Raw genomic sequence first — 69,348 nt, forward strand, 5'->3', positions numbered from 1 at the left:
TCAGTTACACATGGATGGCTAATCAGACCTACATCACCAAGCGGTTTTAAGGCAAAACGAGAAGCAGCTCTCGCCTTAGTGCTGAGTCTGCTCGGAAGCCTCAAATATTCAGGGGACGGCAGAGGAAGCACTCCACCACGTCTAGTCTTCCGGCTCCTGACCTGGGATCCCTCTCTGGGCTGTTTCTCGGTTTTTCTCTACCTGTGTGCCTTCTTTTCTTTTCTCTTTTTAAAATTAAGGTGAAATTCACATGATATAAAAATGAGCATTTAAACTGGACAACTCAGTGACATTAAGCCCATTCACAATATTGTGCAACCACCACTTCTGTCTGGTTCCAGAACATTCTATCATGCCAAAAGGAGACCCCGTCCCCATGAGCTGTCACTCTCCGTCCCCCTCCACCAGCCCCTGGCAACCACTGATCTGCCTTCTGTCTCCATGGATTTGCCCGTTCTGGACATCTCACGTAAAAGGAATCACACAGTATGTGCCCAGACATTGCACTCACTCAACAGACTTTATTTTGTTGTTGTTTTGTTTGCCTGCTTGTTGTTGGCCATGGCACATGGCTTGTTGGATCTTAGGTCCCTGACCAGGGATTGAACCCGAACCCCCTGCAGTGGAAGCACGGAGTCCTAACCACTGGACTGCCAGGGAAATCCCCAACAGACTTTAAATGGATGCTTAACATAAGCTCAAAGAGCTAAAGGAGACCAAGAGAATTTCAATAAAGAGACAGAAATTATAAAGAGGAAGTGAGAAGAAGCAGTCTTTTCTCTGCTTCTGAGTTCTTTGCTGCTTTTTGGACAGGTGAGGTTCCCGGGCAATAGTCATGGCTACCGTTCACGATGTCTCATGTTCCCAAGGCCCCTCCCCAGCCCACCCTTTCACCTGTTACGGGCTGAACCGTGTCATCGAAATTCCTATGTTGAAGTCTTGACCCCCAGGACCTCAGAATGGGGCTGTATTTGGAGATGCTGTCTTTAAAGACGTGATTAAGGTAAAATGAAGTCTCTAGGGTGGGTCCTGATCCCATAGGACTTCTGTCCTTAGAAGAAGAGGAGATCAGGACCCAGACACACACACAGGGATGACCCCGTGAAGACACAGGGAGGAGATGGCCATCTACACGCCCAGGAGAGAGGCCTCAGTAGGGACCAGCCCTGCCCACACCTGGATCTCAGATTCCAGCCTCTAGGACTGGGAAATACATGTCTGTTGTTTAAGCCTCCAGCTGTGCTACTTCCTTATGGCAGCCCCAGGAAATTAACACCAGTGGTAAAAGTGACTTCGCAGATGTCATAAAATCAACGGTGTTGAGATGGGAGGTGATTCTGGATTATCTGGGTGGCCCCAATGCCACCACAAGTGTCCGTTTTGGAGGAGGCAGCAGGAAATTTGAAGGCAGAAGAGGTGAAGGCTGTGCGACTACAGCAACAGAGATTGGAGTGATGAGATTTGAGGCTGGAGCTAGGGGCCACGGGCCCAGGAAGCCAGCTGTCTCCAGAAGCTGAAAAAGACACGGCGCAGATTCTCCCCTGGAGACCCCAGAAGGAACCAGCCCTTGACTGCGGCCAGTGAAACTGATTTTGGACTTCTGACCTCCACAACCATGAGAGAGGACATTTGGGTTGTTTTTAGCCACTGAGTTTGTGCCTTTTGTTACAGCCGACCTAGGCAACTAATGCACCCACTAAAATCCCTTACAGCCTTGGAATCGTTGTCTAGATTCCCATGCCTGTAACTCAGCTTCCTCCTCACTGTCAGAGTTAAAGGCCTCAGACATACTGGATCATTTCAATCCCTGCCTTTTGCGTTTCAACGGTCTGCCTTTTGTGTATCAGGCAGTTAGTCGTGTGTAATGACCATCCCCAAACTCCGTGGTTACAATAACATCATTTCTTCTCCCTTGTGCATCTGTATCCATGGCTGGGAGTTGGCTGACATGGGCTGGCCCTTCTCTCTAAACTCAGTGACAAGGATTCTGGGCTCTTTCTCAGAGTCTCCCACCCCCAATTTGCTCGCTCTAGTTCTTTCAAGTCTTCATAAAGGGAATCAAACCTGCATTAGGTCTTTTCTCCAAGGTTGTGTTATAGTGGACACACTTCTGATTGGATGAAAGAAAATGGGTTCAATTTCTAACCCGGCAATTTGGGGGCTTGCCCTTATTCTCTGTAAAATTCTGGTGGCAAATTGGCCCATTCTTTTCTTTTCTTTCATGTAGAAATTGATGGAATATAGTTGGTCACAACCAGCCTGCAGTCTTGTTTTCAGATGGTTTCCCAGAGCTGCCGGTGTACAAGGCACATGTTTTGCCTCCCAGGTTAATGCAAGTCATGGTTTTACCAACTACCCCACCATAACTTAACATGATCACTATGTTCCCTCATGGTTTTACCAACTACCCCACCATAACTTAACATGATCACTATTTTTCCAGCCTCCTAATTTAAGGTATTTGTGCATGAGAACGTCCAAAGTCTCTGCCTGGCACAGAAGCCCCTCATGACAGACCCTCAAACAATGGTTCTAGCTTCAATTCTTGTGTGTTCTTTCCACACAGCCTGCTTTCCACTATTAATTATCCTTAACAACTCCGCTTAAATAGCACTCCCCTCGACCCCCTGCAAGCCTGCCTGTCTCCCCACGTTCACTTTTCTATCATCCTTCTGCATCATACTGTATAATTGAATGTTGAATTATCTAATTAAATAATTCCCCTCTCCCACCCCATTCCGCTTCCGGATCTCTGAGATCATGAGTTGTTTTATTTATCTATGTCCTCAGGCGTATCGCACACACTCAGATGACCCAATACTAACCCGTTTAATTATGCTGCGTCCCAGCATAACAAATAAATTGTTAGTAAATTAAAAGACAAGGGATTGATAGAGGCGGGCGAGCTGATGTCATGAAGTTACAGCGGATCACAACCATTACAGCTGACAGCCGGACAAATACAACAAAAAATGGGGCAGAGTCAAAGGTCATTTAGAGGATGGGGTCCTGAGCCAGCATTTAGAACTGGGATGTTGAATCAAGACCATCAGTGGATGTCTGGAAAGTTTCGTTATAAATAGTACAAAACCATATGCACATACACAACTTCTGTAAAACTCTTTCTTGTGGATAAAAGGGCATATTATATGCATACTCCCCATTTTTTTCTTTTTAGTTTTTATTGGAGTATAGTTGATTTACAACGTTGTGTTAGTTTCAGGTGTACAGCAAAGTGAATCAGTTTTATATATACACTTTTTTTTTTCATATTCTTTTCCCATATAGGCCATGACAGAGTATTGAGTAGAGTTCCCTGTGCTCTACAGTAGGTTCTTATTAGTTATCTATTTGATGTATAGTACTGTGTGTATGTCAATCCCAATCTCCCAATTTATCCCTCCCCCCTCCAATCTTTAAAATTTTTTTTTTTTAGCATTTGAGATTTTTCAGTTCTCTTTAGTTTGCTTAGAACTGCTATGAATTCGTTTCATTTTCCCTCTTTTGTTCAACATTCTTATTCTTTGAAAGCTTATCAAAATGGGTGCTAACAAAAAAAAATTTTTTTTTAACTATCAGGTCCATATCGCATTTTACCTAAAATGCTACTACTTATATAGGAAACGTTCAATGGATTTCCCCCTCCTTTTTGTCCTGGCTGCAGGAAAACCTTAGCACATAAGGAATGCTGAAAAAATGTTCAAAGGCCATTTGATCCCTGGTTCTGTGTCTGGAAACCTTTCCCCGAAACCACTTTGCTTTCAATGGAGGGAAACTCGGGGGCACTGGGTCCGGGGTTTGTCTGAGTCCCACAAGTTAGAGGGTGCAGGGGTGAGCGAGGTTCACAGGAAGAAAATGGTTCCTCGACAATCAGGGAATGTGCAGTATTCCCGTAACGGGATGTGTCTGCCGGGGCTGCCCCACAGTGATGGGATGCACCAGCCACTTCCTCCACTTTCACATGGTCTGAAAGGAAGTCTTATCCAGCAAGAAACCAAGGCTGAAAAGGAAATCAGTCGGGAATAAAGCAAAGCAAATAAAGACAAGGAAGGGAAAAGACAGAGATGGAAAAGACACGCCAGTCAGAAAAGAGCCTCCACTGTACTTGATGGAACTCCCCATTAAGTACTTTGAGAGGAAGTCACGTGAAATCAAACACACGTACCCTCGTGGCTGTTCAGGAGTCCTTTCTCACGAGAAAGACAAAGACCAAAAAAAAAAAAAAGAAAGAAAGAGAGAGAGAGAGAGGGAGGGAGGGAGGGAGGAAGGAAGAGAGGAAGATGGAAGGAGAGAAAGAAAGGAAGAAAGGAAGGAGGGAAGAAAGAAGAAACTCAGGTGGAACAGCCGTGGCAGATATCAACTTGATCACTCCGACCTCTAGCTGCACAGAACACGTATATTTGGAGCTCAGGGTCAGCCGAGGACCAGTGAGACTGACCACATAGGACACTCTGTCCAGGGCGTCTTCATGCCTCACGCCTGAGTGTGCAATCAACCACCCGACCTGGGCTTTGGTGATAGGCAGGTGTGACTCAGAGCCACAGGGTGTTCTGAGCGCCTGCCTTTCCGAGCAGCTCCACCTGGGGCTGAAGCTGGTGTGTCCCACCGGCTTTGAGTTGATGGCCACAGAAGGGCCCTGGGCTCCCGTGGACGAAGGAAGGACTGCCCTCCCTCCCACTCCCCTGGATAAGCTCCGCCCTCCCACATGGGGAGCATGCGCAGTGCATGCCCTCCCACAGGGGGCCCTCTGGGATCTTCCTCTCCACTTGCACGCTGTCCACACACACCCCCACACCCCGCCCCACCGCCCTGAGACCTCCGCCACCCCTGGAAGGCGGATGCAGCCAGCAGTGCTTCCATTCCTGCCATCAGCAGAGTCCTGCCTCTGTTCAGGGGTGGGCGGTGCACATCCCAGGCCCCTCCGGCCTCTGCCCCGCCGTCCTCGGGCCACACAGCACCTCTCTGTCCTCTGCGGCAGGATCCACCGCACGGACTGAAGGAGGTTCTGTTTCCTTCCCGGAGTTTGTTGCTGTCCCGTTGGCAGACGCACAGACCTTTCTTTAGGCCCCGCCGAGCCCTGGCGTATAAAGCCGTCTTGTGCAGGGACTCAAAAAGACCATTCCCCCCACCCCCACCCAAAACCACGTGGATGAATGGCAGCTCGTTTACAGACCCCGAGTGAAAAGCACATTTGTTCTTGGACAAGATGTCTGTATGTGATAAACTCAGAGACGTGTATTAATATTTACTTCTCTCCAGAAGTCACAGCCTTAGCTTCTTAGCTAATGCACACAAGCATTAGCTTCCCAATGAATAGAAATAACCGCACAGAATTCCTGCATTATGGCCCTGTCCTGACACAGGATACTCGGATTTTTATCTTCAAGCCATATCAGTAAACAAAGGATATTGCATCCATCAAGCTCTCAGCCACTGCAGGCACCCTGGACTGTGCACCCTGGGGGGACTCAGGATGGAGAAAAGCAGAATACTGGTCCCAGATAGCTACGGTGCATATCAAAAGAGTGATTTCCTATCTTTAGCATCTTCCCATCCATAGAAAAGTGCTAAATTCATTAACTTGAGATGTCTGTTTTTCTTTCATTAACAGTAACCTTCCAACTATCTTATTTTTTGTTGCAAAAAAGGCCTCTGTACTCTGGCTCCTCCCTGACCTCTTGGAAGAAGTCCCTCAGAGCCATCTGAGAGGCTACCTCCCTGGCTTAAGTCCTCAGCAAGTCCACGGAATAAAACATAATTCTCAACTCTTAGGCTGTGCATTTTTCTTCAGTCAACAAACACAAATGAAGTTTGAAATCATTGTAGGCACAAACTAAAACCATAGTTTAAGAGTTATTTAGTGAGTCTAGCTATATTTATACTCCTGAGAAATAGGAGAGCCCAGCTCATAAGACCTCGAAATTACCTCCTGAAAGAGAGCAAACCCAAGTGAAACCTCATAATGTTAAGAGAAAAAAAAACTTAGAAAAGAAAAAAGAAATCAAGGCATTAAAAAAAAAGAGGTGCACGTGTGCTGTGTGGATGATTTATCGACACTATTAAAAGGGTAAACTGAAATAAGCTAGTCATGGGGCCAAAGTCATTTAAGTAATTACTTGCACTTCCATCAAAATAAACTTATTATTTTTGCAATTACAAAAGCAATTCATTCTCAGCCTGAAAGGCCAGCTTTAAAGCAGCTGCACGCCTCCAACCCGTCACTATCATTTAACAAATTTAAGGCAACCGCGACCATTGCGGTCTGAAGGGGCCCCGTTTTATCTAAAATCTGCATTTCCCCGCAACCGCCGCCAGGCCCGCCTCCCGCTCGCTCCCGCGGTCGGCGGGCACGCATTGCGCATACTCCTCCCCTGTACCGCGCCCTCTCCGCGCACAATGTCCGGCCTCCGACTAGCTCCCGGCGGGCACGCACTGCTCATGCTCCACCGACGGGCCTCCCGAGCGCCGCCACTACAGGCATGCACTGCGAATGCCCAACAGACCGGCCAACTAACCCCGCCCATCCCGGCGAGATGGCACCGCGCATGCTTGCACTTCCGCGGACAAAAGGGCACGTCGCTGGTGCGGGCCGCACCCCAAGAAAGCCTAAAAGCTGAAAGACATGGGGTGGGGTGCCCGCCATCCCCCGCCCCCGTCCCCACTCCAGCTCCTGAGCGCTGTCCAGCCCACTGAAACGCCCCGGCACAGCCACGGCTGGAGTCGTGGGCGCCGACGGGCGACGCCGTGATGACGCCACGTGTCACGGTGACGCACGACATAGGCGACCTTCTTTGGGAGCGCAGCCGGCGCGCCCGTTTTGAAGCTGCCCTGAGCTGGGCGGGCCCCGCCGCGGTCCGGCCTTCCGCCTCCGCCGAGCCCCCGAGTCCGCGCAGCCCCTGGGCAGGGCGCCGCCCTACCCCTGACCCATGACCCCGGGCCAGCGACGCCCGCCGGGCAGTTGACTCCACACCGGACCCCGGGCCCGCGACGCCCGCCGGGCCGGCCGCCTTCACCCGGGACCACGGGTCCGGGACCCCCGTGGGGCTCGTCCCCTCTGGCGGCCGTCGCCTGCTACGCGGAGGTCCTTTCAGGCCGGACTTCGGTCCCGGCTCCAGGCACCTGTGCAGGAGGAAGGAGTCCCCCTGGAAGGTGGGTCCGAGCCCCGGAGATGCCGCCCGGCAAAGTCCTGCAGCCCGTCCTGAAGATGAAGGTGGACGAACTCTTCCTGTGCTGGCTCAGCGAGTCCAGCACGCAGGCAATGCTCCAAGACTGCTTGCAGAGGATCAAGATGCCCGGGGGACCCGTGGGGGTCGGGGGAGACGCAGGGCAGCCCGGGCCCCCGTTCGCAGCCCCGGCCCTTGCCTGCAGGCCGCGCGGGTTGGATAGCCCAGGGGCGCCCAGCCTGTCCCCGGCGTCCACCGCTCTCCCCCTGGGAGCCGCCTCTAGTGCCCGGAGTGGACCACCTGTTCGAGGGCCTCGTCGATCCGCAGGGACGAGAGTAGTAAGTTACTCTTCCTTCTAACGCCTGCGGAGGTAACTCGGGTCGCCTGACGTGTAGCTGAGGGTGGCTGAAGATGCTGGAGGAGGGTCAGGCATGAAAGCGCTTGCATGGCTAGTCTCTTCCCTCTGCAAAGTCTCGCACACAGAAAAATGTTGTCTTTGACACATTCCCAAGTTGGGCGTCATTCTGGGACAGCAGTATATTTAATTTTTACAAAAGGTGCTTTTTGATTTTTAATACTGTGTCGGTTAAAAGTAATAAAGCGTCTCCAGGTGTTACGGGAAGACGTATGGTTGGTGCATATCGTACCCCTAGCATACGCCTAAGCCTGAAGGAGTGTGACTGTTCCGTTGGGACTTGATGATAACATTGGAGTGTTTTCGGTTGAGCCCGCATCCATCCCATCAACAGCACTGAGCATATCAGGAGGAGGGACCTCCCCCATCACTTAGTCTGCTGGTTCCCAGCCACGAAGGGGAGGGTGAGAGGTGGATGTCAGTCCGGAAGGAACTCGTCTGGTTCCAAGTGATTGGAGGGTGTCTGACATGTTCTCACAGAGCAAGGATATTTTCCAGAAAGTGAGCCTCCAAGGAGGATGGGAGGTAGACCCAGAGGCAGCTTGGGAGACCCTGTAGAAACGCCCCGAAGGAGGCTTATTTGGATCTGCAGGAACGTGTGTCCTGGGACCCATCCCTGAGTCTGACCGTCTGCAGTCCCCCACTGACCTGCAGAACCACAGTGTTCCAGAAGGCCTGCCTGAGCCCCCATTGAACTGAGGAGGTGGGGACGTGAGGAGGGCCAGGGCTCAGCAAGATCTCTCTAGCAGTGACAGCCCCCTGCCCGTCCACCCTCAGGCACTCTTCCGCCCTGGGATCCCTCAGGCCTTCTGTGGGGAGCTCCCCACTTTGCCACTAAGTGTGCTCCGGTGACACAGCCTGGCGGACACCGCTGGAAGATGAATTCTTGTGTTTCGTGACCCCATGACTTGGTGTGAGTCCCCTTAGGTCTGGAGATGTCTACAAAAGGTCAGCTCGTGCAAGGAGGGTGACTTGGATGCATGTGAAGAGAATGTGTTTCTGCGCAGCAAGTAGGAAGTCACAGACCTATGGAAGTTAAGTTCTGTAGGCGTTCACAGCAGCGAGAGGCCATTCCTCTCCGTCTGGAGGGATGGGGCGTGGAGGAAGTGAGCTGTGGGACTAGGGGGTGCCCTGAATTGGGGGAGGGCGCCTGGGGGGGAGGGGACGTGGGGGGGTGGCTATGTTCCAAGTGTGAGGACCAGATGTTTATGCTCAGAGCCGCCGCACGGCAGGCTGCTGCATCTGGGCCGCGCCAGCCGGATTGGGATTGAGCCAGAAGCAGAGCTCAGGGCTGGGTAATCTCTCTGCCTCTGTGGCCGGCTGCTGGGCTTCCCGAGGGCAGCGACATGGCGGGAGTGGTGTTTCCCCAACCCCACGTTATCGCATTGCCCTGCGCTGCATGGGGCCGGCAGAGAGATGAGCTTCTGCCTGGAGGGGTGGGGCGTGGCCTCGGGGGCGTGGCCAGGATGGAAAGGGGGTGAATGAAAGGAAGTGCTGACGGAGGTGGGGTGAGACTGAAGACCCCTCCTCTGGCCTGTGGTTTTCATGACCAGATACAGCAAGTCAGCACGAGAAACCGGTTTTGAGGGAAAACAGAATGACTTTCTCTTAGTCGTCCCAAGAGTGTTCAAAAAGTGATGATGGACCTTGCCTGGTACTTGAAGGTGACTTTAAGCACATCTCGGTGTATTTGGAATTTATGGCGCGCTTCACTTGGATTTCGAGAAGCGAGTAACCCAAAAGGATGTTTCTCATTCGGACAAAATGATAAGAGCTCTTTTGCCCCAAGAAGTGGATAATTAATTTCAGAAAAACGTTCATACGTAAAGTGCTGTGAGGAAAGCTCTGAACCTTTTTTTCTTTAACAACTAATAGGAAGCAAGTAAGACTCACGTGAGGCCCTCACCCATGGGAGCGGTGGGGAGGAGGCTGGGTCCTGGCGCTCCCCGCAGAGCCCAGGACACCTCAGAGCCCTGGGAGTGACAGGCAACAATCCGCCCTCCCCCACCCTGGGGACCAGACGCCTGAGGTCAGGGGTCCCAGGGCCGCGCTCCCTCCAGGGGCTCCGGGGGAGGGTCCCTCCCGCCTCTTCCGGCTTCCGGGGGCTCCAGGCGTCCCTGGGCTCGTGGCCGCGTCCCTCCCGTCTCTGCCTCCGTCTTCCCGGGGCTTCTCCTCTGTGTCTGTGTCTCTCCTGTGTCTTAGAAGGACCCTGTCATTGGATGTAGCGCCACCCTCCTCCAGGAGGACCTCAGCTCAGATCTTTGACTTTATCCCATCTGCAAAGACCCTGGGCACTGTCCCTCCCCCTTCACTGCTGTGCCTCCTCTCCCCACTTGCCATCGCCATCGGAAGCGAAGGGCTCTGTTTTATCTCTCTGCCGCCTGCTGCGTCCCGGGTGCCTGGACACACTCAGACCTCCACGGTGGGTTTGCTGAGGGGTGCGCGTGTCGGCTGACCCCCCAGCCCAGCGGCAGCTGAGCCCCTCCCTGAGTGTGGAAGTAGAGGTGTCAGGGAAAGGGAGGGGCTTGTTCTTAACCCTTGATTTTTGAAAAGTCCAGTTTGTGGGGGGTTAGTTTACATACAGCGAATGGTGCCTATAGGTGTGCGGGACGGTCGTCACACTCACTCACGTGTGAACACGAGGAGCAGAGCGCTTCCTGCCCCCAGGGCCCCGTGCCCCTCGCCCCAGGCAGCCACTCCCGCTCCCAGGATCTGCGCAGCCTGCGCTTCCCTCTCCCTGCCGAGTAGGATCCTGTCGCGTGGATGGACCACAGCCTGATTGTCACTTCAGCACTGGGGGCCACTCGAGCTGTTTCTGTGTGTGCTTCTCATGAATGAAGCTGCTGAGAACCTCGTGTGGACAGGTGTTTGCGTCTCTCTCGGATGAATGACCTTGGAGTGGAATTGCTGGGCTGTGCGCTGTGTGTGTGTTTAACTTAAAAAACAGAACAAAACTGAAAAGCCTCCAAATCCCCTACACTGTTCTGAGGCAGGTGTCACGTCCCGTTTCCCCAGCCGTGCGTGCGGGTCCTCGTCCACGCCTCCCCGGCACTGGCTGTCCTTAGACTTCTACTTCAGCCGTCCCGGCGGGCGTGTTGTGTGTCATGGTTTTACCTGCATTTCCCTGTTTTCTGGTGACAGCGAGCATCTTTTCAGGACTTATCAGCCATTGTGCGCCGCCTGTCCAAATCTTCTGCCCATTTTGAAAACGGGGTATTTCTCTGTCGTTGAGTCGTAAGGGCTCTTTATGTGGAATCTGGATGCAGCTCCTTTATGAGACACGTTTCCACATATTTCTCTTCAGTCTGTGGCCTGTTTTGTCATTTGTTTAACATGTGTTTTGAAAGCAAAAGCTGTTACTTTTTTGATTCTTTCAATTTTATTCTTTTATGGTTCTTATTTATTACATCCAATCTACGAAATATGTGCCTATCCCAAGCTCTCAGGGTTATCTGCTCTTTTCCTTCTAAAAGCTTCCTGGTTTTCACTTTTGCATTTAAACTTCTGATCCGTTTCATAAGTTTCTGCGTGTGGTGTAAGATATCCAGGTACACAGCAGTTTTGAAATCTCTCCTTTTCCCATTGAGTTGCATTGTCTGAAATCAATTGGCCGTATGCGTCTGGGTCTATTTTCTCATCCCTAACCCACTGATCTGTGTTTGTGTTCTCACTCTGGGGCGCTTTGTAGACTAACATGTGGAAAGTGGGTGGTGTACGGCCAACTCTGTTCTTTTAAAACAGCTCTAGCTATGCTGACATTCGCATTTCCACCTAACATTGAGAATCAGCTTATGAACTTGTACAGAAAGGGCCTATTGGCATTTTGATCGGGATTGCATTGAATCTGTAGATCAGCTGGGTGTAACTGATGCCCCCGAACAGCTGAGTTTTCCAGCCCGTGAACTCTGGGTGTTTCTCCGTTTACTTACGTGCCCCATAGTTTCTCTCAGCAATGTTGTGTGCACACAGGTGTCACACCTCCTTGGTTAAATTTATTATCCATCTATTCAGATCTGTCTCTGCAGCTGTTTTGTAGTTTTGGGGGTATCCAGTTAACCGTTGATTCCCTCAGGGCATGTGACCATGCTCTAGGTTAGAAGTGCGTTCCTTGGAGACACGCTCGTGTGTATGTGCGGATGCGTGTACACACAGCAGTCGCGTGTGTTTACTTTGACGCATCCTTAGATTTTCCTGCAGATGTGTTGGAGACAGAAAGGGCCTGGAAGTCCTCGGAGCAGAAGGTCAGGATCCTGAGAGCGTTTCTGACGGGAGCCTTGAGTTTGCCCAGTGACCGTGACTTCACAGAGGGGCTGAGCTTGGCCACGTTCCATTCTGTGGATCTCTTAGTGAAGAACGATTTCTGGTTTTCGTAGTTGGCATCAACGAGAATCTTTGTGCAGGAAGGAGGGGAAATACTGAGAACTTTTTATCACTGGTCAGGAGTTTGCCACATTGAAGTGGCACGAAGCTAGACGCCCTCCGTTCTCTTCCTGACGAGTGGAACCAGGAGGTTTCTCAGGATCGTGGTGGGGTGTGTGTGAGTGCTCTTGTCCTGTCCCCTCGGGCCTCCCAAACAGGGCCCCGCGCCCGCAGCCTGCATGCGCCACCAACGGCGCCTCACTCTGGTACCCGGCGTCCACCGGGCGCTGCCTGGGCCGCCACAGACAGGGCTGCGTGAGGAGCCTGAGGGCCCTGAGATGCAGATTGGCCACAGCCCACCCCCAGCGATGGTGGGTATCGCCTCGCCCCCAAGTCCTCAGCTTCCCCAAAGCTGCCTGTGGGCCCCCCGTGGACCAGCTTCCCCAGGCCTTGTCCAGGCTGCTGGGTCGAAAGGGGCTGACTTGAGGCTCGGCCACTGGATGGCCACTGTGGCCACTGTGGCCCGGGGGGGACACTACATGGCCGAACCCAGTCCAGGGCAGCACCGGTTCAGTCCTGGCTTAGTCCTGGAGCCATGTTTGATTCCTTGCTCTGGGGTCCTGGTTCAACCTGGTCCATTCCTGGTTCAGGGCCCTTGTCTGGTCGGGTTCAGGAGGCCTGGTTCAGTCCTGGTTCAGAGGCTCTGGCTTAGTCTTGGTTCAGGGGCCCTGGTTCAGTGCTGGTTCAGGGGCCCTGGTTCAGTCCTGGTTCAGTTGCTTGTTCGGTCCTGGTCAGGAGACCTGGTTTAGACCTGGTTCAGGAGGCCTGGTTCAGTCCTGGTTCAGAGGCTCTGGCTGAGTCTTGGTTCAGGGGCCCTGGTTCAGTGCTGGTTCAGGGGCCCTGGTTCAGTGCTGGTTCAGGGGCCCTGGTTCAGTGCTGGTTCAGGGTTCCTGGTTCAGCCCTGGTTCAGGGTTCCTGGTTCAGTTGCTTGTCCAGTCCTGGTCAGGAGTCCTGGATCAGTTTTGGTTTAGGAGCCCTGGTTCAAGTTCTGGTTCAGGAGATCTGGCCCAGGGCTCTGGTTCAGCCCTGGTTTGGGCCCTGCTTCAGTGGTCCTGGCTGAGTCTTGTTTCAGTCCTGGTTCAGGAGGGTGCTGGAGTATCTCCATGGGTTCCCCATATAGCAGACCTTCAGCCTGGGTCTCTATTATCCCCAGGGCCCCGCAAAGGCAGAACACGTCCATCACGTTGCCCCATGTTGGATGGGACCTTTGAATGGGGCTTGTAGGGGGGCAGAATCAGGGCCCTCCCCACCCCAGAGGACTCACCCGCAGAGTCGCCGGTGGTGTGTGCCTGCAGGGGGAGTCCTCGTGGCGGCGCCTCAGAGCCCAGGGCCTCAGGAGCTGGGTTAGTGACTGTCTAGAGCAGAGCTGTGTACCACCCCTCACCCCTGTTTGTGACAGCATTGCCTAGGATTTGCACTTGTTTCTTTGTTTATTTTTGTTTTTACTTTACACTTGTTTCTTTGGAGCATTCATTTTCTCAGCACTCTAGGCAGTACTGTGCGGGTCTCAGGTCAGACTCAGCGGGTCTTTCAGAGCCTTGAAGGGCAGTTTGGGAACAGGTCCACAGCAGAGAGTGCTGTGGGAGCCTCTGTGAGTGTTGTGACCTGGTGACCTGCTTGGCGGAGCTGATGACATCCTTCAGGAGGGCCCTGGGGACGGATGGATGAAGAGACAGATGAGACGGCCTTTGGGACAGGTGGACCGTGGATGGGAGAGTCCTGAGGCTGGATGGATGTGTGGGTGTCCTGGGGACAGGTGGACAGGTGGAAGGGAGGCCCATGAAAACAGTTGCTGAGCCCTTTTCCAGAATTCCAGTTTCGGGGGCAGCGGTGGTGGTGGAATTTGTGTCTCTACCCCGTTCCAGGGTCTGCTGCTGGGAACCCCTGGGAGGACCCGTGCTCGGAGCAGTGGAGGCAGTCAGTCAGTGCAGGGGGTGGGGGTGCTCTGAGGAGGCACTTCGGACCCCGCAGCAGGGGCCCTGCCGTCTACACAGTCTTCACCTTGGCCCGGAAGCGGTGTCGCCACGGGAAGCGCGGCTGGAGGGGCCGGCGCGTGTGACTGCGGCGGGAGCTGGGCCCACGTGTGCGCGTGTGCATCACCTCCGGTCCGCATGGTTAGGACAGGACCGGGGGTGCCAGACCGCGTCGCATCGGCTCCCTGCGGGGAAGCTGCGGAGCAGGGGCTCTGGGCGCTCGGAGCCGCTGTACTCACACCACGGGCAGGCCTGCAGGGGGGCCACAGCGGAGGCGTCCGTGCTTTCGGAAATACGTCCGTGGTGTTCCCACGTGGGAACGTTTCTGTCCGAGTGACCCTGTGCCGTTTCTGGAGTCTGTGCTTTTCAGGATTAGGTGGAAGTTGAGCTGCCGGTGCCCCGAGACCAGCTGTCAGCACAGAGCCTGGGGGGGCCAGTGAGTGTGTCGGTCTGCGGCCACAGCACCACTGCTCACCCGACGGCCGCGTGCGCCACGTTTCTGGTTGTTGCAGTTGGGGGAGGGGCCCTGGCATCTGGGGTGGAGACCAGGGCTGCCCCCGCCACCCCCTGCCCCGCAGACAGTCGTTCACCCCGCCGTGCGCACAGCACCGAGGCCGAGGTCTGCTCGGGAGGCCCGCTGGCCGGTCCCTTCACGATGTCACCTCCTTGCCCCGGGCTGCAGTGTCCTGACAGCACAGAGCCAGCAGACCCTGTGGTGGGTCAGAGGTCAGACCCCGCTGTCATGGCTCCCTGTTTGCCTGCTCTTAACAGCGTGGTTAGGCTCGGGTGTCCAGGAAGGCGCTGTCCCACAGGAAGCCTGTCCACGCAAACGTGTTCCAGGGGTACGTTTGTGTGCTGAAGAACACTTCGTATCCCCACACGGGCTGTTGGTACGAACGTGTGTGTAATTAGACCGGGATGAAAGGAGGAGGTTTCGGGAGTGGCATGGATCAGTCTTCTGGGCAGAGTTTGCGTTTCAGGGGCCGGGTGCGACCGTTCTGGGTCCCCACCAGGGGAAGGCGGCAGGGTCCCCGTGGATGCTCCCCAACACCTGCCGGGGCCAGAGTGGTGGTTGTCTCGCATGGCGGGGGTCGGGGACAGCATTTGGGCCTGGGAACTGCTCCCGGGCTGTGCTGCGTGTCCTGCCAGCCTGACCACCCACCGTGCACCTCTTCATCCCCTGGAGCCACCTGCTTCCCGCTTCCCGACTGTCTGCGCTGCAGCCCTGGGGAGGTGATGCGGGGCCTTCCCTGCTCCTTGCCTCTTGCAGGTGCCCCATCAGTGGTCCTGGAAGAAGGAAGCACCTTTGCAAGGCCGTGCTGGAAGGGAGAGTGAGGACGCGTGGTGCACGGGTCCCTGAGGATCCCCGGGGCCCCAGGAGAAGGGACGCAGGGGGGCCCTGGAGGACGCTTGCTGGGGAGGATGGCAGAGCTCTGGGGGTGGCACCAGCACTCAGCTGGGCACCCGGGCGGGGGTCAGGGGCAACGGAACGGGGCTCCTCAGGATACAGAGGACAGGGGCTGAGGGGAGGGTCCGGGGGCTCACGAGGAGGTGGGTGCAGGGTCTCCATGAGGAGGTGGGGGGCAGCTGCTGGTCCTTGGACTTGCGGGGCTGCCTGTGGCAGACAGGGGTCCTCTCAGGCCTACAGCTGCAGGGCTCTGTTGGCGCCCTGGGTGGAGGTCCTGGACCTCCACCTCTATCTGCGTCTCCCTGGCTGTGACATGGGCTTCTCCAGCTGCCACAGAGCGGCTGGGAAGTGCCGTTCCCCATGTGTCATCTGCGTCTCCGCTGTGAAGCGGGGTGGCCTGGCGTCGGTAGCATCCTGTGCTGAAGGGTGCTGCAGGTCACCGGGCTGTGCAGAGGTGCGACAGACCGTCCAGGGCGGTGCTGTAGTGTCCCTCTGGCTGGCCGAGAGTGGATGGCTTAGTTTTGGAGATGCGGTGCCTTCCCATTTAGGGTTCCAAGGACGTTAATAGTTGTGCACAAACCCTCCCCCGCCTTAGCCACCCCCTGAGGCAGCCAGGGCGCGCAGCAACGTCCATGCAGTCCGAGGTCTCCTCTGCAACTGCAGGCAGACTTTTACCAGCTGCGTTCTCGTGTCCTTCATCCCATAAAGCTCACCGAGTTCAGGCGCGTGCTTCTGCACCTCGTCTCCTTGCTGAGCACTGCTCCCTGAGCGGGGGTGCCTCGTGTTGTGTCTGCTGGACCCTGGGCCTGTCCCGGGCTTTGAGCTCACGGGTACTCGTGCTGAGCACATTCGCCTGTGAGTCCTCGTGAGGACCGTGTCTCCACTCACCTTAGGGACAGGCCTAAGGAGGGATCGCTGGTTTTATGGCACCTGTGCATTTTGCTGTTTAAGAGCCTGTCAAATTGCCTTCCAAAGGGGCTGCGCGGTGGCTGTTCCTGCCCCATCCTGACCAGCCCTGGCTATCGCCAGGCCCCTGACCTGCCCCGCTCTGGAATGTGGGCCTCTGGGGGCACCTCTGCGGCTTTATCTGCATTTCCCTGGTGACGGTGATGTTGGGCTTTTTTGCTGAAGTGTCCATTCAGAGCCTCTACCATTTTCCGCACTGGGTTGTTGGTTTTCTCATTCAGTTGGTAAGTCCTGTGTGTATGCTGGATGCAACTCCTTTATCATGTACAGGATCTGCAAATTGTCTTCCTAGTGAATGACTTCTCTTATGTTCCATTTCTTCTACCTCTTTTATCAAGATATAATTGACACGCAGCACTTCATAAGTTTGTGTACAGCGTAATATTTAGACTCATGTAATCGTGAGATGCTGACCACGATAAGTATAGTTCGTTATCTCGTATAGATACAACATTAAAGATATATTAAAAAAAGATACCTTTTCTTTTGTTGTGCTGAGAACTCCTAGGAGTTACTCTTAACACCTCCCATATGTAGCAGTGCTAATTATTTTTACCGTGTTGTGCATTGCATCCCTAGTACACATGTATCCCCTAACTGGAAGTTTGTATCTTTTGACCTCCTCATTCAATTCCCTCCTCACACCCGCACTTCCTCTAGTAAGGAACCTGATCTCTTTTGCTATGAGTGTTTGTTTTGAAGTATGATTGACCTATAAAACTATGTTCTTGTTCTACAAGATAGTGATTTGGTATTTCTATACATTTCAATGAATCTAGTAATGATATGTCACCATACAAAGATGTTACATAGGGGCTTCCCTGGTGGCGCGGTGGTTGGGAGTCCGCCTGCCGATGCAGGGGACACGGATTCGTGCCCCGGTCCGGGAAGATCCCACATGCCACGGACCGGCTGGGCCCGTGAGCCATGGCCGCTGGGCCTGCGCATCCGGAGCCTGTGCTCTGCAACGGGAGAGGCCACAGCAGTGAGAGGCCCGCGTACCGCAAAAAAAAAAAGGAAAAAAAACAAAAAAGATGTTACATAATTACTGTTTCCCACACCGTACATTTATACCCCTGACTCATTTATTTTGCAACTGGAAGTCTGTATCTCAGTCTCCTTCACCTTCTCTTATATTCTTATTAGTGTTTTCTGAAGCAGAAAAGTTTTAAATTTTGACGAGGTCCAATTTATTACTTATTTGATGTTCCCAGAAGTATAGTCCATAATCTAAACAATCTTTGTCATACCCTGGGGCAGATAGGTGTTCTCCTGTGTCTTCTCTAGAACTTTTCCCAATTTCGCTTCTATGCTTGGACTTACGGTCTTGTTCAGGTTAATTTCTATGTGTGGTCTGAGGTAAGTTTCGAAGCGTGCTTTTTTGTACGTGATTACTCAATTGCTGCGGCGTCGCTTTCTGAAATGATTTCCCATTGAATTGTGCCGGCGCCTTTGCCGGAAGTCCCGTGTCCGCAGGTGTCTGGGTTGGTTCCTGGACCTTCTGTCCCGCGCCTGTGAGCACCTGTGTGCGTACTGCAGGTCGCCCGTGTTCTGGTGAGCTGAAACCAGCACCCTGCCCGCCCCGGTGCACGACTGTTGGGATGGCTTTTCTGGGTGCTTTTTGCTTCCGTAGACTTTTAGAATCATGGTGCCAAGTTCTACACAAAAAGGCCACGTGGTCTGCAGACCCTGTGGGGCAGTGGCCGCCCGGCAGTGCGGGTCACCCGCCATGGAGGCTCTCGTCCTTGTCCGCAGGGTTTCTGGCTGGGAGGGCGGGTCTTACGGTGCCTCCCCTAGACGAGTCGCTGGGGCGTTTGTTCCTTGTGGTGCTGCTGGGAGTGGAACTGTCTTCCCGTCACCTCCGCATGCCGACTTCCTACAGCCGTGCACTTGAGTCCCCACCCTGTGATGTCGCTGACCCGCTGATCAGTTCTGCGGTCAGTAGATGCTCGAGGACTCTGCACCGGGGTCATGCTGGCGTGAGGGACAGCTGTCCCGCGTCACCCCTCCCGGCCGGCGTGCCTGGGACTTTCCTTCCTGCCCGACACTTCAGCTGGGGTCTCGGGGCCTGGTCAGGGGTCAGCGCTGAGAGCGGAGGTGCTCGATTTGTCCCGGCTCAGCCAGAAAGCATCCCGTCTTCCTCAGGATGACATAGATACAGGTGTTTTCATAACGCCCTTCGCAGGTTGAGGAAGGTACCCTGTATGTTTAGTTGGTTGGGAACTGTTAACGTGAATGGGTGTTGAATCTTGTCCAATTCTTTATGATCACGTGATGTTTTCTCACTTGATCTGTGGGTGTTAACCAGCCTTGCTTCCTTGGATGAATCCACTGATCCCAGCTGATGATCTCGCACGTTGCTGGGCTCTGAGGGCTCCCATGTTGTGAGGTCAGTGTGTCTGTGGTCGGGGGACACCCGTCTCCCGTCTTCTGTGTGATGTCCTTGGCGGTGGTGTCAGGGGGATGCCGGCCTCCCAAGAGGAGCTGGCAGTGGTTACCCCTTGCTCTGTTTTCTGTAAGGGTGTTCAATATCGGTATCATTTCTTCCTAAAAATGCTCTGTAGGATCTAGGCAGGGGGTGAATCTGGTCTCCGTTCCCTTTTGTCTGGAAGCATACCTCCCTGGGTGTCGAGTCCCAGACCACAGCCCATTTGAACAAACGTCAGCTCCTTTCCGTCCTACAGACTACACGCTGTCGTCACAGAGCAGCGTAGAGATCAGCGTTGTCAGACAAGTCCAGAAACTTAAGAGCAGACTTCCAGAAAACTCCTTTGCCAGAGGGGAAGCACCATGAGCTGTCTGAGATCGCTCAGACCGCACGAGGAGGCTGGCACTAACTCGTCTCTAGCCGCCGCCGTCTGGGGGCCTCGTGTGCACGTGGCCTGGCCGCCTCTGGGCCTTTCAGGAGCCGGGGCAGGAGGTGGGCCAGTGCCGAGGTGACTCTGTAGCCGGGTTGCAGAGCTGATTGTCGGGATTCGTTATTTTATCTGCATCGACGCTAAATTGTGGACAGTACATCACGTCTTAGTTTTCCTGGCCAGCTTTTGGCTCCGAGCTCAGAGAATCATGGGATGAGCAACATGGGGAGGGGGTGCTGGTGGCAGGGATCAGCTGTTCTCTGCTGTCTCGGGGACTTCAGGCCTCCGCGGAGACCCGGGGCCTCAGGGGTGCCCGTGGCCTGCTGCCAGCCCCAGGGTCTGCACCGCCGGCGTTGGGCGCCGTCCATACCGGGCGTGGCTGAGAGGAGTTTTCACAGGTGTTTTGCCAGCGAGGGGCCGCCCCCAGCCCCCATGGCTCTTTCTGTTCCTCGTGACAGTGTCTCCAGCCTGGCTGGTGGCTCAGGTTCCGGAGCACCAGGGCCTGGGCTGAAGGAGGGGAAAGAGAGCCGGTGATGCTGTGTCTGCACGTGCTGAGCGCCCGCGTGGTTCTAGACGCTGCCTCGGTGGGTGTGCTGCTTTCAGAGCAGTGGCTGCGGGGGGCAGATGTTCCCCGTCTGTGGAGCGGCCCGGAGCCGCCAGTCCTGCACAGGGTCAGCTGCCTACCTGAGCCAGGCCCACTCCACCCCGTGGCCTGCGGCCTGTTTCCTCACCTGCTCCCTCTGTCCGGGGCTGTCCTGCAGGTGAGCCCTTGCTCTGGGGCAGAAACGTCACTGAAGGTTGCTGGGGGCCTCAGTCTCCCTCTCTCCTGAGCTACATTTGAGCGTTGGAGGAGCTATGGATTTTTCCCCAGTTTACCTAGAAGTGAAGAAATGAGTAAAATATTCCTTTTTTCTACTTGGATTAAATTTCTGGTTTGTAGCCAAATTGTAACCTACACATGAGGGGTCTTGGGGACTCTCTCGGCGTCGGTTTCATGCCCCCTCAGCACTGCAGTTGACGCACGTGTACCAGCATCGCTACAGAAACTTAAACAGAAAAGTTGAGAGCTGACTTGGAAAGGTAGAGTCTGTATGGTCGGGAGGCCCTGCGGGCAGGGCCTGCCCAGGTGTGTAGTTCCTGTGCTGCCCCACCTGCCCTTGTGCTCATCTCTCACGCTCAGTGCAGCAGCGCCGAGCTTTGCTGTGAAAACTCACCCCTGGGCTTAGCAGCCCCTGTGTTCTCGGCAGTCTGTGTTCCCCAGTCTGTGCCGGCACGGGACCTGCGGCCATCCCGTGGGCTGGTTGGCCAGGGCCAGGCACAGGGACAAGCCCAGGTCTGGGGCAGGACACATGCTCTGCCTTCCCCTGGGAGGAGCAGCATAGAAGGGGCCCCCAGTGGAGGACCTGGACAGTTTTTCAAGCTACAGGAGGAGCACCTCTTCCCTGGGGTTTGCAGGGGAGGGGGAACGAGAGTGAGCCTGCAGGTGTGGCTGTTCGTGGCAGAGACGTAGTGCGGAGTGACAGGGCTGCGCCTGGGTCCGGAAGTCTCCCTGAGCCACTGATGACCCGCTGCCGACACCGTGAAATCAGAAGTTTGTCCTGAACCTGGTCCCTGCCCGGGGTGTGGTATTGGGGGCCTTCCTGCGTGTTGTGTCCAGGTCTGGACAGGGCAGAACTTAGGCCCTGTGGCCCTACACCAGCTAGGCTGGTTCTGTGGCCACGTTGCGGGGCATACACTGCCCCGTCTGCGTGTCTGGAGAACCAGAGGGGTCGCCAGCCAACCTCTGAATCTTTGAGGATGTTCTGGGAATGGGAAGAAGGACAAAATAGGGTAAAGAGATGGGAAAGAGGCAGAGGGGAAGGACAGGAGAGAGGGCAGCCCCCTGAACAGGAGTTTGAAGAGGAATTTGGGGCGGGGTGTTGGTGCAAATGAAAGAGGAAGCGGGTCTGAGAGGCTGCAGCCCTGTGATCCCAGCTAGGGGACACGCCGGGAAGGGCAGATCCCAGCTAGGGTTAGGACAGAATACGGACACAGTAAGAAGTCAATGTTGGGGAGGGACGTGAACAGGCCGGGCCCAGGGGACTCCAGGGCAGGGACCCCGCGCTGCATGATGCTGTAATGGCAGGCTGGGCCCAGGGGGCTCCAGGGCAGCGACCCTGCGCTGTGTGATGCTGTAATGGTGGACACACGTCACTGTGCGTTTGTCCAGACCCACAGAATGTGCACCACCACGATGTGCCCTAGGGGGAACCGTGGACTTCTGTTCATAGCAGCATATCAGTATGGGGTCATCCTGTGTGCTCATCGCTGTAACAGATGCAGCACCCAGTGCGGGGTGTTTGTGACAGGGAACCTGGGCTCCGCAGGGGAAGCACACGGGAGCTCTGTACTTTCTGCCCAGCGTCTCTGTAAAACAAAAGCTACCCTCCCCCCAAAAAAAGTCCATTAGAAAGACAAGGAGGAGGGTGGATGGGTGAAGTGCCTTTCGACCCCGAGGTCATCTCACAACATCTTTGTCTGGGGCAGAGGGAAGGGGGCAGGGAAGGTCAGCTTTGGCCGGAGCAGGCGTTCCTGGGGTCCTGGGATTTCAGGGGTGGGACATGCAGGCCTGATCTAGACGGTATGTGGGGGAAAAGACCACCCAGAGGGGGGGCCTGGCTCTGCTGCTGGTTCATCCTCGTGTCAGGGGCTGAGTCGCGTGCTCTCATCGCTCACATGACACAACAGTATGCATCGTCTGTGTCGTATTCCACACCACTCACACCATCTATGTCATCTGCGTTCCACTACACCCTACACAGCCGTGTACGACAGGGCGAGAGCAGTAAGACCCTGAATTCCACCCCAACCCCGAGTTTAAACAAAGGCCGTCAGAGCATCCTCTGCCGGTTAAGTGTATCTTCTCAACTCCTGAAGGGCTGGTGGGTGCCCCCTTCGTTTGGGGCCGTTTTCCCGACGTACCAGCTCTTGGGCCGCACGTGGGCTGTTGGGCGGGCGCGGCCGGGATGCCGGCCGCGGGCTCTGTAGCAGGGTCCGCTTAGTCCTGGACAGGTTGCCTTTGTCCGGAGAGAAGGCCCACCCTCCCAGGAGCCGGCAGGCGGCGTCTCCAGGTCCGCTGCCCTTGCCGGCCTGCCTACAGGCTGAGCTGAGGGAGGCTCTCGGCGGGAGAGCAGCTCCGCGCGCAGCAGGCCAGCTCGGGGCGGGCGTCCAGCGCTCCGTCCAGCACCACGGAGCACAGCCCGGGCCACGGGAGGGGCCGCGCGTCCGCCACGCCTCCCCTGCCCCCGCCGCGTGCGCCCGCCCGGCCCCGACTGAGGAATGCGCGCGCCCGAGGCCCGGCCCCCAGAGCGCCGGCCAGCGACGCATGGAGCGCGCTGAGCCCGGCCGCCCGGACCACCCCGACCCCGCCGGCCCCGGCCAGCCGCAGCTCCAGTCCCGCGAACGCGCCCGGCCCGGGCCCCGGCGGCCCATGCGAGCCGACATGCGGCTCCGGGACCTGTCCCTGCGCCAGGACCCCGACCTGCGGCAGGAGCTGGCCTCGCTGGCCCGCGGCTGCGACTTCGTGCTGCCCTCCCGCTTCAAGAAGAGGCTCAAGGCCTTCCAGCAGGTGCGGCGGGCGGGTCCGCTGCGTCCGCGGGCCCCTCGCCCCTCTGGCGAGGTCGGGGTGGGGGGCTGCCTGGGCTCGGGGGGCTCCACCTGCGCCCATGCGCGGCTCCCCTGGAACAGCGCCCGTGCGCGCAGAGAGCAGGTGTGCCCGTGCAGTTTGTCAGGGAAAGCGCTGTGAAGGGAGCCGCCGGCATCTCTTTTCCTGGAGTTCTAGCAGCGGATACCCCGGGCGCGGCGCGGGGCAACGTCGTGGTGCGTCTTGCGCGAGGCGGGGAGGTGTCGACCTCGGGCACTAGGAGGCTTCGGGACTCGACCCTCCGCAGGTGCGCAGCGAGCCTCCCCGTGTCGTTGGAGCGTGTGGCGCCCTGGGTAATGACAGCGCAGCGCTGTTGGAAAGGAGAGCGCGGTTTGCCGCGAGCGCCTGTGTTGTTTTAAGGGCTTTATCGCAGGCACGTACCAGCCGGAGCGCCCTTCTCCGCGGCTTCAGTGACGACTCGGCTTGTAAACATCACGGTGCTTCTCCTCAGCGCGCACAGAAGCAAACCCCGTGTCTGCGCCTCGTGTGTGCTTTGTAAATTCGTGTAAGGGGACCATGGAGTTGAAAAGCCATGGCCACCTGGGACCTTCCGGCAAGTGGAGGTTCTGCTGCCTCACGGATATTCGGCACATTAATCACTTGTATTTTCGCCCAGGCGAGGAGTGAAAGGTCATCTCGTGGCCAAAAAAAAAATCACATCGAATCAAGCCAGGCTGTTTGGGGTGGGAAAAAAGACCTGCTTTTTGCTGGTAGTGTAACTGGATTTTTTTCCTGGGATCATGTCTCAACTTTTACAGGGCTTCTGGTACTTTTCTGTCTGACCTCTATCCTTCAACTTGTGAAATTCTGTCTGCAAGTGGCTGATGCATGTGTGTCTGTTGCTTGTGGAGAAGGAAAGTCTGTTTAGAATCTGAACGTGGAGACCTTAAAGTGGACTCAGCTAAGGGTGATCTTCTTCAGAGAGGAGGTCTGAGGTTTGCTGGTTACCGTTTGTGTGCGTGGCGCACACATGGTGCACACAGGCTGCGCCGGGGTGTTCCCTGGATTGGGGAGCCCTTCCCTCTCCCCCCATGGCGGCTGTGACTTGATCTTGGTTGGGGGGGGGTCCTGGCTCCACGCAGAACTGTTCATGAAAGCCTGGTTGTTCCAGGATGGCTGTTGGTCTTACAGAATCACTTTTTGGGATACGCGATTCACGGTTGCCTTTAAGAGGTAGAAGTTTCACCTTACAGCAGATGTGTTCCCATGACGTTTCCCACAAACGTCCGCACGCACTGCGTGGAGTGAGTGCTTCTTGGGGCGGGCATCGGGGGAGTGTCCGGGAGGAGAGTTTTCCTGGCTCCCTTCGCCCCTTGGTGTTTGAATGTGGACTCGGTGCAGAGCCGTGGGTGGTCGGCAGACCTCAGGGCATGGGGAGATGGGGGGAGGGTGGAAGGAGATGGTGGGGGGCGTGGGGAGATGATGGGGCGGAGGGCAGCTGGGGAAGGTGTGGGGAGGAGGGCATGTGGAGATGGGGGTGTGGCCGGAGAGGATGGCCTGAGGGAGGTGGGGTTGGCCTTGTGGGCAGACGGGGACTGTGGAGGGATGGGGGGGTGCTTCGTACATGCCGGCCCTGCTGCCAGCTTGGGGCGTCCGCGCTGGTTTCGGGGCCAAGGGAAGGTGTGCAGCGAGGCTGTGTCATGCGTGGGAGGCTGTCCTGCCCCTGCGGCCTGTGTCCGCCTGCCTGCCCTGCCTGTGGCGCCCGCGCCTTGCGCGCTCTGAGCAGCCCCAAGGCCCCCAGGTCATCCACTGCGACGTCCCTCAGACCTCGTCACAAGCCCTCAAGGGCCCTCTATGGCCGTGCTGCCCACCCTGTCCAAGCTGGGTCCTGACGCTCCGTCCCCCGGCGCTTGACTCTCGGGCTCTGCACACGCTCTCCTCCGCTGTCACCGTGCTCTGGTCCCGCTCACGCCCGTCCAGCTGCCCCGTGGGGTCCTTCAGGTGGATGCACGGGGCACCAAGAACCCAGCGCAGCCGCCCCCGGGGGACAGTGCTGGGTGTTGACCTGATCTCTCCTCCACACGGCGACAGCCTGGCCTGGGGACTCTGACCGTCTCAGACACCGCGCGGGGTCACGGCCCCACGCAGGGTGGGCCCTGAGTACCCCCTTGATCCATGCTCCCAGGACCCAGGGGTCGGACGTGGGCTCCCGGGTCCCTGAGCCCACGGATGTGACCCCTCACGCCGCCCCCCCGTCCCGTCCATGCCCCCAGCCCTGCCTTCCGGCCCTGTGGGGCCCCAGCGTCCTCTGGCCGGGGGTGCAGACCCAGCCGACGTCTCAGGACCCTGCCTCGTGGACGTGGAGCCCCGGCCTGTCCCCTCACGGCAGCCGCCCTGCTCAGCCCAGCTCCTCGTGGGTCTGAGACTTGGCTCTCCAGCCACCTTTTCTCCCCTGGAAACCTCCGTGGCTCATGTGGCCTCTCGACGCCGGTCCCTCTCCTGTGGTGGCTAGAGGACTTATGAACAAACCCACGCGCAGGGCCAGCCGTTCTCATCTTTGTTTTGGCGCCTCTGCTTTAAACTTTCACATTTGGACTCTTGCTGTCCGTCCAGCGGGCCCTTGGCAGGTCTAGCCGGGGAGCCTGCCGCCAGCCGGTGGGGAGGGGCCCTGGGGTCGGAGGAGAAGCAGCTCCGGCCTGCAGGGCCTCCCAGCCCAGCGGTGGACTCTGGTGGGCGCCATGCCCGCCTGTGTCCCTGCGCCGCCCGCCGGGCTTGGCCGCTGCCCCTGGGTCTCGGCTCGGATGGGGCCGGCCCGCTGGATGCTGCCCCCGGGCTGTGCCGCACTTGCCCTGCATCCTGCCCTGGCAGAGTCGGAGCCACGGTCGTTTCCGCCACCCCAGCTAGTGCGTCTGCCCGACGGGGCGCTGGCCGTGCGAGACTGCGTTTAGAGAAGGCTGGCCTGGGCGCTTGCTTGTGCGGGCCCACCTCCCGGGGCCCCTGCCGCTGCGCAGGGATGGCCGTGCTTTCCCATGAGGCCGAGTTTTCAGCCCGCCTGTGTTCTGGGGGCCCCGGGCGTCTCCGTGATGTCTGGAATCGTGATGAGTCAGGCAGCGCTGGTGTCCGTGCGGGCGACAGAAATAGCTCTTTGCGAGCAGGTGTCATCTTGACCGGTGCCCGGGTGACAGCCGGGAGGCGGGCGTCAGGCGTGTCGCTGGGAGGGAAGCTGCCCTGCTCTGGGAGCCGAGTGCCCCACCTGCTGTGTTGGCTTCTGAGAGGCTTCAGCCCTGCTTGAGAATCCTCCCTGTGTGTCTGTCTGTCTCACACACACACACACACACACACACAAACACACATACACACACACACGTATTTGTGCCACGTCCGCTTTCATTGTGGACGTCCAGCCTGGACGCAGGTAGCTCAGGAAACAGCCCCCGTGGTCCCCTCTGGCTCTGCTAAGGCCTGTTTGGGGCCTGGAGGTGGCCGGCTCCCAACAGCGCCCTGTGTGCTGGAAAAGAACGTGTGTCCCGCAGCTGTGCCGGCCGCGCTCTATTTATGTCCCAGAGATTACACTGTAAATCTCTCGTGTCCGTGCCCAGCTGTTTGTTTTTCCGTCATCCGGTGGTCCGTCAGGGGTGGCGGGGGAGCGGGCCTGGCCTGCCTCTGTGCCACGTCCCTGCATTTCCCCAGCACCTTGGCTTGGTGGGCGCCGAGGCTGTGCTGGGGCAGCGGTCAGCTCCGGGTCGCAGAGCTTCCCGTGATGCACGCCCAGTGTGGTGTCCTGACCATGTCTGTCACATCCAGAGTTTCTACCCTATCTGGGCATGAATCTGACGATGCCAGCCTTCTTTTTGTCACTGTTGGCTGCTATATCTTTTTCCACTTGTTAAAAGTTTTCCACTTCTGTGGAAAGTGTTCCACTTCCACGTGTTTCCTGTAAGTCAGTCTTACTTTCTTTTTTCCGTCTGATCTTTGTTTTTTAATTGGAACATTTCATCCATTTACATTTATAAGGACTATTAATCCATTCTGATTTACTTTCACGGTCTTATTTATGTTTCTTTTTATGCTCTCCTTTCCCTCTTTTTTACCTTTCCCTCGCCGGAGCACTTAATACTAGCTTACTGCTCATCTTACAAGGTCAGTGACTTCGTTTCTTTAGGTACAGAGTGAGTATCTTTACCCTCCAGCTCAAAACCTTCAAACCCTTCACTGCCGGCAGCCTCTCATTTCATGTTGTTGTCCTGAGAGAGTCTTTAAAGAGAGGTAAAGCAATATTCTCATTACCGATGTACGTGGAGGGCGTGTGCGTGGACTTACCCATGTAGGCACCATGTTCCTTGCCCTTCGTCCCATCCTGCAATTCAGACCTTCCATTTGGGAGCGCGTTGCTTCCTGCCTGAGCCCAGTTCTCCTGGGAGGGCCCTACGAGGTGACCGTGGGGCAGGCGCCACGGAGCTGGTGACGTGGGGAGAGCTCCCTGCTCTCAGGAGGCGAGGCTCCACTCCGCCGTGTCCTTGGCGGCTTCATTTCCCTTCGCTTCCCAGTGGCTGGTGAGGGCGGCGTCCCCATCCTGACAGCGGAGAAAATAGCGCGTGTTGTTGAGCGGCACCTTGTCTGTATGTGTCTGCGGCCGTGGCTTGGCAGGTGGGGTGCCTGCCCTGGGGCCAGCCGGCCCAGCTGCTTCGGCGGTGGGCGATGGTGGCACCCGGCGCTGAGTGCCGCCGCGCCGCGGAGGATGCCAGAGGCGTCAGTGCAAGCCAGCAGCCCTTTCCACAGGCGTGAGCCATGAGCTGCTACAGGTGACAGCCCAGGACATGGGGCCTGCGCTCCATCCTGCCCTCCAAACACAGGCGAGGAAAACTGAACCCGCCCAGAGGAGGGAAACCGGAGGAAACATTCCCCAGGTGAAGCCTGGGCGTCCCCAGGTGACGCGTGAACCCTCGAATCTCTCCGTCCTCGGGACCGGCGCTGGGTCTTGCTTCCCTTGCGGCTGTTCTTTGCCGCCGTAGGTGGGCATCACAGCCCAGAAGCTCTGCCCCGAAACCAAATCCCAGAGCCAGGACGTCCTAGGGCTGGGAGGAGGGGGTCAGCCTCTGTCCCTGGGCGCCGACAGGGCCGAGTCTGAATGGAACGTTAGGCGTCCCGCGGCCCCTCCCGGGGCAGGGGCTCCTCCGGGGCCTGTCCTCCCGCCTCCTGCCGTCTCCCCACCCCATCCCCGTGCTGTCGCTGCCCCAGCCCGTGGCCATGCCGGTCCTCAGGGCGGCCTGCTGCGCCTCTCCTTCCCCTCCGGGCGCCTCCCATCTCCCGCTCGCCTCTCAGGACTGAGCCAAGTCTGAACGCAGCCCCTCAGGATTGTGTTGGCCCCGTGGTGATCACAGAGCTCGTCGCCCAGTGTCCCCAGGCTGCCACACGGACCTGGTACAGCCGACTCATGACGGCTCCACCTCCTCTTGGTACGGTCACTGTCCCGTGCAAGGTCGCCAAGCACTGAACAGCTGCCTCCTCAGCTGGGGCCTCAGGAAACACAGGAGACGTGGGGCATCCGCGACGTGACAGAAGGGGACGCGGGACATCCCCTATGTGGCTGACGGGACAGGGGACGTCCCGAGGTGTGACCGAGGGGACGCGGGATGTCCCTGATGTGACCGAGGGGTCGCGGGACGTCCCGAGGTGTGACCCAGGGGACGCGGGAGGTCCCTTATGTGACTGAGGGGACGCGGGATGTCCCTGATGTGACCGAGGGGTCGCGGGAGGTCCCGAGGTGTGACTGAGGGGACACAGGAGGTCCCTGATGTGACCGAGGGGTCGTGGGACATCCCGAGGTGTGACCGAGGGGACGCGGGAGGTCCCTGATGTGACCGAGGGGTCGCGGGAAGTCCCGAGGTGTGACTGAGGGGGATGCCTGCTGTCTCCTGCTGTGTTGCGGGTGGAGAAGCGGCCTGAGTTGCAGGCTGTAGGAGTGACGTCCGCTCACAACGTTAGAATCAGTGCACAGCGTGACTCCTGAGGGCCGTGTGCTGTGTCTCGGCTGCAGGTTGGTGGCGGGGCCCCTGGTGCTTCTGGGCGTGGAGCTGTGCTGTGTGAGCCTGGTTGGGGCAGCTGGGACGGGGGCACCCCGCCGTGAGCACACCGCCACCGCGCCCCGTCCTTGGCTGTGCGGGCCTGGCTGCCCGGCCCAACCCCCTGGACGTAACCACCCCTGGAGGGGCGGTGCTACCTGTGAGCCCCTCTCCTGCGTTTGCCTTCCATCTGCTTTTCCACGCGTGTCTCTGGATGCCCAGGGGCCGTGGGCTCCGTGTGTCCCTAGTGCCCTGGGTGCGCTGAGTTTCCCAGACCTCGTTGGCGGGCGTACCCCTCGCCGTCCCCTCTCTGGAACACCTGGTCACTCCCCGTCCCCCGCCGGTCCCATGGCCTGAGGCCTTGGGTGCTCATCCCTCGCTCCAGCGCTTCCCACCAGGACCCTGGGCTCTTTCTGCTGCGTCACGGTGTGTCCTCGTGTCCCCAACCACAGGGAATCTGGGGTGTGTCCAGGAGGTGGGCCGTGGGCTGGACTGTGCGTCCCTGCCCCTGCCCATCAGGGATGCCGGATGCGTGAGTCTCCATGGGCATTGCAGGCCGCGACTCGGGGCAGCTGTTTCTGGCACCTAGGAGGCCTTCCCGGGTCAGCGCAGAGGCACACTGCACATCCTGCAGGGGGACAGTGCCCCACAGTCCAGGGACAGCAAGCCTCACCGCGTGCAGCCACCCTCCCGGCCTCCCCAGACCTGCCCAGTCCCAGCGCGCCCACTCCCAGCAGGTGCTTCCTGAGTGGTTCCACTGACTGGTCCCGTCTACTCAGGGGCATTGGCGAACGCAACCCTCCTTTGCATGCATGGTGCACGCTTCAGACCTGTGACTGCACCGAGCTCACGGGTCACCCCGTCGGCCACCGGGCAGACATCCTGACACTGCCGTTTGGAAGGCGCGGTGTGGCTCCAGGATGGCTTCCGGGCCCTCCCTGTGCCAGGATGCTGAGCCCTCGGGGCTGTGGTGCTTTCTGAGGGCCGTGCCCAGCCACGGCGCTGGCCTCACATCCCGTCCACAGGGAAGGGCGGTGTGGGGACAGGCGGTTCCAGGCGCGAGACGCAAACGAGGGGACAGACCGCCTGTGCCGACCTTGGCCTCCCGGGAGGGCAGGAGGGCAGGTTCTCTCAGCAGCCGTCCTTGTCCTGAGGGGTCACACCCGAGGCAGGATCGGGGAAGCAGGGCCGTGTGTGTGGCGCTCCGCCACGGGCCCGTCACCTCCCGTGTCTGCAGTCAGCCCGGTGATGGTCTGGGCGTTCTGTCCGCAGTCGGGTTCGCTGGGCTCGGGGCAGCCGCTCTGGTCCAGCCCGCCTCTGCTCAGTACGCACCGGCGGGAAGCAGGTGCTCACCGTGCTGGGTCCTCACTGCTCTCTCTCTCAGGTCCAGACGAGGAAGGAACAGCCCCTGCCGCCCGCTGCCAGCCTGAGCATCCCCACGTTCTACTTCCCCCGAGGCCGCCCGCAGGACGCGGTGAACGTAGACGCCATCATCGCCAAGATCGAGAGGACTTTCGCCCAGTTCCCGCACGAGAGGGCCACCATGGGGGACATGGGCAGAGTGGCCAAGGTGGGTGTATGCGCGTGGGGACGTGGCCCGCGGTCCCCCTGCGGTCGTGGCCTCACACTGCCTGACATTCCCTGGGGCCTGAGGTTCTCTGTTAGTCCAGCGGTTTGGACTTGGTGCTCCTACCACAGGAGCTGAGGCCCGACCCCCGGCCTCGGAATCGGGATCCCACAAGCCACACGGCACTGAAAAAAAAAAAAAGGCAAAGCAGGGCAATAAGAAAGAATAAAAACTAAAATAAAATTCGAAAAATAAAAATATTGTAAAATTAAAAATAAAACAACAACAACAAGGCAAAACAGAACCACGACAGCAGAAAAAAGAAAAAAGGGGCTGGAAGAGGCCTGAGGGGCGGGGCTTAGGCCCAGCACAGCGGGAGGGGCCCTGGAGGGCTGAGGGGTAGGCCCAGGACCCCGGCAGGCTCGCCAGGGCGGGGGAGACGCCGGCCACGCTCCCCTCTGACCCCCTGATCCCCCTCCCATGTGGGAACCCCTCCCCTCCCCGCCCCGAGGGTGCTGGTCCCATCCCACCTCCACTTTTCCTCCCCTCCTCCTTGCCCTCCACGTCCTGCCCAGTTGCTTGGGGATCCCTCCCTTCCCTTTAGATGTCTGAGGCCCCACCGGCACCTGGCCGGCGCCCCGTTGTGAGGAGACGCGAACTCCGCCTCTTCCTGTGCGCCGTCTGGACCCCTCCTCCTCCAGGGTGTTTACTGCCCCCTCTTTAACTCGTGTCTGTTAGAATGAAGCGGTCTGTTCCCTTGTCTGTCCCTTCAGGGGAATTCTCTTGGTCTGTTAACTGCGAGTGGTTTCTCTGCTTCTTGTACTTAACGTTTCTCTTACTCTGTGAGTTTAGGAGAAACAATTACGTGTTGTAGTCTTGGGAGGCTATTTTATGTGGGACTCTGCCCCTTAATATTTTGGGCACAAGGGCAGCTTTTAGTTTGCATGCTTGCCACCTCTTTCCTCAGCGTGTGCTTGCTGTTACCCCCGTAATAGGGGTGTGCAGGGGCCGGCAGCCGGTGCGCACTCCCGGGGCCCCTACCATCAGGGGCAGTGATTGGCGCTTGCTGACAGGTCTCTCCGCAGGGGCGGTGGCCCGCGCGCGCTCCCAAGGCCCTCGCCGGGCAGGGACAGTGATTAGCACCTGCTCGCCGGTCTCTTAGGCACAGTGGCAGCCGGCCTGCTCCCAGGATGGCAGGGGCAGTGATTGTTGCCTGCTCCCTCATCTCTCGCAGCAGCGGTGGCTCACGCCCACCCCGGGGCTCGTGTAGGCGGTGTGCTGTTGCCTGAGAGCTTGCGCGCTTGGGGAGAGAAGCTTCTTCAGTGGTCCCGCCGTTCCCCTTGCACATCCCCCAACAATCGTGCCTTGCCTCTCTGGGGGGACCCAGGCTTCTTCCACGTACACCCTCCATGGCCACACTCCAGCCCCTTCAGGATGTCTCCACGCAGCCAACCCCCGTCCTCTCCCCGGGTCTGACCTCTGAAGCCCAAGCTTCAGCACCCAGCCCCGCCCCCCCCCCCCCCCCCCCCCCCGCCCCAGTGGACGGGTGTCTCAGTCTGGGGAGCACAGGGCAGCAGTGACCACCGTATGTGCAGGTCACTGTCTGCGTTGCCTTTCTCAGACCTGTTGTTGTGCTCTCTCTGAGGCCCTGAAGCTCCCCCTTGGTCCACGCTGATCTCCCTGCCGGCGAGGGCACTCTCCAGGGTGCAGGAACCTTTCCTCTTCCACAGCTCCCTCCCTGGGGCCCAGGTCCTGTCCCCATTCCTTTCTCTCTCTCTCTTTTTCTCTTCTTTGTTTTGCCCTGCCTGGTTCCGTGGAGATTTTCTTGCCCTTTCTGAAGTCTGAGGTCTCCTGCCAGCGTGCAGTAGGCGTCCGGTGAGAGCTGTTCCGCACGCAGGTGGGTTGTTCTTGTATTTGTGGGAGGATGTGAGTTCCATGTCCTCCTCCTCCTCCGCCGTGATCGCTTTCCTCCACATTTTCCTCTTTGAGTTTTAATTTCCTTTAATGTTACTGCTTTATTAAGGGTTTTAATTTCTGGGGTCACTTTTGGTCATTTATGCTTTTTTCTAAAACAATCGTTGGCATGATTATACATGTATTATTCTAAAGCTTTTCCTTATCTTCTCGTATGATTCTTTTAAAATTTTTGTTTTCTTTTGGAGTATAGTTGATATACAATGTTGTGTTAGTTTCAGGTGTACAGCAAAGTGATTCACTTATACATATATCTATTTCTATTTCAGAATTTTTTTCCCACTTAGGTTATTACACGATATTGAGTAGAGTTCCCTGTGCTATACAGTAGGTCCTTGTTGATTATCTGTCTTGTATGTAGTAGGGTGTATATGTTAACTCCAGACCCCTAATTTATCCCTCCCCGTTGCCTTTCCCCTTTGGTAGCTGTAAGTTTGCTTTCTTTGTGAGTCTGTTTCTGTTTTGTTAATAAGTTCATTTGTATCAGTTTTTTAGATTCCACATATAAGTGATATCATATGGTATTTGTCTTTCTCTGTCTCACTTACTTCACTTAGTATGATCATTTCTAGGTCCATCCATGTTGCTGCAAATGGCATGATTTCATTCTTTTTGATGGCTGAGTCATATTCCATTGTACATATGTACCACATCTTTATCCGTTCACCTGTTGATGGACATTTAGGTTGCTTCCATGTCTTGGCTATTGTAAATAGTGCTGTAACGAACATTGGGGTGCGTTTATCTTTTCAAATTATGGTTTTCTTTGGATATATGCCCTGGAGTGGGTTAGCTGGATCACTTGGCAACTCTGTTTTTAGGTTTCTGAGGAACCTCCACACTCTTCTCCACAGTGGCTGCACCAGCTTACATTCCCACCGGCAGTGCAGGAGGGCTCCCTTTTCTCCACACCCTCCCCAGCATTTATTGCTTGTACATTTTTTAACAGTTGCCATTCTGACCAGTGTGAGGTGATACCTCATTGTAGTTTTGATTTACATTTCTCTGATAGTTAGCAGTGTTGAGCATCTTTTCGTGTGCTTTTTGGCCATTTGTATGTCTTCTATGGAGAAGTGTCTATTTAGATCTTCTGCCCAGTTTTCAGTTGGCTTGTTTTCTTTCATACTGAGCTGCATGAGCTGTTTGTATATTTTGGAGATAAATCCTTTGTCATTTGCTTCGTTTGCAAATGTTTTCTCCCACTCTGTGTGTTGTCTTTTTGTTTTGATGATTTCCTTTGCTATGCAAAAGCTTGTAAGTTTAATTAGGTCCCATTTGTTTATTTTTGTTTTTATTTTCATTACTCTGGGAGCTAGGTTCAAAAAGATACTGCTGTGATTTATGTCAGAGTGTCTGTCTTTGTTTTCCTGTAAGAGTTTTATAATATCCAGTCTTACATTTAGGTCTTTAATCCATTTTGAGGTTTTTTTGTGTATGGTATTACACAGTGTTCTAATTTCTTTCTTTTACATGTAGCTGTCCAACTTTCCCAGCACCACTTATTGAAGAGACTGTCTTTTCTCCTTTGTATATTCTTGCCTCCTTTGTCATAGGTTAATTGACCATAGGTGCATGGGTTTATCTCTGGGCTTTCTATCCTGTTCCATTGAATGTTTTTATGCCAGAACCATACTGTTATGATTACTGTAGCTTTGTAGTGTAGTCCAAAGCCAGGGAGCCTGATTACTCCAGCTCTGTTTTTCTTCTCAAGATTGCCTTGGTTATTTGGGGGTCTTTGTGTTGCCATATAAATTAAAAATTTTTTTCTTCTAGTTCTATGAAAAATGTCATTGGTAAATTGATAGGGTTTGCATTGAATCTGTAGATTGCCTTGGGTAGTATATTCATTTTGGCAGTATTGATTCTTTCAATCCAAGAACATCAAGTCTGCACATTTGACCCTTTGTCTTCGTAGGGTTATTTATCTCAGATTCCTTTTGACTAGTCATGCTAGAGGTTAACTTGTATTTTTTCAGATAAGAATCTATCAACTTCATTGAGTACTTTAATTTTTTGTTCATCTCCTTCATGAACCTCTGCTTTCATTTTTGTTACTTTCTTACATTTTTTCTGTTGTCACTTTTTTCCAGCTTCTTGAATTGAACAATTATTTTTCAGTCAGCTTTATTGAGATATAATGGACACAGAGTAACACTCCCCAGTTCTAAGTATACAGTTTGACAGAATTTGATAAAAGTTCACCCCTGTGGATCCACATCACTGGCAAGGTAGGGAACGCTAATCCCCCAGGGACGTCCCTTGGCCTCCTTGATCAGTGGGTGGGGCCAGAGGGCGTGGCTTGGGCATCTGCCCACCCCCGTGGTGGTGCCGTGTACAGGGATCATGGGTGCAGGACCCTGCTTTGCTCCTGGCACCGCAGAAGTGACAGTTAGGTTCTGACTTTTTTGTGTCTTGTTCATAATTTGCCCAACTGCACGTGTGTGCAGTTATTTTTAGTCCCTTGTAGTTTCTTTGTATCTGTTGCTGGAGGAGATGTTTGTCCACGTGCAAGCCCTGCAGCAAAGCGTCCCAGGTCCTGGCCTACCTCACCGTCACTCCCTGGCCCTATGGTGCTGTTGTTTTGCCTTTTCTAGAATTTCACGTGAATGGGATCATGTGGTGGGTTGTCTTGGGTTTTTCTGGCTCTTTCACCCAGCCTAATCGTCAATGTTCGTCCTTAGCATTTACTGCTAAGTAGCATTCTGTGCACACACGTCCCTCGGTGTATCTGTTTACTGGTGGATGAAAGGTTGTTCCCAGTTTTGTCTCATGAATAAAACTGTTGTCTGTACACGGGATTTGTGCGACACCTTTGCAAGTTCTCTGAGGTGGGAAATGCTGCAGAGTTGAATTGCTTGGTCATCTGGTGACTATATCTTTAATTTTATAAGAAGCTGTAAAACCGTCTTCCAGCGTGACTGTCCGCTATGTGTGTCCAGCCAGCAGTGTGTGAGACGCCAGTTGCTCCGTAAGCTGCCAGCACTTGGTGTTGATGCTTCTTAGCTGTAGCCGAGCTGGTGCCTGTGCAGAGGTCGCTTACTGTGGCTTCGTGTCTCATTTCCCTAATGATGATGTTCAATCCCTGGTTATGTATTTGTTTCTCATCAGCATCTTTTTCTTTTTTTGGCAGCTCTCTTGAGGTATAACTGATGTGAGGTAAACAGTAGATGTTTACTGTGTACCATTTAGTGAGCTTTGATGTGTGTGAATCCCCGTGAAACTATGCAGACAGTCGAGATGAGAAGCATTTCCAGCGTCCCCCAAATTGGCTTCTTTCCAGTCCATCCTGGCCCAGCCCCAGGCCCCCACTGGTCTACTTTCTGTCACTGTGGATTAGAGTTTCCTAGAACTTCAAGTAAATAGAATCACAGAGTAGGTACTTATTTTTTTTAATTGTGGTAAAATTCACATGAAAGTCTGTCAGCACGTTAGCCATTCTAAAATCTAAAATTTAGGGGCCCTTATTACATACACAGTGTTGCACGACCCTTACCGCTGTCTAGTTACAGAGCACTCTCATCACCCCAAAAGACGCTCTGGGCCCCTTGGCATCACTGCGTTCCCCCTCCCCCAGCCCCTGACACGGCTCCTCTGCTTCTTGTCTCTGTGGATTTGCCTGTTCTAAAGCTTTCATGTTAATGGAACCAATACACGAATTGTCCTGTGTCTGGCTTCTTTCCTTTACTTGGCGTCATGTCCTCAAGGTCCATCCACGTGGTAGCCCGTGTCAGAGCTTCACTCCTTCTCATGGCTGGGTCATATTCCATTAGGTGCTTGGACCCCGTTCTGCTTATTCACTCACCCATAGATGGGCGTTTGGGTGGTTTCCACCTTTTGGCTGTTGTGAGCAGTGCTGCTGTGAACATTTGACCATGAGTGTTTGCGTGAGGCCCCGTTTTCAGTTCTTTTGGCTGGGGGGCGGCGGTGGTGTGTACGCATACCTAGGAGTGGAATTGCTGGGTCATGTGGTAATTCTGTGTTTGACTGACGGAGGGGCCACCCAGCTGACTTCCGCGGCAGCTGCGCCATCTTGCGTCCCCGCCCGCACGTGTGGGTTCCCGTCTCTCCACACCTCTGCACGCTTGCTTTTCTCTCTCTTTCACTGTAGCCATTTGTCTTGGTTCAGGCTGATGTGCCAAATCCTGCAGACTGGGTGGCTTATAAACAACAGAAGTTTGCTTCTCCTAGTTCTGGAGGCTGGATGTCCCAGATCAAGGTGTCAGCAGGGCTGGTTCTGGCGCGGGCTGTCCTCTGGGGTACAGAAGTTTCTTGCTGTGTCCTCACCCGGAAGAAGCGGTGAGGGAGCTCTCTGGAGTCCCTTTTCTAAGGACACTAATCCCGTTCATAGGGCACCACCTTCATGACCTCATCACCTCCCAAAGGCTCCACCTCCTAATACCATCACCTCGGGCGGGGGCGGGGGGGGGGCACAAACATTCAGACCACAGCTCTATCCTATTGGGTATATGGACATAACTTGTTTTCATTTGCACATTTCTAATGACGGACAGTACTGAGTGAGCATCTTTTGAATGTGCCCATTTGTCATTGTATGCCTTCTTCGATGACACGCCTGTTCAGATCATTTGCCCGTTTAGAAATCTGGTGTTTTCTTACTAGTGAGTCATGTGTGCTTTGCATGCATTCTGGGTCCCAGTCCTTTGTCAGAGGTACGTGCAGCAGACGCTGTCTCCCCGCGCTCGCTCGTCTTTCTGCTCTCGTAACAGTCTTTGGAATTGCAAACGTTTTTCATTTTGATTGTGTCCAGCTTTCAGATTTTTCCCCTACTTGGTTTTTGCATTTGTATCCTTGATGAGAAGTGCTGGAAAATCCAAGCCAGTAGGATTTTTCTCCTGTGTTTTCTTCTAAAGGCCGATTCGGGTAACTCTTCCCTTCAGGTCTGTGCTCCACTCTGAGGTGGGCACTGGCACATGTGGGGTAGGAGGGAAGGTGCGTCTCTGCACACGGTGTCCAGTGGCCCCAGACCCACTCGTTGGGCACCTCGTCCTCCCGCTGACTTGCCTCGGCACCTTCTTCCGACGGGAATTGCCGTACGTGAGTCTGTCGCTGGACGCTCTTGGGTGTCGGTGACGGGTTGTCTGTCACAGCGGGACAGCACGGCCCCGCTGCTGTAGCTTCACTGCTGTGTTCGTTTCAGGCAGTGCCGATTTTCCTGCTTCTCTCTGCTTCTCAAGTGCTGAGACTGTTCTGGTGTCTCTGCATTCCCACATGAACTTCAGAATCACCTTCCGCACGTCTGCGCAAGAAGCCTGCTGGGATTCGGCTTGTGATCGTCTGAGTGCGCAGGTGGACTTGGGGACAGTCCACGCCTTTCCAACATCGAGTCTGCTGGGTTATGACCCCGGCATTTCTCAGACTTCAAGTCATCGTTAATTTCTCTCAGTACCGTTTTGTCATGTTCATCTTTCATCAAACGTATGAATACTTGGGCATAACCCAGTGTTTCCTATCTTTGATGATACCGTCAGTAGCGTTATTTTACTGCAGTTTACGGCTGTTCCTTGAAGTGTACAGAAGTACTGTTGATTTTTGTGTGTTGACTTTGGACGAAACATACTCATCAGATCACTTTTTCAGGTTCCTTAGGCGTTTCTAATAGACGATCACGTCCTCCAGAGATAAAGAGGGTGTCCCCGTTTCCTCTGTAATCTGCGTGTCTTGTATCCTCTTTCCTGCCCTGTTCACTGTGCTGGCCAGGCCTCCCTGAGGACGTTGTGTCAGGGTGTGGGAGCGGCACAGCCCTCCTCCCCGGCCTTAGGGCGCGTCGCTCCCCGCAGACGCAGTGTGGGGGCTGCAGCTGCTCCTGTGTCCTTTACCAGGTTGAGGAACCTAGTTTGCTGAGAGCCCTTGTACTGTGTGAAATCTCGAAGGCGTGTTGAAATTTGCCCAGTGCTTTTCTGCACGTACTGAGGGCTCCTGTGGTTTTTCTTCTTCCCTCGAGCCGTCTTGCGTCTTTGGATGAATCCCATTTCATCATAAATCCTGTCTCTTCCTGCTTACGTGCTTTTGGATCCTGATTGCTTGTGTTTTGTTAGGGTTTAAATCCAGGCTCCGGAAAGACGCCCATCTAGAGATGCCTTGTCTAGTGAGTTCTCTGGTTCGGTAGCAGGGTGGCCTGGCCTCACAGAATTGGTTGGGCTATTGCCCTCTTTTCCGGAGCCACGTGTTTAGAACTGGGCTGGTGTTCTACGTTAAACGTTGGCAGAATTCACGGTGAAGCATTGGGGTTGGACATTCTCTCCCTGGGAAGGTTGTGGACATTGCGTTTGATGGGGTAGTTCCCATCTTTCAAGTGTGTGCCCAGCTCCCGTGACTTGGTGAATTTATTGACACACGTTGTTGATAAGATTCCACACGTTTAGGGTCTGTACTGACTGACGTCCCTCTGCCACTTCTGATGTTGGCATTTGTGTCTTCTGTCCTTGTCCTCAGTCAGCTTGGCCAGAAGTTTTTTTATTTTCCTGGTCTTTTCTGAGAACTAGCTTTTAGTTTTGCTCACTTTTTTGTAATGATTTCCTATCGCATGGATTTCCCGTCTTTATTGTTTCCTCTCTCCTGCTCCCTTTAGGGCTAACTGTGCTCCTTGCAGTTTCTTAACGAGGCAGCTTTGTGCACTCAGCCTTTCTGCTTTGCTCGCGGAAGCACTTAATGCTGTGAACTTCCTTCCGGGCGCTGCTTGACCGGCATCCCAAACATTGTTGATGTGTTGGTTTTTGGGTTTTTTTGTGGTTTTTTTTTTTCCCTTCTCATTCAGTGCAAACTACATTTGTGTTTGTCTTGTAACTTCTCCTTTGGCTGATGTGTTATTTAGAATTTCGTTGTTTTGATTTTCAGCTCCCGCACCTTGTTTAGACATGTTTTGGTTACTGATTTCCAGTTTAGTTCTGTCGTGGGCAGGGGTGCTCTGTCTGGTCTCAGTGCTTCCAGATGTACTGAGACTTGTTTTCTGGGCTGAGGGTGGTCGTCTTGGTAAACGCGCACTTGAAGGCCGTCCAGCCCTTGAGTGTCAGCTTGCTCCCTGGGTTCCGAGCGTGTCCAGGTCCCGGCGTTCCGGCAGCTTCTGCCTGTTCCGTGGGTGAGGGTGCGGCTCCCGATGCTGAGTGACTGCGGGGTTTCCCTGGGGAGCTGTGGGCCGGGGGCCATGGCCTTTGTGCCTCTGTGGGCGGCTGTGTCGTGTGAGGACCTCCTGTCCCCAGATCAGCTCCGCCCTCACATCCCTTCTTCTCTCTCGTCATCGCGACACGGCCCTTGTTCTTGCCGGAGACATGCTTCTCGGGAGCCTGCGCGCCCGAGATCAGTGGACCCGCTTCTCTGAACACAGAAAGGGGCAAACGGCTGATCCGTGAAAAGGACAGTCTCTGCTTCCTTTCCCGGCGCACGGAGGCCTCTTTCGGCACACGTGTGGGCTTTGATCTGGGCATCCTGCAGTTCATCCAGTTCTGAGCCCTTCTGCCTGGAGTCAGCACGGGGGGGCGGGGGGTGCTGAACCCACAGGGCCGCCCTCATTTCACACGCCAGGCCCGAGTCCGAGGCTGTCACCTGTGTGTCCGTCTGACCAACTCTGGATTCTGGGGGTTCCCACGACCCCCTCTCGAGTTCTGCAGTTTGCTCAGCAGCCCACGGGACTCAGGGAAACACCAGTTCATTATAAAGTGTTCCTTATGAAGGGTATGATGAGGGGTACAGGTGAGCAGCCTGGTGAAGAGGCATCAGGGTGAGGCGTCGGGGGCTCCCTAGTGCAGCAGTCTGTCCCCATGGAGTTGGGGTGCATCTCTGTCCTGGTACGGCGGATTTGTTCCCTAACTTGGAAGGCCCCTGAACCTGCTCCCTTAGGGGATGTTTCAGAGGTTTCATCCCATGGGCATGATCGAGGCTTCCCTCCACCTCTGCCCTCGCCCTCTGCAGAGAATGCTGGGGGGCTGAAAGTTCTAGCTCAGTAACCATGGCGTGGGCTCTTTAAGGACAGCCCCATCCACGACCAAACAGGCTCCCGTCCCCCCAGGAGATTCCAAGGGACTTGGGGGCTCCGTGTCAGGAGCCGGGGGCAGAGGCCAAATATCAGAGCAGAAGACGCTCCTGGCACCAGGTGTTCGTGGTGGGAGCACAGCTGCTCTGGGGCTCCCTCCCTTAGGGGATCCCACGGGGCGCCTGACCGGGAACCGGGCAAAGGCCAGCGCGCACCTGCGCACGGCCTGCACACAGAGTCCTGCACGGGGGACGTCAGATGCCCTGTGCCCCGTGAGCACAGCCAGACCCCAGGCCCCGGCCAGATGCTGCCGTGCTCGGGACAGGCTGTGTGGACGGACGGGGAGCTCTGTGTGTGCGCGGGCGTCGGGGGGTGCCGTAAGGGGCGTGAGGGCGGGGATCGGGGTCACCGCAGGGCTGCTCCTGACGGGGTGACGCGGGCCTCGGCGTGTGCCCGGGTCTCCCGTCACGTACACTAGATAGACGTTACAGACCTGTAAAACCTGACCCTGTCGTGTGTTTTTCCCTTCAGGGTGGCATTTTACCATACTTTTAAACGCGTTTCTTCGTACCTCTGGATTTCAGAGTTGGTGCTTCCCGTTCCCTTAGAATGTTTGCAGACGGTCCTGAGAGGTGGCGGACGGAGGTCACAGTGAAAGCGTTAGGATGGGCTCTCCAGCTGCCTGGGGGGTGGGTGGGCTTGCAAGTGCAGGCACCGCTCGTTCTGGGGACGTGAATGCAGGCGTCACCCCACGGGCAAGGGCACAGCTCCTGCTGTGCGGTGGACGGACGCACGGCCGTGGGACAGGACGGTGCCATCGCCCGAGTCCGCCCAGCGAGCTCTCACGTGCCCGCACGAGCACCCCAGGCAAGGTGCCCGAGGCCCCTGGCTCCCCTGTCCCTGCCGCCTGCGCCCTCCCACCCCGGGGAGCGGCCAGTGTCCTCCACGCCCTGACTCACACAGGCCCCTCGGGGCCCTGGCGCCAGCATCCCTGGCAGGAGGCCTCTGCTGCCCGTCGCCCAGGACGCACGCCCGCCTGCGTGGAGTAGAGGCCTTTCAGCCCGCACTGTGCCTGAGCCTCGCCCCGTGGTCCCCGCCCCGGCGTGTGCGAGAAGCCACAGAGCGTCCAGACGCACGGCTCCCGCGCAGCTGGGCAGCTCCCTCCTGGGGCGCCAAGGATAAGGCGCCGGCACGTTCTGGGCCTGGCGCGATGGGCAGGAGTGGACTCCGGTGGTGTCCCCCAGGGCGGCCCCTGGCCACGGGCATGCGTGGCCAGTGCTCGGGTCAGGGGGCGCGTCCTGCCAAACCATCTGCCGGCAGCCCCCCGACCCGCGGGCGATGCCCATGAGCCGGGTCCTGTGAGCCCCATCGCCCATGTGGGCTTCTGTGGGGATCCGGTTTGCGCCTTTCCTCTGCCTCTCCCTCCGGAGTCCTGGCCGTGTTCACACCCTTTTCCCTGCAGGGCCTGTCGCTCTCTTGGGCCCTTTGCCTTTTTTCCTGTACCTCTGCCTTCGTTTACAGTCTGGGTGTGGCCCCTTTGTCAGGATAACGCCCTGCGAACGTTTTCCTGGTCTGCGGCTTGTTTCTGTGCCCTCAGCGACGTCTGCCCCGGAGTTCTGGTGGGGAAGCGGTTCAGTTTACCCACCTTCTCTTTCAGAGTTTTGGTGATTGAGTCACGTTTAGGGAACCTTTGCTTCTCCAGCACCCGGACGATCCCCTGCATTTCCTTCTGGAGTTTCACCGTCCACGCTTGGGGCCGGGCTCCCTCCCTCATGGTTTTGTAGAGTTGCTCCTCTGACCAGCTGGGCTCTCAGTAGAGACGATTGTTCCCTCGGAGCTGCCGCCAGCTTTGTCTGTGCTGAGTTGGTGGGTGGACGTGGGCGTCTGACCCTAAACTGGTCCCTTCCTCTTTGCCCTGATGCACAGCCTCACTGCTGTGACTGCAAGGAAGGCTTGACAGTCGTGTGCGTTTGCCCGTGAGCTTTGAATGAGCTGGTTGATTTCTGCAAAACACACCTTGCTGGGTGTGCATTGGCTTTGCGTTGAATCTGTGGGTCGTCTGGGGAAGAGTTGACATTTTAACACATTATTGTCCGGGGGATTTTTGCAGAAACTAACGCCTGTGACTGTAATGTCTCCAGTCAAAAATGTGTCAACAGCATTAAGTGTCCAGTCCAGGAATCTGTATGGTCTGTCCCTCCATTTGGGGGGTCTTTGATTTCTCCCAGCCACGCTTTCTCTTTCCCTTTGTAGAGATCTCGCACTTTCAGTTACGTTTACCTGTAGGTTCATGTTTTTTATGCTGTTCATAGACGGCACTGTTACATTTTTTATTTTCTAATTGCTTGTTGCCAGTGTGTGGAAATATAATTGATTTTTGTACATTGTCCTGGGATCCCGCAGCTTTGCTGGTTTTCTGTTACAAGTAAGTCCCCTACGTACACACCAAGTTGCGAACTTTTAGAGATGCGAACGTGCTTACTGTCAGCGTCAGGCACGAGTGAGAGTGACGTTGCAGCTCGCCCTCCGCCTCGTACTAGCCTCGTACTACTGACGACCTTTCAGCTCTACTGTCTCCCCCCTCCTCTCCCTCCTCCAGGCAGTACCTCTTCTTGCCTGTTCCCTCAATGCCAGCCCCTGTGTGCCAGCTGTTGTACTGGACTGCTGTGCTTTTCAAGGGACTGTGAAAATGTTTTCTTCATCTTTTGTGTTTATTTTTTATGTATCATTTGCATGGGAAGTATTAGAAACCTGTTATAGTACAGTACTATGCAGCCGATTGTGTTAGTTGGATACCTAGGCTGACTTTGTTGGACTTACCGACAAACTGGACTTCGGAACGTGCTCTCGGAATGGAACTCGTTCGTGTGTAGGGGACTTAGTGTTATTCTGGTATTTCGTAACGCTTTCGGAATTCTCCCTACCGTCGCGTATTTTTGCATTACCAGAGTTTCCCCTTTGTCTCTGCCGGGAGCGTCCCCTCCTCCATCTCTGCTGGTGGAGCCTGTCCCATTCCAGCTCAGGGCAGAGCCGGCCTGCGTGCGTCCCCACGTGCAGATGTGAGCCGTGGGCTCCTGTGTACGCCCCTGATTACAGTGCTGTGTTCCCTCCTCTTCTTAAGTTTCCTGGCCTGTTGTTTGTTTCTCTGTGATTTTTCTTTTTTTTTCACTGCTGGATTCAATTTGCCCGCCTGGCTTTGTGTGGGATGTTGGCATCTCTGTTCCTGGGAGCTGAGGGCGCCTGATCTCCCTTTACAGGTGTCAGGGTCCAGGACGTGCAGCCTCGTAACAGGAGTTGGGAGACGTCCCTTGTTTCCATTCTCTGGAAGAGTGTGGGTACCATCCACGTGATTTCTTCCCTAAAGCTGGGCCCAGGATTTTCTCAGTGGGAAGGTTTTAAGCCACGGGTTCGGCCTCTTGAAATGTAGAACTGTCTGGATGTCCGTTGTCAGTTCTGGTTAGACACGTTCGTTAGTCAAGGAGTCCGCCCTGCAGTCGTCACGTTTCCTGGCCTCCGGTTGTTGGGAGTGTCCACTGCCTGTCTGTCAAGCGTTGGTGGGCTCTGCAGTGACCGCTGATGTGCGGAGCACGCGTTTCCTTTTTCTGCTTCTCCAGGAGTGTTGCTGAGGGGTGATTACTTGCTTAAAAGCTTTCCGAAGAGCTGACTCGGCCTTGTTGACTTTCTCTGTCGCGTATCTGCTCTCTTTTTCTCTTCTCTCAGCCTTTGTTGTTTCCGCCCTTCTTCCTCTGTGTTTTCGGGAGGGAAGCTCAGAGCGTGGGTTTTCCGCCTGCTTCCCGGTCAGCACCTGCGCTGACAGCTGTGGACGCCAGCCCTGCGGTCGCCTCGACCCCTGACATGTGCCCGGGTCACAGCCTCGTCCTTGTCGCACCCCGAGTGTCTCCTGACATTCTCTGTCGTTTACGCCGTCCCGACGCGTCATCGGAGGTGCTGCACATCCAGGGCTGGGGACGTGCTCGTCGCCTCTGTACAGCTGCCGACGTGACACCTCCAGTTGGGGCGGGTGGTCTGTGCCCCAGGCTCGGGAGCGCCATTTCCGTCAGCGTCTCCGGAGTGTCGGCTGGGAGAGGCTGCCCCTTTCCCTGGAGGCCCCTGGGGCTGGCGCAGGCACTGGGCTGCGCTGTCGGGCTGTGTGCACGCGGTGCGCTCCCGGCCGCCTCGGGGGCTCGGGCAGCCGGGGGCCCAGGGCGCGCTAACCCTGTGTCGTCCTCCACCCTTCCCCCCACAGGCCTGCGGCTGCCCACTCTACTGGAAGGGGCCGCTCTTCTGCGGCGCCGGTGGAGAGCGCACGGGCTCCGTCTCCGTGCACAAGTTCGTCGCCATGTGGAGAAAGTGAGTCCCGGGGCGGGAGTGGTGGTCCGGCCTTGCCTCTGCCTCCACTGGCCGGCGCTCCTGCGGCCAGGACAGTAAGGGACTGAGACGGATGTCCGGGGGTGCCCGGCACGTCCGTCGTGTCCCTTGCGGGGCCCCATCCGCCTGTGCCCGTCCTCACGGAGCACCCGACCCCGGAGTCTGGGGAGGGGTCTGTGGCCGCGCGTGGGGTGCAGCTGGGGTGCCCTCTGTCGCCCAGGATGCTCCAGAGCTGTCACGATGACGCGGCCAAGTTCGTCCACCTGCTCGTGAGCCCCGGCGGCAGCTCCCTGGCGCAGGAGGACTTCATCCCCTTCTTGCAGGTGCGTCGCCCCCTCCTCGCAGGCGCGCCCGTGTCTACACCCCGGAGGCGGGCGGGCTCCCCGAAGCTGGCTCCACGCAGCCCTCCAAACCCGCGTGAGAGACAGGGCGGTGCGGACAGCTCCACACCTGAGCCTGCGGAGCGTGGAGCCGGACAGGGGTTAGCACCCTCGGGGCCGGGCCGCCCATGAGAAGCCGGTCGCGGTTTGCAGAATGCTCGTTTCCAAACGCCGTTCCCGTTCATGTAAACACGGTTTTATTTAGCACTCTATGTTCCATCTCGTAGCGGGGAATCGAAGGTGGTCCCCGGTTACCCGCGTGTTCCCCGTGAACACGGAGGAACCGAAGTTACCAAAACCATTTGAATAGAAGTGACTTAAAGGGCTCCTGGGACTGCAGTGCTCTGTTAAGTGAGGACATCGCAAATTTTCTTTCTCAGAATCTGGGATGGACTTCCACGGTGGTCGTTTATACATTTACACGTGTCAGATTATTACCCTCGGCCGCGAGAGGTGGTCTGCTTCCTTAGCTCGTGGCCCAGATGATTCTGTGTGATCCTTTAATTTGATGTGATTTCTTGTAACCGTGTGTTTGGGGTGATGCTGCGTGAGCGGCTCTGTGGCTGGATGTGTGAACCTGGATGTTGCTGGTGGACACGTGCGTTCTTATCCCTGGGCCTGGCGGCACATCCCAGGGCCGTGTCCCATCCCCTGTGTGCAGGACGTGGTGAACACCCACCCGGGCTTGGCATTCCTGAAGGAAGCATCAGAGTTCCACTCCCGCTACATCACCACGGTGAGTACGAGCACGTCCGCTGCCCCTGTGGCTTCCGTGGGCGCCTGAGGCCCGGGCTCCAGGCCCGCCGTGAGGGAACGGACACCCAGCCCCGGACCTGTGGCCCTTCACGGCCCGCTTTCTCACCAGGAGGCGGGCGTGGGGCTCGGGCACGGGGAGGGCTGTGTGTCCCACCTGGGTCCCCAGCTGGGCGCGCTCAGCGAGAGCCTGGGTGGTCCTGGCCGCGTGCCCCGGGGTCGGACAGGGCGGGGCAGGCGAGGGGACGTCCAGAGACCCAGCGGTCTCCCTCTCTGGGCAGGAGGGGCCTCAGAGGACACCTGGGCCCCTCCTCCTGAGGGCCGGGTCTCCTCGGGTCCAGGCGAGCCCGCCCAGCGAGTTGGAGCACGGTGCTCTGAGCGCTGCAGGTGGGATGCCAGCCTGGCCTGGGGACACGAGGACCCCATGGCTCATCCCCCGCCCCCGCCCTGGTCAGAGGTCACCCGGGGAGGACGGCCCTCCAGCTCTAGGTGGAGGTGGGCGGCGCGTCAGCCCCGTGGCACGCCAGCCGGGGGCACGCTTGTCGCGCGGCGCGGAGCGCACGCTCGTGGCAGTCCGCGTGCCCGCGGTTCCCCAGGCCTCCCTCCACCCCCTCACCGCTCCTCATCGCCCTGAGGGCCCGTTACCGAGGAGCAGTGCCCGGAGCCGTGCCTCATTCCAGCGGCAGCAGGGAGCGCTGCGTGTGAACGGGGCTGTGCGCCAGGTGCTCCGTTCCCATGCCCCGACCTCCCTGCGCAGACAGGACAAGGCAGGGCACGTTCAGGGTGGGGGGGGGGGGGGCGCAGCCTCCAGCAGGGACGGGGGAAGGGGATGTCTCAGACAAGGACAGGTTGGCAGGGATGCCCCGGGAGGGCAGGTGAGGGGACAGCCCACGACAGGGACAGGCGAGGGGACGTCTCAGATGAGGACAGGTGAGCAGGTGCCCTGGGACAGGTGAGGGGTGTCACAGTTGGGGACATGCCCACCTGGGAGCGGAGCTGAGCCCCGTGGCCAGGGTGGGCCTCGCTGTGCAGGGGGAGGGGCCACTCCCGGGCTTTAAGTCAACGTCTTTCATTCAGTGGCCAGTTGGGTGTCCGCGGAAGCATTCGGGGCAGTCTCTCAAGCCGCCCGCAGTGTAATAAGGGCTCCCAGCCACGCAGGAACTGCGTGCCTGTGCTGTCCCAGCTCAGGTGCGGCCGTCTCACCCGGACATCCCCCCACATGTGACAGCAGGTCCGCTTCTCCTGCCACCTGTGTCCTCCCTGCAGCTGGAGGCGGGGCTGCTTCCCACCCCCACCTCCGGCTGGTGACATGCGGGGCGGTCGCCCTCTGCTGGCGACATGGGGCCCTGCGGCCCAGGGTGCGGAGGTCCTGGTGAGGCCAGGCAGGAGCTCGTAGGCTAGGTCCCAGGCTGGGCTCCTGCAGCACCACACGTGGGGTTGCTGCACAGTCACGTGCAGGGCCTCCAGCCCCCCACGTCCCGGTGCTCAGCCGACGGGCCTCCTCCTACAGGTCATACAGAGGATCTTCTACACGGTCAACAGGTCCTGGTCTGGGAGGATCACGTGCGCAGAGCTCCGGAGGAGCACGTTCCTGCAGGTGGGTGGCGGCTGGCCGAGGGGACACAGGGCCTTCTGCATGCCCCCGCCCACTCATCCGTCCTCCCCAAGTTCCACCGCAACCCATCCACCCGTCCCTGCACCTGGCCCGCATCGATCCCCCATCCCTCCACCAGCCTGTCAGCGGTCAGCGCACGCGTCTACCCAGCCGTCCTCGTTACCTCACCCCGCCTCCCTCCCTCCCTTCCCCGGCGTCATCCATTTCTCGACCCACACGCCAGCAGTGCATCTTTACCCACGTACACGTCATCCGTCGGTCCACCCACCCCTCCGCCCACCCGTCGTCTCTCCCTGCACCCACCAGCCTGTCACCCGTCCCTCCATCGACTGACGCATCACCTGTTTCTCCCAGCCAGTCCGCCCACCCGTCGTCCACCTTCTTGTCCATCTACCCGGCCGTTACCCATTCCTCCAGCAACCTATCACCTGTGCCTGCATCCATCCCCCACCCATCATCCACTTCTTCGTCTACCCACGCTCTCGTTCATCCCTCCAGCCCCCACCAGTAACCCGTCGCTACACCAACTCCTAGGTCATCCATCTGTCCACCCTCCCACCCTCCATCCCTCACCACCCCCCCTCCTCCCCCCTCCCATCCTCCCTCCATCCCTCCCTCCAGCACCCAGCTTCTCAGCGGCCACCCCATTCATCTGCCCACCTGTCATCATCACCCCACCCACCTGTCATCCATCGCTCATCCCCCGACTCGTCCATCATCCATTCATTTTCCTGCCTTTCATTTATCCGCCCGCCCACCATTTTTCTTCTTCCGTTCGTCTTGTACCCTTCCTTTCCCCTCATCCATCCCGGAGACATGGCCCCGCCCCAGTGCACCCGGGTTCTGTGGACGTGTGTGTGTCAACAAGCGTGGGGCTGACCCGCTCGCATCAGGAGCCCCCGGCCACGAGAGCGTACGTGCTTGGGCTGCTCCGTGCTGCAGTCTCGCAGACCTGACCGGGCGCACCCCGACCTGGGTGCTGGGCTCCCAGCCCTCAAGCAGGTCTCCACCAGCTCTGACCCTCTGCCCTCATGACGTGAGACTCCTGGGGGGTGTCCCTCCTGCGGGAGGCCCGTCTCCACGCTGCAGCCGGAGGTTCCTGGCAGCGGTTTTCTGGGTGTGTCCTGGCAGAACGTGGCGCTCCTGGAAGACGAGGTGGACATCAACCAGCTGACGGAGTTCTTCTCCTACGAGCACTTCTACGTCATCTACTGCAAGTTCTGGGAGCTGGACACGGACCACGACCTGCTCATTGACGCGCAGGACCTGGCCCGGCACAATGACCACGGTGAGGACGCGGCCTGCGGGCGGCGGGGACACAGCACTGGGGCGGGCGCTGCCCTGCCGGGCTCCTGCGTCTCCAGGGAGGCCAGCGTGGCTGCCTCCCCTGACCCTGGAGGCCTGAACCTTGTCCTGCCTCTGGTCTCCTCCTACAGGACACACGGGAGACAGGGACACAGCACAGGACCCTGGGGACCAGGGCGGACACGGGACACGGCACAGGACGCATGGGGACCGGGGCGGACATGGGACACAGTACAGGACGCGTGGGGAACGGGGCAGACACGGGACACGGCACAGGACGCGTGGGGACGGGGACGGACACGGGACACAGCACAGGATGCATGGGGACCAGGGTGGACACGGGATACGGCACAGGACGCGTGGGGAACGGGACAGACACGGGACACAGTACAGGACGCGTGGGGAATGGGGCGGACACGGGACACGGCACAGGACGCGTGGGGAATGGGGCAGACACGGGACACGGCACAGGACGCGTGGGGAACGGGGCAGACACGGGACACGGCACAGGACGCATGGGGACCAGGGTGGACACGGGACACAGTACAGGACGCTTAGGGAACGGGGCAGACACGGGACACGGCACAGGACACATGGGGACGGGGGCGGACACGGGACACGGCACAGGACATGTGGGGAATGGGGTGTACGCAGGTCACAGCACGGGACCTGCGGGGACCGGGACAGACACGGGACACGGCCCAAGATTCATGGGGAACAGGGTGGGCACGGGACACGGCACAGGACCCGCAGGCACCGGGGTGGACACGGGACAGGACACACGTGGACCGGTACAGACACCGGACACGGCACAGGACGCATGGGGGCCGGGACAGACACGGGACACGGCACAGGACGTGTGGGGACCGGGGAGGACACGGGACACGGCACAGGACACATGGGGACCGGGGAGGACACGGGACACGGTACGGGACACATGGGGGACGGGGCGTACGCAGGTCACAGCACGGGACGCATGGGGAACGGTGCGTACGCAGGTCACAGCACGGGACACGGCACGGGACGCATGGGGAACGGGGCGTACGCAGGTCACAGCACGGGACGCATGGGGACTGGGGCATACGCAGGTCACAGCACGGGACCTGCGGGGACCGGGACGCACAGGTCCTGCCGTTGGTGGAGGCGCTCTCTGGGGGGCGTGGAGCCCCGTCCTGAGCAGAGGTAGTGGCTGCCACAGGCCGCATCCGTCCATCCCCCCCGCTCTCCCCGCCCCACCTCCCCTCCATTTGTCCTCAGGTATTTGGGGGCCACCCCACCCGTCATTTCACGCCAGGTCTCCTGATGAGCCCCAGTGTGGGCCAGTCTGGGTGCCGCCCTGAGCTCCCAGCACCTGTTCCTGTAGCTGAGCAAACACCTGTTCTGCAGGTGGGGCAGCGTTCCCCTCCCTCCCTCCTCCCGCGGCTTCCTGCTCTGTGTCGGGGCCTCGAGCGGCCCGTCCGTGGAGTGGACGGTGCCCTGTCTGCGTGGGCGGCTCGGGGCACCGTCCCAAGGCCAAATTCCAGCTCGGGGGCCTCTCGGGCCGCGGCGGGTCGGACAGCGGCGGCGGCCCCCTGGTAGTCGTCCTGAGGGGAGGGAGCGGTGGAGCAGAGACACGGTTCCCTGAGAGATTTCACTTCTGGCTTCTGGGTTTGTCTGAGCTTCCGTGCGTTCTCGTCGCAGAGGGGCCTGAAAAGGGGAACTCTGGCCTCCGCACAGCTCAGGAGCAGCGGGGGGATCCAGTGTAAATGCTAAGAGAAAATGATCCTCTCCCACCTCTCGTGACAAGAAATCACATGTTCAGGGTGCAGAGTGGACCAGAATTTAAGTGCGCCGCGGGTTCTTAGTTTTAGAAACAGTTTTCTTAAGACTGCACGTTTTCACATAACGTATTTTTCACGTACCCACATGCACGACCGGATTTCTGAATCCTCCGGGCATATGTTTTGTCTTTGGTCGACGGGACCCAGACGGTCCCCTGATGTGAGCTCCCTGGCGCACCGTCTGCTTGCTGTATCTCTCTGACTGGCCTTGCGAGGGTGCCGTGAACGCTGGCGTGTGGACGCCTGAGCGGACGTGGGTCTCTCGCAACTCCGTCCCTAAATTCGACGCCTGGTCTCAACTCCAACTGCCTCTGTGATCTCGGGAATAGCTCCAGGCGCAGACCCGTGGTGGCTGGCATGTGGTTCCCCAGATCGGGGGTCACCTGTCCCCGCCCGTCCCCACGACTCTCTCCTGGTGCCCACATCCCTGTGTCCACCCCGTCGAGGTCTCACGTCAGGGCATCTCGTGGGGCTGGTGTTAGGGCTTTGTCACCAGGAAAGGCTGGTGGCGTTGTGGCCTCGAGACACGACTGACTGTGGGGACCGTGGTCTTGCGGCCAGCACTGGACACTGGGTGGCTTCGGGCACAGCCCCCCAGCTGTGGACGTGAGCGCCGTGATGCGTCCCTCCCCTTCCCTCTGCCGCTTCCTAACCTACCAGGTCCTGCACGAGAAGCGGCAGGGGTCCTCCTTACGTCATGGGAAGGAACGGGCAGAGGGGCAGAGCTGACCTTTCCCGTGTCCCACGGACGAGCAGGTTCTGTTCTCAGATTGCCGGTCGTGGCAGTGAGTCTGAGTCAGCTGTCCAGTTCCCTGGGGCTCTCGTCGTGGCAGGCGGGGGGTGGGGCGGACCCTCAAAGAACAGGAAATTATCCTCCCAGTTCTGAGGCCAGAGGTCCAGAATCAACGCATTTATGAAGGACTGTCATCCAGGAGGGGCTTCCTGAGGCGGCTGTATCGGATGACTGCAAATCAGGGGCTTAAAATCCGTCCTCCCCCAGCCCTGGGGACCAGACGTCTGAAGTCAGGGTGTCCCAGGGCCGCGCTCCCTCCAGAGGCTCCAGGGGAGGGTCCTTCCCGCCTCTTCCAGCTTCTGGGGGCTCCAGGCGTCCCTGGGCTCGTGGCCGCATCCCTCCCGTCTCTTCCTCCATCTTCCCGGGGCTTCTCCTCTGTGTCTGTGTCTCTCCTCTTCTGTGTCTTAGAAGGACCCTGTCATTGGATTTAGGGCCACCCTCATCCAGGAGGACCTCATCTCAGACCCTTCACTGCATCACATCTGCAGAGACCCTGTTTCCATATAAGGTCCCGTTCACAGCCCAGGAGTGAGGACGTGGACATGTCTTTCTGAGAAACACTGTTCAGCCTCTGACACCATCCAGTCATTTCCCATTAGAGGTGACTTTCATTGAGGCAGGATGACTTGGGGGAAAAGACACTTTGTCTTTATTTCTCCATTTTTGTGGTTATAGGTCTCGGGTATGGGCTGAAAAGTGTCCCCAAAATTAACACGATGAAGCCCTGACCCCCCGGTACCTCAGGATGTGACTGGATTTGGACATGGGGTCTTTAAAGAGGGGACGAAGGTACAATGAGGTCACTAGGGTGGGTCCTGATCCCATAGCACTGGTGTCCTTATAAGAAGAGGAGGTCAAGACACACGCAGAGGGACGACCCTGTGAGGACCCAGGGAGGAGACGGCCGTCTACACGCCCAGGGGAGAGGCCTCGGGAGGGACCAGCCCTGCTGACCCTTGGATCTCAGACTCCAGCGTCCGGGACTGGGGGAGAAATAACGTGTGCTGTTGAAGCCGCCCCAGCCCACTAATTTGGTGTCTTTCACTCTTTTATCCTCTTAGTTGCCTGGGGGTTGGATGCATTTGTGTGCTGATCACAGCAGACTGAGTGTTTGGAGGCAGAGCCTCTGCAAGGGCGGACGTGTGTGTCCTGCCTTTACCGCCCGCTCTGTCTTGGGGCCCCTGGGCCAGCTCTTCACTCGCTTTGCTCTGGGCTCAGGTCCTGGACTGGAACGTGCCGGGCAGCGCCCGAGGGAGGCCGGGAGCAGGAGATTGGGTCCCGAGGGTTCCGCCTGACTGGGCTTGGGTCTCGGCATTCAGACCTGAGCCCGCCCAGCCGCCTGCGAGGCTGCGACGTGGGGCCGGGAGCGGCGTGCGGGGCTCACGGCCTGCTTCCTCTTTTGCAGCCATATCTACCAAGATGATCGAGAGGATCTTCTCGGGAGCCGTGACGCGGTGAGGCCCGCCGCTCAGCTAGCCGGTCCCGTCAGCGTTTGGGCTGACGTTCCGCACGCACGTCCGCGCCTGACTCGTTCGCTCCTGATGTGAGGTGGCCGTGCTCTGGGAGTGCGTGCCATCGTCACGTGAGGTCGTGGGTTAGGGACACGCGTACACACCTTTGTCACACGAGGTCACGAGTCAGGGACACGTGCCACCCACATGAGGTCACATGTAAGGGGCACGCCATTGTCACACGGGGTCGTAGCTTGGGACACATACACGCCTTTGCCACGAGGTCGTGAGTCGGGGGACACAGGCCTCTGCACCTGAGGCTGTGACCGTGGCCGCTGCTCCTGCCGGAGCTGGGCCCCAGGGACCCTCCTCCGGGTCACATGGTCTCTCTCAGGCCTTGTCCCGAGTAGGAACCAAGGGTACAGGACTGGGCCAGACGCAGGGTTCCCCATGCCCCGGGGGAGGTGGGCGGGGACCCCTCTTCAGGCTGCTTCTCCCTGACGCAGTCTTTGTCTCTCGATTCGGCCCTGAATCCAGAGGGAAAAAAGTGCAGAAAGAAGGAAAAATAAGCTACGCTGACTTTGTCTGGTTCTTGATCTCCGAGGAAGACAAGAAAACCCCGACCAGGTGAGTGTCTGGCAGCTGTGCTCTGCTCCACTTGCTAGAACACTTAGAAGCAGGGGCTACTGGTCACCCCTGAGTGAGGGCGCCCCCGCTCTGTGATCCACCTGGGCAAGGTCAGACACAGGCAGGGCTCGCACTAGGGGAGGGGTCCCCAGGGGGTGGCGTCTGTCCCAGGTGGGGCTCACACTGGGGGAGGGGTCCCCGGGTGGTGGCGTCTGTCCCAGGCGGGGCTCACACTGGGGAAGGGGTCCCCAGGGGGTTGCGCCTGTCTCAGGCGGGGCTCACACCGGGGGAGGGGTCCCCGGGTGGTGGCGTCTGTCCCAGGCGGGGCTCACACCGGGGGAGGGGTCCCCGGGTGGTGGCGTCTGTCCCAGGCGGGGCTCACACTGGGGGAGGGGTCCCCAGGGGGTGGCGTCTGTCCCAGGCGGGGCTCACACCAGGGGAGGGGTCCCCGGGTGGTGGCACCTGTCCCAGGCGGGGCTCGCACTGGGGGAGGGGTCCCCGGGTGGTGGGGTCCGTCCTGGGCGGCCATGCTGACCGTGGCCCGGTGTCACAGCATTGAGTACTGGTTCCGCTGCATGGACCTGGATGGGGACGGGGTGCTGTCCATGTTCGAGCTGGAGTACTTCTATGAGGAGCAGTGCCGCCGGCTGGACAGCATGGCCATTGAGGCCCTGCCCTTTGAGGACTGCCTGTGCCAGATGCTGGACCTGGTGAAGCCCCAAAGCGAAGGTGATGCCGGGGGGCGGGTCCCCCAGTGGCACAGGGACACCCCGGGGGAGTGGGTCCTTGGGGGTTGGGAAGGTGGTCCCCAGCCCCGTGGTCCTGTGCCTGAGCTCCTTCAGGGCCCACATGGAGACCAAGCCCGGGACCCCTGGTGTGGGCACTTCAGAGGGCCTGTGCTGGGGCCCCCGGGCTGTGTTTGGTGGGTGTGGGAGCCGGGAGCCCACCAGGTGCGTCTGTCCGGGGGCGCTCAGGACACCTTCCAGGGTCAAAGGGAGGGTCTGCCCGAACCCACCCGCCTTAGTCGGTGTCGTGCATCCGTGTCCTGGACCCTGGTCTCAGGTGTCGTCACCGGGGGCCATGGTGGCCTGGGCCTTCCTGCCCTGGCTGCGGGTTCCTGCCCCGTGTCCGCGGGTCCAGGGCAGCTTGGGTCCCGCCCTCAGGTGACTGGCGGGCGGCCCTCGCTGTGTTGGGCCCTGTCTCCCGACCCCTTCCACCCCCCGGGCTTCTGCCCACACCCGTGGCCTGGTTCACGGCAGGGGGTGCCGTGTCCGAAGGCGTGTCGTTACGCACGCACGCACACACGGAGGTGACGTGGCTCCTGGGCGTGCGTGGGAGCCAAGTGTGCTCACGTGCCGCCCTCGCCCGCAGGGAGGATCACGCTTCACGACCTGAAGAGGTGCAAGCTGGCCAGTGTCTTCTTCGACACCTTCTTCAACATCGAGAAGTACCTGGACCACGAGCAGAGAGAGCAGATCTCCCTGTTCAGGGTGAGTGGGGGGGGCGTGGAGGGGGCGCAGGGGGGCACCTCTGGGTCCCCCCCCGCCCCGTGTGACATGACGCGCATGCTTCCCGCAGGAGAGTGAGAGCGAGGGCCCCGAGCTGTCTGACTGGGAGAGGTACGCCGCTGAGGAGTACGACATCCTGGTGGCTGAGGAGGCCATGGGGGAGCCCTGGGAGGACGGGTAAGGGTGCGGCGGGCATGGGGGCCCGGGACGCGGGGACGGCCTGCTGGGGGACGCGGGGACACTCGCCCCATGTCACGGCCCGAGGCCTGAGGCCGCAGGCAAGAGACGCCTGCCCCGCTCCATGTGCCACTGTCCCCCCGGAGGGCAGGGACCCACGGAGGCCGGGCCCTCAGACCCCCGCCCCACTCCCCACCGCCCAGCCTCACGCCGCCCTGACCCCGGGAGGGCTTGCTGCTGAGGTAGTCCCTTCCCCGGCTCCCACAGACTCTCCCAGGGTTCTGTCTCCGGAGCTCCCTCCGCCCTCTGGGGGTGGGACCGACAGGCGGCTGGAGGGGCGCAGACCCCACCCCTGCGGAGGGGCGGCCGGGGGAGCCGGCACGGCAGCCCCTCGTGGAGTCTCCCGTCGGGGAGCATGGCTGTAGCTCAGTGGGCACGTCTGCCGACGATGTCCCTCCTCCCCCGTGGCTGACGGGTGTGGACAGCTGAGGGGAGCGGGGCTGGGGACTGGGCGTCTCCCCCAGGGCCTTGGTCCTCAGGCTTGAAAGCAGCCTTGCGGTAGAGGAGTGTTGGGGTCCAGTGTTCATGCCTGGGTCCCTGGCGGGCTCGGACCCCCGCCCAGAGCCTCCCGACCTGCCTCTTCCCCTGACGGGGCTGCTCGGCACCGGGGCCGGGGTTGGCATGGGGTGGCGGTGGAGCCCAGGGCCTGAGGGTCACCTTCTGCCTCTGAGGGGGGGCTTCAGTTTGCTGACAGCAGCTCTGCCTGCCCAGGGAACCATCCTGAGGGGGTTCCGAGTGGGCAGGAGGGTGAGCACGCCCGTCACCCCAGATCCCGCCCACCCTTAGGCCTTGTCTTTGGTCCAGGTGGTCCTTCTCCAGAAGGTCACAGAGGTGGAACCCCACAACCCCTGCATGCCCGCCTTTGCTCTCAGCACGAGGCCTCCGAGAGTCCTGCGGGTCCCTGGGCGCGTCAGGAGCTGGGCTCCTTCACACCTGGCCACGTCCTCACCAGCGACGGACGTTGGCTTGCTGGTGTCCGTTGCTTCGGGCCTGGGCACGTGTGGCCGGCCCTGGTGTCGAGCTGTGCGAGCTGGATTTGTGGGGCTGTAAGCGCTCGTCTCCTGGCTCAGAACCTGGGCGGGGGGTTCCGGGTCACCTGGTAGACAGACGCACCTTTACCTCCACGAGCCGCCCACCCATCTTCCCACGTGTCTGCGCCACTTTGCGTCCCCGCCAGCGTTGGGCGTGCGTTCCTGCGGCTGCACAGCCTCGCCGGCTCTGCCGTGGTTACGGTTGGCTTGTTTTTTAAATTGTAGCCACTCGGACGTGTGCAGCAGGATTGCACCCTGGCTTTAGCTGTTCGTGTCCTTGTTGCCCTTTTCTGGTGAATGGCTGTGTCTTCTGTCTGTTCCCCATCGTGGGTGACTTGTTTCCTTCTGATCGAGTCTCAGGGGTCCTTTACCTCTGGATACAAGTCCTTCCGGAGGGAGGGGACTTGTATTTCCCAGCGGTTTGTGGTGTATCTCTTCCTTCTCCTAACCTTGTGTATCACGGAGGAGACGCTGTGAACTTTGATGAACCGCCATTTGTCACTTTGTCTTTACGGGCTGGGCTTTGGTGTCGCGTGTAAGAAAGGATTGCCAAAGCCACAGGGACCCTTCTGGAAGTTTCAGCGTTTTCCACTTTACGCTGGGTCTGTGGTCTGCTCTGAGTGACCTCCCCTGCGGGGCATGGGGTCTGGTCCGGGTTATTTCTTTATGCACGTGGATGTCCAGTTTAACGCAAGACCCCCAGGTCAGCATCTCTGTGGAGAATCAGTTGACCGTGTCTGTGGGGTCTGTCTGTGAGCTCCTTCGGTTCTGCTGACGCTCATCTGTCCAGCCAGCAGTGCAACGCCGTCTCGCCTGCCGTGGCCTCGGGGTGGGGGCAGTGGACTCACGTAGCGAGGCCTCCGACTCTGGTCTTGCCTAGAATCGTCTGGGTCACTCCAGTTGCTCTGGCTTCTGTGTGAATCATATAGAGTCGGCCTGACTGTCCGGGAAGAGCCTGGGGAACGTTTACTGGGCTGAGCTGGGTCTCTACATGGTGAGACTTGGCACCGTGACCGGGTGACCACCTGTGAGCTGGTCTCGGGACCGTCTGTCCCGTGACCGGTGTGGCTGGCCTCTTGCCGCCCCACCCCCCGGCTGTGCTTCCTGCAGCTCCGAGGTAACCCGGCCTCTGCGTGGTGAGACCCTGCATCCTTCAGCGTGGTGTTGGCTGCTCTGGTTCCTTTGTTTTGATGTGGACGCTTAGGAACAAGCTTGTCTCTACACAATATTAAGCTGAGACTCTGAGGAAGGAACGAGCGCTCTGGGTACAGCGACACCTTAGTGACATCGAGTTTCCTGATCCACAGAGCACTCTTTCCGTTTATTTAGGTCTCTGATTTCTCCTGCCAGTGTCTTGTAATTTCCAGTGTATGGATCTTACGCGTATTTTGTGAGATTTGTACTTGAGTGCGTCATCGTTTTCGGTGTTGGAAAGGTCCTGCTAAAGTCTCCATCCCCGCAGTTCACTGGTGACGTAGAGAAATACGGTTTATTCCCCTCGTTGCGGTTCCCCCACCACCCAGCACGATGCTGAAGGAAAGTGGTGAAGGGAGACGGCCTGGCCTTGATCCACGTCAGGTGTGGAGTCCCCCGCTGCCCGGGAAGCGTGACGCTGCTGTGGGATGTTTCCGCCCACGTGTTTCCCCAGCCTGCGGACACCCCGCTTCACCGCCGTCCGCAGAGACTCTGAATCCTGCCCTTTGTCAGGTGCCTTGGCCAGATGGCTCCTCGCCTGTCGTCTGCCGATACAGATACAGCGAGGTTCTTGTGGTTGAGCCGGCCTTGCCTTCCCGTGACAAACCTGGTCACGGTTCGTGGGCCTTCTCGTTTGTCCTTGGACTGTGCTGCAGAGATTACTTGCACTTTCTTGTGACACTGTGCCCTGCTTTGGTACCGGGGTCACGCTGGCCTCCTGGCAACCATCCTGGAATCAGGGTCACGGCCTCCTGCAACAGTGAGGGTGCCTCCACCCACCCTCTGGAGGAGTTTGGGTGGAGGACGTGCCTGCTTTCCCCGCGGGCAGGACTCAGCAAGGAGGTCGTCGGCGTGGCAGTCCTGCGCTCACGCGTCGGGGGGCTGCCAGCAGCACCTCTGTCCGTAGGGGAGCACAGGTGGGGTGCGCGCCCGCCCGCATCCTCACCAAGCCCCTCCCTGCAGGTATGAGGCGGAGCTCAGCCCCGTGGACCAGAAGCTGAGCGCGCTGCGGTCTCCGCTGGCCCAGAGGCCCTTCTTCGAGGTGCCAACCGGCCTGGGCGCCGTCGAGCTATATGAGTACGAGCACGGGGGTGACGACCTGCCGCCCTCGTGACCTGGGGCCCCCGTGGGGCGTGAACGCGGCCTCTGCCTCAGGAGCAGAACTGCGTGCTTGTGGGGCCCTTTTACAGAAAGTGAGGTGCGTTTGTATGGAGAGACCCTATTTATTCAGCACAGAAGCTGGCCAGAGATGGCCACGGTCACTGAGGTGGGTCCCCACCCGCCCTGGAGGAGCTGACGCGCGTGCGAGAGCCCCAGGCCCAGCCTGGCGGTGGGGACGCACGCGCCCCAGCGTCCCCAGCGGTCAGGGTGACCTTGGCCCCACTGTCCAGCTTCCAAGTGTAGGTGTTTGCAGGCTCGCGTCGTCTGGCTGAGCGGCAACCAGGCGCCGCCCCAGAAGATCTGCCTGCGGTCGTGGATGTGCGCTGACTTCAGGGAGGGGTGTGGTCGTCAGGAACATTCCAGGAGCCCCTGCGCCTCCATCCCGTGGGCGCCCCCGCAGGGGCCACTGTCCCGGCCGCAGCTGCTCCCCCAGAGGGAGCGCCCACATCAGCATATCTTTTATTGTTTTTGTGTAAATGTACAGCATATGTAAAGTTGAGTTTTATTTGCCGTGCAGAGCAGTTTAAAAACGTTTCATGAGATCACGTTTGTATTTTCAAATAAAGAATTTAAAGATTTTCAGCCCCAGGCTCACCTTGGGGCGAAAACGGACACAGCGGTCGGGGATTCCGAACTCAGGTCACAGAGGGACGTGGGGACAGACGGTGGTGTCACTGTGGGGAGACCGCAGGGTGTGGAGGCCCTCAGGGCAAGGAGCCGGGGGCGCAGGTCCCAGGCCCTGGGCCCCGGGGCTCCCACAGCCTGACCCTCTGGCCACGGTGGTGGGGCTGACACTACCCGATGGCCACTCTCGCGCACGGTCACTTCCGAACTGTGCGTGAGGGGGTGCGAGCCTTCCCTGCAGACACCACGGGGAGGCCCCGACACCCACCCTCCACACCGCTCGGGCCGCCCCCGGGTCCGCCCGGCTGAGTCGGCACCAACCTGAGACTTACAGGGAGGGCGCGGCCTGCGTGGCCAGGGGGAGGTGGCCGACGAGCCCCCTGCCCAGGCCAGGAACAGGTCGTCTAAGGTCTGGGCGCTGAGCAGACCTCAGGGAATGAGTCTGTCCACCCTGCAGCTGGGCCCGCGGCGCTGGACAGAAGACGCGCCTACGGCAGGGCCGGCGGTGAGAGGAGCCGGCCCCCGCATAGCCAGACCACGTGGGGCCACGTGACCGAGACCACATGGCCGCCCACAGGGTGGTTCCCAGTCAGTTCAAGGACAGTTTGGCAAGTCCCCAGAAAGCGGACGGGGGACCCTCACCTGCCTTGGCTGTTGGGGCCGTGAAGACGGCCGGGGGCAAGGCCAGCCACACTCCCGCCCGGAGCCCCCTCCCGGGCTGGTGCACTGACCACGCGGGGTCTGCACAAGGTGCCCCGGAGAGGGGCACCTCTGCTCCTAAAGGGCCGTCCCAGGCCCATACTCACCGGGGCTCTGGCAGCACTGCCCCAGTCCGGAGTCAGGAGGGACGCCAGACCCCAGGGCACCCCCGAGCCTGTGGTCTGAGCCGCGTGAACCTGGGTGCACGCCTGAGGCTCCCGAGCGAGCCCCAGTCCACACCTGGGGTATCAGAGCACCTGGGGTGGCTCAGCGGGGCCTGGGCCACCTGACAACCAGCCAGCCACTGGTGATGGTGCATGCAGTGGCCCCGGGTCACTGGGACCAGCGCCTGGATCCCTGGTGCTGACTGCACAGGGGCCCCTCCCATCCCCACACTGGGCTCAGGTCTCAGCTGGGAGACCCCAGCGGCTGCAGAGTCCCACCTGCTCCCTCGCTGCCCCCCACGTACCCACAACGCAGGGGACGCCTCACCTGCTGGACTGGGGACTCTGCAGACGGTTCTGGGTTCCCCGCCGACCACGGAGATGCCGGCCAGGGGGTCCAGGTGGAGCTCGTCCCTGCGGGCAGCTCTGCAGTGGCAGGAGTGGTCAGCCACGGTGGCACAGCAGGGCTGCTGCTTCCCCCCACCGAGGACGCTCCCTGTTCTGAGGACGCCCGCCTCTCACGCCCCGCCCCCCTCGCCTCCCCACAGACCCCTTGGGGGCAGCAACGGGTTGTCGACAGGCTGCGCGTCCCCTCCCCAAAGGCCTGCACACCCGCGGGGATGGAGTCCCACAGGTGGGCGAGCCTGCAGCAACAGGGTACCTGGATGGGGACAGGTGAGGGGACCCCCCAGGAACCCACCTGTGCCCCCTCCCCACGCTCACAGCGGCGAGGACGCCGTGCGGGGACACGGAGGCTCGGGGACGGGGGAGCGCCCTGCCCCCCAGGAATCCCCTCCGCCCTCCTCACTACGGCGCCGGCTGGGCACTCACGCTCTGCCAGGATCTTGCAGAACTGGCCGAGCAGGAGTAGGACGCCGAGGTTGGGGACGCGTTGGTGGCTGTGGTCCTCCTCTGTCCTTCCCCTGGGGCTCCGGGGCCTCGGGCCTCCGGGAAGGCGAAGGCCTACCCATCCCTGGGGGCGAGGCTCAGGGAGAGGGTGGGGCTTATACAGGGATGGACCCAGAGGAGGGGCGGGGCCAGTGTGGGTGGGGCCAGGTGTGGGCGGGGTTCGGGACTTAGAACTCAGAGAAGTGGGCGGGGCTCAGGTGGAGGGGTGAGGCTTAGAGCCAGGGTGGGTCCAGAGGAGGGGCGGGGCTTCTAGGGCGGGGCCAGAGGTGGGCGGGGCTCAGGACTTGGCAGAGCTCTGATGGGAGGAAACTGGCGCTCAGAGAAGTGGGCGGGGCTCAGGCAGAGGGGCGGGACCTAAGCAAACCTGTGCACCCGGTGGGTGGTGTGAGCACCAGGCTGTGAGCCAGCAACCCCGTGGAGTAGCAGGGGATGCAAATGAACTCAGTGGGGTCGCTGCCCAGGCTGTATGTGTCCACGGACGTGCGGGGGTGTCGGGGCCCTCCCATGTGCAGGCGTGGTCGGTGTGGGGGCACCCAATATGCCAGGGTCCGGGTGAACCTGCAGGGGTGGGAGGAGGCAGTGTCCCGGGTCTGGGGATCCGTATCTGCATGTTTTACCAAGAGAAGCCATCGCGGCCTTGACGCCCCCTTTCCTTCCAGGGGAAGGGGGTGGGTCTGCTCACCCCCAACAGAGGCTGGAAAACCTCTGTGCACCCTGGCCACACCCACAGGCCTGTGACCCAGGTCTGAGCCGGGTCACAGGGGTTCGGACCCCAGACCTGCCTGGGGCCTCCCCTGGCCCCCATACTTCAGGGGAGTGGGCCGTTGTCTGGATCAGGTTGTCAACCAAGACAGCAGGGCAGAGCCCACTCCCCAGGTGACCCAGGTTCAAGACAATCCAGAAAAGAATCCGGAGGAGCCTCCCCACCTCTGCCTCCCCCAGAGGCGAAGTAATGACAGGGTCCCGGGACAGGCGTGTGGTCAAGGGAAGGGTGACCCACAGGCTGATGCTGTGCAGGTGAACGGGGACCCCTGAGGCTGGGGACACGGGGCCGGGGTGGGGGCATAGAACCACAGCAACACACACACACGGAGGCCACTGATCCACGGCTGAGATGCTGGGGGCAGGATCTGCCCACATCCAGCTACACCCGCACCGGCCACGTCACCTCCGATCCACGACGCCCTCACAGCCTTTCAACACGACGACCCGGATGGAAACCCACTGACCAGGGGAGACGCTCACGACTTATTACCAAGAGAGGAGAGCCCGCATGGGGCCCGATGTGGCCACCAACGCCGGACGCTCGGTTCTTGGAATTTGGGGATCGTCTGGACGTTTCGGGCTACTCCACAACGAGAAAGGAACCAGGCTGTTCCCGCCCAGGAGCAAAATGCAGGAAACCTAACGTGAAACCTGAGTGTGAAGATCTCAGAATCTGCAGAAATGGGGAGGCGGGTCGCTACGTCGCTGCAGGACGGGGAGGGTAAAGGGCGTCCGACGGCTGTCCAGGGAAAGCTGGGCACCTGGCCCGGGCACAGCCCTGGATCCTGAAGGACCCGTGCTGGCCGGGAACGCCTGCCCAGTGCTCACGGTCAAGAGAGGGGCTCCGTCCCGGCCCTTCCCGAGAAACCGCCACAGCGTGTGAGGGACAGGGGTCAACCCCCGAGAGGGGAGAATCTGCAGCAGCAGCAAGAAAGCCTGGGGCCCGCGGGGTGAGACATGGTGCCGAACCCAGACGAGTGGACAAGGTGAGAACAGCACCATCTCCTCCAAGACGCTTTCGGGACCGAGACCAGGTTGGCCCCCGATTCAAGGCGGGCTCATCAGAGAATCTGCCGACACCTGTGAGTAATCCCCGATGTGAAGGCAGGGGTGTTGGTGTGGGAAACACACGAGGAAGCACAACCCAGCGTGAGACAGCCACTCGCCACACCCCAGACTCCACGATTCTGGGGTCACCTCTTCCACGAAGACGAAGAATCAGAAAACCAACCTTGCTCGCACGTCGTCATGACAACATGACAGCTCAGATGAGACAGAGGACAGACAGATGCCCACCCCGAGGGACGGGGAGACCCCTCCCCGCATCACTGTCAGCGGCACAAGTCCCCAAACTCAACACGAAGCTCACGCACGGGGCCCTCCCAGGTTACCCTGTGTAAGGATGGGCCAAGGTCGGGTGTGTGGGGATGCCCAAGTGGGCGGGTCTACAGAGGGGACAGTCTGCAGCCTGACCAGAGAGCAGGCGGGTGCAAGAACTGCCCAGATGCCCCGGGGTGAGGGACCCCTGTCCCGGGAAGATGCAGAAGCACCTGTAGGCAAGTGGTGCTCTCACCTGGCCCCTGAGATGCCCTGCGGTTCCTGCAGACGGCAGGAAGGTCCCAGGCTCAGCTGGGAAAGCCGCCCCCCACCCCGGCGACAGTCCAGCCAAACACAGAACCACAGGTTACTCCCCAGCCTGGGCAACAGGGCGAGACCCCCACACACCATGTGCCACACCCGACCTGTCACATATCCCAATGACACACCGGGGCCGTTTCCTCCCATTCCCTCCTCCTGTCCTCAGGGACAGGACACAAAGGCCAACGCCCCTAAGGTGGGGCTGACTTCATAAACCACATGGGATGGACTCAGTGTGCGTGTCCCCCCAAATCCACATGTGGAGGCCCTAACCCCCCAGTGGGACAGGATTAGAAGGTGAGGCCTTGGGAGGTGATCGGGGTTAATGACGTCACACGCGTGTGGCCCCACGATGGGGTCAGAGTCCTCGTAAGACTCAGGACGGAGCTTGCCCTCCGCCCTGTGCCCTGTGAGGACACAGAAGGGGCCGCCTATGACCCGGCCCAGAAGAGGCCTCTCCAGAACCTGACCCGCTGGCACCCTGGTCTCAGAGTCCAGCCTCCAGGAGAAGAGACAAATTGATGTTACAGCCACCATCTGCTGTAACCACTGCCCGACAGGACAGGACACCAGGATTCCCTGTGCCCACGCGCAGCTGAGGACACACTGCAGACCAGGGCGGGTGATTTCTATGGAGGCAGCAGGTGACCCCAGTGTGTCCCCGCCGTCCTCAGGCCCCGGCGACTCACCGTGACTGCACGCCCCGGCTGGGTGGCCGTGGGGCACCGTCAGCCCTTCCGGGCTTCCTGCTGCAGCAGAAGAGCAGGGATGGGGCGTTTCACAGCCCGTCGTTATGCTCGTCCTGGTCACCGTCTCCTCAAAGGTGTCACCAAAGTGGTGGCAATGCTGGGAGTTGCAGGAAGGGACGGTTACCACGGCAACACTAAGCACACACTGGTTGCCACTGTGTTCCAAAACTGAAAGGCACAGAGTGGAGACAGCCACCCGTGGCCCAGCCACACTGCCTGGGACCCCAGACTAACTGTGACTGCGGTGCCCTCAGCATCCCCCACCCCATCGGGCCTGGCCTTGGCCCAGCGAGGAGGTGCGTCCAACACCCACCGGGGAGGCTGGACCCCGAGCCTCGTCCTCAGGGCGAGATGCACCCTCAGCAGAGGGTCCAAGCTATGGGCGCCGTGCCGGGCCCTCAACCGGGGACGCTCCTTCCATGGGGAGGGTGGGGCCCCCGGGGCAGCGAGGGGGCCACGGTGAAGCTATACGGCCACGCTGACCAGAGCTGAGCTGAGCCACGTGCAGACGCGGCCTCCAGGGGGCACGGAAAACCCAGCAAAGGAAGGTGGACAAAAACCCGGTAAGACTGTGCAAATCAAAACTACAATGAGGTATCACCCACGCCAGTTAGAATGGCCATTATCAAAAAAATCTAGGAACGATAAATGCTGGAGAGGGTGTGGAGAGAAGGGAACCCTCCTGCACTGTTGGTGGGAATGTAAATTGATACAGCCACTATGGAGAACAGTATGGAGGTTCCTTAAAAAACAAAAAATAGAACTACCATATGACCCAGCAATCCCACTACTGGGCATATACCCAAAGAAAACCATAATTCAAAAAGACACATGAATCCCAATGTTCATTGCTGCGCTATTTACAATAGCTAGGTCATGGAAGCAAGCTAAATGCCCATCGACAGACGAATGGATAAAGAAGATGTGGCACATGTATACAATGGAATATACTCAGCCATAAAAGGAACGAGATTGTGTTATTTGTAGTGAGCTGGATAGACCTAGAGTCTGTCACACAGAATGAAGTCAGAAAGAGAAAAATACTGTCTGCTAACACATATACATGGAATCTAAAAAAAAGAAAATGGTTCTGAAGAACCTAGGGGCAGGACAGGAATAAAGACGCAGACGTAGAGAATGGACTTGAGGACACGGGGAGGGGGAAGGGGAAGCTGTGACGAAGTGAGAGAGTGGCATGGACATATATACACTACCAAACGTAAGGTAGATAGCTAGAGGGAAGCAGCCGCATAGCACAGGGAGATCAGCTCGGTGCTCTGTGACCACCTAGAGGGGTGGCATAGGGACGGTGGGAGGGAGACACAAGAGGGAGGAGATATGAGGATATATGTATATGTATAGCTGATTCACTTTGTTATAAAACGGCAAGTAACCCACCATTGTAAAGCAATTATACTCCAATAAAGATGTTTAAAAAAAAAAAAGCACAGGGTCTCACAGGAAGGAGACCCAATGAGGGGTGTCAAAACCCCTCCTGATGCCGAGTCTGGCGAGAATGAACCCCCTTGACCGGGCGTCAGGACCCCTGAGGAAAGAGGAGGTGGCCCATCCGAGTCAGGGCTGCACTGAGCGAGTTACTCCCTGAATATTATGAGACATGAGGAATTACTGTACATACTACCTGTGTCCATTGATGGGTGAACAAAACACCAAAACATGGTCCATCCACACAAAGGAATGTCATTCAGCCTGAAAAGGAAGGGAATTCTCGCACAGGCTACAGCGTGGATGACCCTGAGGGCATGATGCTCAGCGACATGAGCCAGACACAGAAGGACAAACACTGTGTGATTCCACTCACACGAGGCCCCTGGGGCAGCAGATCCACAGAGACAGATGAGAACTTCCCCTTCCGTCGTTCTTGGGGTGTAACCTGCACTTTTAAGCAACACCCAGGGGTCCTGTGCAGAGGCTGAACGCCCAGCCCCACACGGTGCCCAGTCCCCCGTGAGACCAGAGCCCAGAAGGAAAGGTGAGACAGGCCTGCCTGTTTACAGGACCAGTGTCCTACGGTCTCATGTGAAAACACCTCGCTGGGCCACGTCCTGTGAGAGCCACTCCCCAGGGCGCCACGCGGGCAAGACCGAATGGTCAGGGCCACGGTGCTGCCTTCAGTTCAGGCCCACTCATGGTAGCCGTCTAGCTGGAAAGTGCGGAGGCTCCAGGGGAGGCTCCTTCCCGCCTCTTCCAGCTCCTGGGGGCTCCAGGCATCCCTGGGCTCGTGGCCGCCTCCCTCCCGTCTCTGTCTTCACCTTCACGTGGCTTCCCCTCTGTGTCTGTGTCTCCGCTCATCTTATAAGCACGCAGTTACACAGGGCTGGGGCCACCCTAAGGCCCCTGTCTTACCTACTTACACGACCAGGCCGTACTTCCAAATGAGGTCACATCCTGAGGCTCTGGGGTCAGGACATGGATGTCTCTTTCCCTGGGTGGACACAGTCCCCCTTCCCTCTGAGATAACAGATAACGTTGCCCAGAAAACAAGCCAGCCGCTCCAAGGGGTCCGAGCCTGCCTGGTCTCTTGGAAGCTCACTGGGCAGGAGAGTGCGCCTCATGACCCGAGTGTGAAGGACACCAGGAAGCCCCCGAGCGAGGCTCCCCTTCGCAGCTGCAGCCCTGGACTGGCTGATGAAGTCCAGCAGGGAGACTCCGACCTCGTCATAGGACTCCACCCACGTGGCCTGGGGGCGACAGGCAGCGGTGAGCTCACCTGTGAATGTGAACGATTAGGTACCCGTGACGAGACACTGGGTCTGAGGACAGGGGACAGAACACCCCATCTAGGGTCGGGGGAGGGGACACGGCCTGCAGGCAGGGCCTTAGCCGGGGTTTCTGGTCCTCCCTGGGCCCTGAGCGGAGCATCACACCCTCCGGCCTCCATGGGGGCTTCCCCGCCCTTGTCCCTGCCACAGCCTGACAGCCGGGGTCCTTGACCTACCACCGTGGCCATGAACCACCAGCGTCCGGGGAGGCCCGTGTGCTTGCCTGGAGGGTTGGAGACCTGTCCCCGAACCCTGTCTGCAGGGTTACAGGGCACCCATCACCCCACCCGTCAGGACCCAGGATGGAGACAGGGAACTCAGGCCAGCGACCAGGGACAGAAGTCCTGTGGGATGAGTGAGAGCACGAAACATAGGCAGGGAACCACTCTCCCTGCGCTTCCAGGGAGGGTGCAGCCTAGTGGCCTGGCAGGAGGGGTCAAGACCACCGCAGCCTCGCGGGGCCACAGAGCCTGCAATCATGGCGGAACCCGGGGTCATGGTGGGACCTGGGGGTCACGGCAGAGCCTGGAATCATGACGGAACCCTGGGGTCATGGTGGGACCCGGGGGTCATGCCTAGAGATGGCACAACCTGGGGGTACGGTCGCGACAGCAGAAACCAGGGCTCACATGTGGACACAGCTGCCCGACCGGACTGTGGCCTTCCCCGCAGACTGTGGCCAATGTCCACGGGCTTCAGCGCTGAGCCCAGGTGGCTCCCTGCCACCAACAGCCTCATTGCGACAGGCCCCTGATCGTGCCTTAAGGAAGCGCCGCTGACTCAGTACACGGAAGGGACCTCACCTCAGCGGCATGCTCCCAAGTGTCTTCAGGAAAATAAAACAAGTGTACACACACACACACACACACACACACACACACACACAGGTTTAAAACATTTGGAAGTTCTTCAACACCTTGTCTGCTGCTACCTGTGCCCCCCAGCCCTGGATGTAACGTAACTCAGTTAACCCCCGCTCCTCCTTGGGACATTTATTGCTGTTATACATAATACTGCAGAAAATACCTTTTGTGTCTCTCATTTTTAACCCACTCCTCAGAAGTTAACAGGACAAGTCGAGACCAAAGGCAAAAGTTGCTCCGTGTGGCTGGCAGGGCTGCCCTCGAGCACCGGCGAGCACTGCAGGCACCAGTCTCCTTCCTACGCAGGAGGGGATGCAGGTCCACAACTGCATGTGCACTGGGCTGAGAACAGGGCAGGGACGGCTGTTCCTACTGTGTCCCAGAGTCCTAGTCAGTGGAAGGGAGAGAAGGGAATGAAAGGCCCAATAAGACTGGGAAAGAACAAATAAAGCCACCTCTATTTGCTGATGACATGATGGGCTATGCAGAACATCCCAAAGAATGTAACCAAAAGGTCCTCAAACTCAAAACTGAATTTATTAGCAAGGCCGCAGGATACAAGGTTGGTCAGTATAAAGAAATCAGTCATATTTCTGTAAACAAGCAATGAAAAACTGGAAACTTCTCCTTTAAGATCAGGAATACAACAAGGATATCCACTTTTGCCACCTCTATTCAACAGAGTACTGGACTTCACTGGTTGTGCAGTGGTTAAGAATCCGCCTGCCAATGCAGGGGACATGCGTTTGAGCCCTGGTCCGGGAAGATCCCACATGCCACAGAGCAACTACGCCCATGAGCCACAACTACTGAGCCCTGCACTGTAGAGACCGCGAGCCACAACTACTGAGCCCGTGTGCCACAATTACTGAAGCCCATGCGCCTAGAGCCTGTGCTCTGCAACAAGAGAAGCCACCGCAATGAGACACCCGCACGCCGCCATGAAGAGTAGCCCCCACTTGTTGCAACTAGAGAAAGCCCTCATGCAGCAATGAAGACCCAATGCAGCCAAAAATAAATAAATATTTTTTTTTTTTTTAAAAAGGAAACCTAAACAGAGTACTGGAAGTCCTAGCCAGAGCAAGGAGGCAAGAAAAAGGCATCCAAATTGGAAAGAAATAAGTAAAATTATCTGTTTGTAGATGATAGGATTTTATATGTAGAAAACCCTAAAGATTCCACAAAGAAACTGTTGGAACTAATAAATTCAACGAAGAAGAAGGATACAAAGTCAATACAAAAATCAGTTGCATTTCTATACACAAACAATAGCAATCTGATAAGGAAATTACAAAAAAAATTCTATTTACAATAACATCAAAAAAGAATAAAATACTTAGGAACTAATCAAGGAGGAGAAAGACCATTACAAAGAAAACAACAAAACATTGCTGAAAGAAATTAAAGAAGACAAATAAATGAAACACAATCTATGTTCATGGACTGAAAGACTTAATGTCATTAAAATGTCAATATTGCCCAAAGTGACCTATAGAT

General features: G+C 58.2%; 1 protein-coding gene across 3 annotated transcripts; it reads left to right on the top strand.

Moving 5' to 3' along the window:
• Window positions 1–6,690: 6,690 nt before the first annotated feature.
• On the top strand, window positions 6,691–59,235 carry PPP2R3B (protein phosphatase 2 regulatory subunit B''beta). 3 transcript variants are annotated; one of them, XR_009517962.1, is made up of 14 exons: window positions 6,692–7,501; window positions 30,271–30,456; window positions 44,661–44,764; window positions 45,003–45,105; window positions 45,824–45,898; window positions 47,426–47,512; window positions 48,662–48,818; window positions 52,854–52,902; window positions 53,437–53,526; window positions 54,080–54,255; window positions 54,898–55,016; window positions 55,105–55,211; window positions 58,460–58,694; window positions 58,911–59,235. XR_009517962.1 is itself a non-coding variant. In XM_060001877.1 (13 exons), the coding sequence occupies exons 1-13, from the start codon at window positions 7,169–7,171 to the stop codon at window positions 58,927–58,929; spliced, it is 1,605 nt and encodes a 534-aa protein (XP_059857860.1). In that variant the 5' UTR covers window positions 6,691–7,168; the 3' UTR covers window positions 58,930–59,235. The 3 variants fall into 3 exon arrangements, 2 of the variants coding, with proteins under 2 accessions (XP_059857860.1, XP_059857859.1); XM_060001877.1 differs by lacking the exon at window positions 58,460–58,694 and having other exon boundaries at window positions 6,691–7,501; XM_060001876.1 differs by having other exon boundaries at window positions 6,693–7,501; window positions 58,460–59,235.
• The last annotated feature ends 10,113 nt before the right edge of the window (window positions 59,236–69,348 follow it).

This window comes from Delphinus delphis, chromosome X (genome assembly GCF_949987515.2).
Source record: "Delphinus delphis chromosome X, mDelDel1.2, whole genome shotgun sequence".
Classification (NCBI taxonomy): domain Eukaryota; kingdom Metazoa; phylum Chordata; class Mammalia; order Artiodactyla; family Delphinidae; genus Delphinus; species Delphinus delphis.

Coding starts and splice junctions, on each gene's coding strand:
- PPP2R3B (XM_060001876.1), top strand. CDS start 7,169: ATGCCGCCCGGCAAAGTCCTGCAGCCCGTCCTGAAGATGAAGGTGGAC. Junction 7,502..30,270: donor GATCCGCAGGGACGAGAGTA/GTAAGTTACTCT, acceptor TCTCTCTCTCAG/GTCCAGACGAGGAAGGAACA. Junction 45,899..47,425: donor ACTCCCGCTACATCACCACG/GTGAGTACGAGC, acceptor CTCCTCCTACAG/GTCATACAGAGGATCTTCTA.